Raw genomic sequence first — 72,089 nt, forward strand, 5'->3', positions numbered from 1 at the left:
CTTCAGGATTTTTTTTTCAGAAAAGATCTCCACTTCCGTTTTCAATTATATTCTAAATGAATTTGGATTCCTCGCATTTTATCTAAATGCTTTTCCAAAATTTTTATATTATCAATAATTCTACATAATCCTCAACTTTTAATACATAAATTTTATGAAAATCTTCAGTTTTAACAGAAAATGTTTCCACTTCATTTATCATTTATATTGTAAATCTATTTATATGACTAGAATTTTATATGAATTTTTTCTAAAATACCTTCAATAATATGACCTGTCCAATATAATCCACTATTTTATCACTCACAAGTTAGATGTAAATTTTCAGTCTTATCTAAAAATATCACCACTTCCTTTTTCAATTATATTCTATATACCTTTTTATGCTTATCTTTGTATCTGAATTTCCAAAAAGTTTTATATTACCTATTAGCTTATGTAATCATCAATTTTATGAAACATGTTATATCAATATCTTCAGTTTTATCAGAAAATGTTTCCACTTCATTTTTACTTATCTTCTAAATGTATTTATATGCCTATTATTTTATCTGTTTTCTTCCAAAATATCTTCAATATTATCAATTAACTTATATAATCCTCAATTTTCTCACACGCAAGTTAGATGAAAATATCCAGTATATTCAGATAACTGAAGTAGATATTATTGTGGATTATATAAAACAGTTCATAATTTGAAATTTTCTTTGAAAGAATTCAGATAAAATATACCCGTATAAATACTTTTATGATATAATTGATAAATGAAGGAGAAACACTTTCTTTTAAAACCAAAAAATTTCATATCGCTTATGTATCATAAAATTGAGGATTATGTAGGTTTATTGATAATATAACAATTATTTGGAAAAACACTCAGTTACAATGATAGGCATACAAATGCATTAAGAATAAAAACACTCAGATACAAAGTTAGGCATACAAATGCATTAAGAATAAAAACACTCAGATACAAAGTTAGGCATACAAATGCATTAAGAATGTAAATGCAAACTGAAGTGGAGACATGGATAAATGAAGTGGAAATATTTTTCTGTTAAAACTGAAGATTTTCATATAATTTATCTATCAAGAAATGATTCAGAAAAACACTCAGATACAATTCTAGACATACAAATGCATTTAGAAAAAAATTGAAAATGAAGTGTAATTTTTTTTTAATATAATGAAGCTTTTCATCTGACATGTTTATGAAAATTGATGATTACATACAGGTTTCATAATATTGATGATTACATAAGATAGTAGATAATGTAAACATTTTGGTAGAATCTCAGATACAATAATAAGCATACGAAAGCATGTAGAATATAATTGTAAAAGGAAGTGGCAACATTTTTAGATAATACTGAAAGTTTACATCTAACGTGTGTGGGATAAAATTGTGGATTATATTGGACAGTTAATAATATTGAAGACTTTTTGGAAAAAATTCAGATAAAATTGTAGGCATATAAATACATTTACGATATAATTGATAAATGAAGTGGAAATATGTTTAAACAGAAGGTTTTCATATAATTTATGTATCAAACATTGAGGATTATGTATGATAATTGATAATATAAAAATTATTTGGAAAAACACTCAGATACAATGCTAGGCATACAAATGCATTAAGAATATAAATGAGAATGGAAGTGGAGATATTTTCTGAGAAAATTGAAGATTTTCATAAAACATATGTATGATAAAATTGAGGATAATATTGAAGATTTTTTAAAAAAAATTCAGATAATATTATATTTTGGAAAAAATCAGATAAAATTATAGACATATAAATAGATTTATGATATAACTGATAAATGAAATGGAAACATTTTCTGTTAAAACTGGGGATTTTCATATAATTTATTAATCAATATTTGAGGATAACAGAATGATTGATAATACAAAAATTTTTGGAAAACAGTCAGATAAAATGCTAGGAATACAAATTCATTTAGAATATAAATGAAAACAGAAGTGGAGACACACTTTTTCTGAAATACACTCTGATAAAAATCTAGGCATACAAATGCATTTAGAATAAAAATGAAAAATCAAGTGGTGATATTTTCTGAAAAAACTGAAAATTTTCATCTAATATATGTCTGATAAAATTGAGGATTACATAGTGTTTTTGATAAAATTGAAGATTTATACAGAAAAACACTCAGATACAATTGTAGGCATATGAATGCATTTAGAATACAATTGAAAAATAAATGTAGATATTTTTTGAATATACTGAAGATTTTCATCTATCTAGTGTGTGAGAAAATTGAGGACTGCATAGGATAGTTGATAACATTGAAGATTTTTGGAAAAAAAATTAGATATAATAATAAGCATATAAATCCATTTTGGAGATAATTAAAAATGAGGTGGATACATTTTCTGAAATAACTGAAGATTTGCATATAACATGTTTCATAAATTGATGATTACATATGATCATAGATAATAAAAATTTTTTGGAAGGAAATCAAATACAATGATTAGCATACGAAAGCATGTAGAATATAATTGAAAAAGGAAGTGGCAACATTTTTAGATAATACTGAAGATTTACATCTAACTTGTGTGTGATAAAATTGTGGATTATATTGGACAGTTCATAATATGGAAGATGTTTTAGATAAAATTATAGGCACTTAAATAGATTTAAGATATAATTGATAAATGAAGTGGAAACATTTTCTTTTAAAACAAAGATGTTCATATAATTTATGTATCAAATAATTGAGTATAACGTAGAATTATTGATAATATAAATTTTTTGGATAAATATTCATATAAAATGCTAGGAATACAAATTAACTTAGAATATAAATATAAAGGGAAGTGGAGACATTTGCTGAAAAAAACTGAAGATTTTCATACAACATATGTATGATAAAATTGAGGATTATACAGGATAACTTATAATATTGAAGATTTTTTTGAAAAAATTCAGAAAATATAATATACATATAAATACATTTACGATATAATTGAAAAATGAAGTGGAAATGTTTTCTGACAAAACTGAGGATTTTCATATACATATGTATAATAAAAATAATGATGACATAGGATAATTGATAATATTGAATATTTTCAATAAAAACTCAGATAAAATGTTAAGCATACAAAGGTATTACGGATATAAAGGAAAAAGAAGGGTAGACATTGTCTGATAAAACTGAAGATTTTTATAAAACATGTATGATGAAATTGAGGATTACAAGGTATTATTGATAAAATTGCAGATTTATTTATAAAAAACTCAGATATAAAATAGGATATTTTATAATTTATTAAATATTTTATAAAATATTTTTTATGAAAAATGCTCTGATACAAATCAAGGCATACAAATGCATTTAGAATATAAATGAAAAACTAAGTTGCAGTATTATCTGAAAAAATGGAATATTTTCATACAACATATGTATGATAAAATTGAGGATTATTATTGTTTTTGATAAAAATGAAGATTTATTCAGAAAAGTACTCAGAAACAATTTTAGGCATACAAATGCATTTAAAATATAATTGAAAATAAATTTAGGTATTTTTGAATATAATGAATATTTTCACCTATCCTGTGTGTGAAAACTGAGGATTACATAGAATAATTGACAATATAGATGTTTCTATGAAAAAAACTCAGATAAAATAATAGGCATAGAAATACATTTAGGATATAAATGGTAAAAGAAGTGGTAATATTTTCTGATGAAACTAAAGATTTTCATATAAAATATATATCACAAACTGAGGATAACATAGGATAATTTATAAAATATATTTTTTTGAAAAAAACCTCTGATACAAATCTAGGCATACAAATGAATTTAGAATAGAAATGAAAATGAAGTGGAGATGATTCCTGAAAAAACTGAAGATTTTCCTATAATATATGTATGATAAAATTGAGGATTACATAGTGTTTTTTATAAAATTGGACATTTATTCAGAAAACCATTTATATACAATCGAGGCATACAAATGCATTTAGAATACAACTGAAAAATAAGTGTAGATATTTTTGAATATACTGAAGATTTTCATCTAGCTTGTGTGTGAAAATTGAGGATTACATAGAATAATTGATAATATTGAACTATTTTTTTTAAAAAAAATCAGATAAAATTATAGGCATACAAACACTTTTAGTTATAATTGATAAATGAAGTGGAAACATTTTCTGATAAAACTGAAGATTTTCATATAACATGTATCATAAAATTGTGGATTACATAGGATAATTTATAAAATAATTTTTTTTTTTGAAAAACACTCTGATACAATTCTAGGCATAAAAATGCATTGAGAATATAAATGAAAAATGAAGTCGAGATATTTTCTGAAAAATTCTGAAGATTTTCTTAGAATTTAGATATGATAAAATTGAGGATTACATAGTGTTTTTGATAAAATGAAAGAAATGATTCAGAAAAACACTCAGATACAATTCTAGGCATACAAATGCATTTAGAATAACATTTTTAAAGTATAGATTTTTTTTGTAGTATAATGAAGCTTTTAATCTAACCTGTTTGTGAAAATTGAGGATTACATAGAATAATTGATAACATTGAAGATTTTTGGAAAAAAATCTCAGATAAAATAATAGGCATACAAATACTTGTAGGATATAATTGAAAAATGAAGTGGTCACAATTTCTGATAAAATGAGATTTTTATATGACAAATGTATCAGAAATTGAGGTTTACATAAGATAAATGATAATATAAATATTTTTTGGAAAAACACTCAGATACAATGCTAGGCATAGAAATGCATTTAGAATATAATTGAAAAAGTAAGTGTAGACATTTTGGGAAAATAATTGAATATTTTCATCTAACCTGAGTGTGAAAAAATTGAAGACTACATAGGATAATTGATAATAATGAAGATTTTTTGGAAAAAAATCTCAGATAAAGTAATAGGCTTATATATATATTTAGGATACAATTGGATAATAAAGTGGAAACATTTTCTGATAAAACTGAAGATATTTATATGATATAGTTCTCACAAAATTTAGGATTACTTAGGATAATTGATAATTTAATTTTTTTAAAAAAATCTCAGATTCAATGGCAGGCATACAGATGCATTTATACAATTATTGAAATGAAAGGGTTGACTTTTTCTGAAAATCCTGAAGAGTTTCATGTAACATATGTGTGATGAAATTTAGGATTACATAGGATCATTGATAATATGGAAAATGTTTTGGAAAAATCTCACAAAAATAATAGGCTTCTAAATACATAGAGTATATAATTGACAAATGAATTGGAAACATTTTCTGATAAAACGGAAGATTTTCCTATAAAATATGTATCATAAAATTGAGGAATACATAGGATAATTGATAATGTAAATATTGTTTCTAAAAAAATCATATAAAATGATAGGCTTACAAATGCATTCAGAATATAAAGAAAAAGGATGAGGAGACATTTTCTGATAAAATGAAAGATATTCATAAGACTTATGTATGATAAAAACTGAGGATTACATAGTGTTATCGATAAAATTGAAGATTTATTTGGAAAAACACTTAGATACAATGCTAGGCATACAAATGCCTTTAGAATATAACTGAAAAAGTAAGTGTAGATACTTTGTAATAATACTAAAGATTTTCATCTGTCCTGAGTGTGAGAAAATGGAAGACGACAAGGGTAATTGATAATATTGAAGATTTTTTGGAAAAAAATCTCAGATAAAATAATAGGCATCTAAATACATTTAGGTGATAATTAAAAATGAAGTGGCCACATTTTCTGAAAAAAAACTGAAGATTTTCATATAACATGTTTCATAAAATTGATGATTACATAAGATCATAGATAATATTTTTTGGAAGAAAACAGATAAAATGGTAGGCATATAAATGCATGTAGAATATAATTAAAAAGGAAGTAGTGACATTTTTAGATAATACCGAAGATTGACATCTAACTTGTGTGTGATAAAATTGTGGATTACATAAGACAGTTCATAATATTGAAGTTTTTTGGCAAAAATTCAGATAAAATGAAAGGCATATAAATACATTTACAATATAATTGATACATAGAATAGTTAATAATATTGAAGTTTTTTTCGAAAACAATTCAGATAAAATAGTCGGCATACAAATAATTTTAGGATATAATTGATAAATTAAGTGGTAACATTTGCTTATAAAACTGAAGATTTTCATATAACATAGGTATCACAAAATTGAGGATTACATAGGATAATTTATCACATACATTTTTTGGAAAAACACTGATAATAATCTAGGCATACAAATGCATTTAGAATATAAATTTAAAATGATGTTGAGATATTTCCTAAAAAAACTGAATATTTTCATACAAGATATGTATGATAAAATTGACATTTATATAGTATTTTTGATAAAATTGAAGATTTATTCAGAAAAATACAGATACAATTCTAGGCATACAAATGCATTTAGAATACATTTGACAAATATGTGTAGATATTTTTTTGAATATACTGAAGATTTTCATCTAACCTGTGTGTGAGAAAATTGAGGCTTATATAGGATAATTGATAACATTGATGATTTTGTGGAAATAAACTCAGATAAAATAAAAGGCATATAAATACATTTAGGAGATAATTAAAAATGAAGTGGAAACATTTTCTTTTAAAAATGAAGATTTTAATATAATTTATATATCAAAAAATGAGAATTATGTAGAATTATTGACAATATAAAAATATTTTGGAAAAATATTCAAATAAAATGCTAGGAATACAAATTCATTTTGAATATAAATGAAAAGAGAAGTGGAGACATTTTCTGAAAAAACTGAAGATTTTCATAAAACAGTTGTATGATAAAATTGAGGATTATAGAGGATACCTGATGATATTAAAGATTTTTTTTGGAAAAAAATCACAAAATATTGGGCATATAAATACATTTATGATATAATTGAAAAATGAAGAAGAAACATTTTCTGATAAAACTGAGGATTTTCATATACATATGTATCATAACATTGAGGATTACATAGGATTATTGATAATATTACATTTTTTAATAAAAACTCAGTTAAAATTATAGGTATAAAAATTCATTTAGAATATAAAGGGAAAAGGAAGTGGAGACATTTTCTTAAAAAACTGAAAATTTTCATAAAACATTTAGGATGAAATTGTGCATTACTTAGTCTTATTGATAGAAATCAAAGATTTATTTATAAAAATACTAAGATATAAAATAGGATAATTTATAATTTATACAATAATTTATAAAATAATTTTTTGGAAAAATAATCTGATACAAATCTAGGCATACAAATGCATTTAGAATATAAATGAAAAATGAAGTGGAGGTATTATCTGACAAAACTGAAGATTTTCATACAACATATGCATGATAAAATTAAGGATTGCATAGTGTTTTTGATAAAATTGCAAATTTATTCAGAAAAACATTCAGATACAATTCTAAGCATACAAATGCATTTGGAATATAATTGAAAAATAAGTATAGATTTTTTTTGAATATAATGAAGATTTTCATCTAACCTGTGTGTAAGAAAATTAAGGATTACATAAGATAGTTGATAATAATGAAGATTTTTTGGAAAAACTCAGATAAAATAATAGGCATATAAATATATTTAGGAGATAATTAAAAACGTAGTGGAAACTTTTTCTGATAAAACTGAAGATTTCCATATAACATGTTTGCTAAAATTGATGATTACATAAGGTAATAGATAATATAAAATTTTTGGAAGAAACTCAGATACAATGATAGACATATGAAAGCATTTAGAATATAATTTAAAAAGGAAGTTGCAGTATTTTTAGATAATACTGAAGATTTAGATCTAACCTGTGTGTGATCAAATTGTGGACTAAGTTGGACAGTTCATAATATTGAAGATTTTTTGTAAAAATTCAGATAAAATTATAGGCACATAAATAGATTTACAATATAAATGATAAATGAAGTGAAAACATTTTCTTTTAAAGCTGAAGATTTTCATATAATTTATGTATCATAAAGAGTGAAGATTACATAGAATTATTGAAAATATAACTTTTTTTGGAAAAACATTCAGATAAAATGCTAAACATACAAATTCATTTAGAATATAAATGAAAAGAGAAGTGGAGACAATTTCTGAAAAAAATTGAAGATTTTCATAAAACGTGTGATAAAATTGAGGATTAAACAGGATAACTGATAACATTGAAGATTTTTTAGAAAAAAACAGAAAATATTATAGGCATATAAATATATTTAGGATATAATTGAAAAATGAAGTTGAAACATTTTCTCATAAAACTTAGGATTTTCATATACATAAGTATCATAACATTGAGGATTGCATAGCATAATTGATAATATTGAATATTTTAAATAAAATACTCATAAAATGATAGGCATACAAATGCATTTAGAATATAAAGGAAAAAGGAAGTGGAGACACTATCTGATAAAACTGAAGATTTTCATAAAAGATATCTATGATGAAATTGAATATTACATAGTGTTATTGATAAAATCGCAGATTTATTTATAAAAACTCTCAGATATAAAATAGGATAATTTATAATTTATAAAATAATTTATAATACAAAATTTTTGAAATACGCTCTGATAAAAATCTAGGCATACAAATACATTTAGAATATAAATGAAAATTGAAGTAGAGATATTTTCTGACGAAAATGAAGATTTTCATCCAACATATGTATGATAAAATTGAAGATTACAAAGGGTTTTGATAAAATTGAAGATTTATTCAGAAAAACATTCAGATACATTCTAGACATAAAAATGCATTTAGAATACTATTGAAAAAGAAGTGTAGATATTTACTGAATATACTGAAGATTTTGATCTAACCTCTGTGTTGAAAATAGAGGATTAAATTGGATAATTTATAAGAAGTAAGATTCTTTGAAAAAACTCAAATAAAATATAAGGCATATAAATATATTTAGGAGAAAATTAAATATGAAGTGGAAACATTGTCTGATAAAACTGAAGATTTTTATATGACAAATTATTATAAAATGGATGAATATATTAGATAACTAATAATATAAACACGTTTTTGAAAAACACTAAGAAACAATGCTAGACATATAAATACATTTAGAAAATTATTGAAAAAATGAATGTAGATATTTTGTGATAATACTGAAGTTTTCATCTAGCCTGAGTGTGAAAAAATTGAAGACAACATAGGATAATTTATAATATTGAAGACTTTTTGGAAAAAAAAACTCAGATAAAATAATAGGCATATAAATACATTTAGGAGATAATTAAAATGAAGTGGAAACATTTTCTAAAAAAAACCTGAAGATTTTTCATAAAACATATATGTGATAAAATTTAGGATTACCTAGTGTTTTTGATAAAATTGAAGATTAATTCAGAAAAAAACCCAGATACAATTCTAGGCATACGTATGCATTTAGAATATAATTGAAAAATAAGTGTATATATTTTTGGAATAACCTGTGTGAGGAAATTGAGGATTACATAGGATAATTGATAACATTGAAGATTTTTTTGGAAAAAGAATCAGAAAAAAATAATAGGCATATATACATATTTAGGAGATAATTAAAAATGAAGTGGTAACATTTCTGATAAAACTGAAGATTTTCATATAACTTGTTTCATGAAAGTGATAATTACATAAGATAATAGATAATATAAAATTTTTGAAAGAAACTCAGATACAATGATAGGCATCCGAATACATATAGAATATAATTGAAAAAGGAAGTGGCGAAATTTTGAGATAATACTGAAGATTTACATCTAATTTGTGTGTGGATAAATTGTGGATTATATAAGACAGTTCCTAATATTGAAGATTTTTTGGAAAAAATTCAGATAAAATAATATGCATATAATCACATTTACGATATAATTGATAAATGAAGTGGAAAGAAATTCTGATAAAACTGCAGATTTTCATATAATTTATGTATCATAAAATTGAGGATTACTTAGGATTATTGATAATATAAATATCATTTCAAAAAACACTCAGATACAATGCTAGGCATACAAATGCATTAACAATATAAATGAAAACAGAAGTGGAGACTTTTTTGAGAAAACTGAAGATTTCATAAAACATATGTATGATAAATTGAGGATTAGACAAGATAACTGATAAAATTGAAGATTATTTGTAAAAAATTCAGATATAATAGGCATATAATTACATTTAGGATATAATTGAAAAATGAAATGGAAGCATTTTCTGATTAAACTGAGGATTTGCATAACACTGAGTATTACATAAGATAATTGATAATATAAAATATTTTTAATAAAAAACTCAAACAAAATGATAGGCATACAAATGCATTTAGATCATATAGGAAATTGTAAGTGGAGACATGGTCTGATAAAACTGAAGATTTTCATAAAACATGTATGTTGAAATTGAGGATTACATAGTGTTATTGATAAAATTGAAGTTTTACTCAAAAAAACACTCAGATATAAAGTAGGATAATTTATAATATATAAAATAATTCAAATTTTTTTTGAAAAATGCTCTGATAAAAATATAGGCATACAAATGTACTTAGATTATAAAAGAAAAATGAAATGGAAGTATTATCTAAAAAAACTAAAGATTTTTATGATAAAATTCCTCAATTTGTATGATAAAATTGAGGATTACATAGTGTTTTTGATAAAATTGAAGATTTAATTAGATAAAAACCCAGATAAAATTCAAGGTATACAAATGCATTTAGAATACAATTGAAAAATTAGTGTAGATATTTTTTGAATATACTGAAGATTTTCATCTATCCAGTGTGTGAGAAATTTGAGGATTACATAGGATAGTTGATAATATTGAAGATTTTTGGAAAAAAATTCAGATAAAATAATAGGCATAAAAATCCATTTTGGAGATAATTAAAAATGAAGTGGAACTATTTTCTGAAATGACTGAAGATTTGCATATAACATGTTTCATATAATTGATGATTACATAAGATCATAGATAATATATAATCTTTGGGAAGAAACTCAGATACAATGATAGGCATATGATAGCATGTAGAATATAATTGAAAAAGGAAGAGGCAACATTTTTAGATAATACTGAATGTTTACATCTAACTTGTGTGTGATAAAATTGTGGATTATATTGAATAGTTCATAATATGGAAGATGTTTTGGATTAAATTATTGGCATTTAAATAGATTTATGATAATAATTGATAAATGAAGTAGAAACATTTTCTTTTAAAAATGAAGATTTTGATATAATTTATGTATCAAAAAATTGAGGATTATATAATATTATTGATATTATAAATTTTTTTTGGAAAAATATTCATATTATATGCTTGAAATACAAATTAATTTAGAATATAAATGAAAACGGAAGTTAAGATATTTACTGAAAAAAACCTGAACATTATCATAAAACATGTATGATACAAATTGAGCATTACACAGGATAACTGATAATATTGAAGATTTCTTTGAAAAAATTCAGAAAATATAGTATGCATATAAATACATTTATGATATAATTGAAAAATGAAGTGGAAATATTTTCTGATAAAACTGAGGATTTTCATATACATATGTATAGTAACAATAATGATGACATAAAATAATTGATAATATTGAGTATTTTTAATAAACACTCAGATAAAATGATAGGCATACAAATGCATTACAAATATAAAGGAAAGAGAAGGGGAGACATTGTCTGATAAAACTGAAGATTTTCATTAAACATATGTATGATGAAATTGAGGATAACATAGTGTTATTGATAGAATCGAAAATATATTTATAGAAACATTCAGATATAAAATATGATAATTGATAATTTATAAAATATTTTATAAAATATTTTTTTAAATGGTCTGATACCAATCTAGGGATACAAATGCATTTAGAATATAAATGAAAAATGAAGTGGAGGTATTATGTGAAAAGCTGAAGATTTTCATATAATATATGAATGATAAAATTGAGGATTACAAAGTGTTATTGATAAAATCAAAGATTTATTTATAAAAACACTCAAATATAAAATAGGATAATTTATAATTTATAAAATAATTTATAAAATAATTTTTTTGAAAAATTATCTGATATAAATCAAGGCATACAAATGCATTTATAATATAAATGAAGATTTTTATATGACATATGTATTATAAAATTGAGGATTATATAGGATAAGTGATAATATAACTAATTTTGGAAAAACATTATGCTAGAAATAGAAATGCATTTGCAATATAATTGAAAAAGTAAGTGTAGATATTTTGTGATAATATTGAAAAATTTCATCTAACCTGAGTCTGAAAATATTGAAGGTTACATAGGATAATTGATAATATAGAGAATTTTTGGAAAAAAAATCTCAAAGAAATAGTAGGCATATAAATATATTTATGAGATAATTAAAAATGAATTGGAAACTTTTTCTGATAAATCTGAAGATTTTCGTATAACATGCTTCATACAAGTGATGATTCTATAAGTTAATAGGTAAAATAAAATTTTTAGGAAGAAACTCATAGAAAATGATGGGCATACGAATGCATGTAGAATATAATTGAAAAAAGGAAGTGGTGGCATTTTTGGATGATACTGAAGATTTATATCTAACTTGTGTATGATAAAATTGTGGATTATATAGGACAGTTCATAATATTGGAGATTTTTTGGAAAAACATTCAGATAAAATAATAGGCATATAAAAGCTTTTATGATATTATTGATAAATGAAGTGGATACATTTTCTGATAAAACTAAAGATTTTCTTAAAACTTATGTATCAAAAAATTGAGGATTACTTAGGATTATTGATAATAGAAGATTATTTGAAAAAAGACCACTCAGACACAATGCTGGGCATACAAATGCATTAACAATATCGTTAAAAACGAAAGTGGAGACATACTCTGAGAAAACTGTACATTTTAATAAAACATATGTATGATAAATTGGGATTATATAGAATAAGTGATAATATTGTAGATTTTGGGGAAAAATTCAGATAATATAATAGGCATATAATTACATTTGGTATATAAGTGAAAAATGAAGTGGAAACTATTTCTGATAAAAGTGAGGATTTTCATATACATATCTGTCATAAAATTCAGGATTACATAGGATTACTGATAATATTGAAGATTTTTAATAATAAAATGATAAAATGATAGGCATACAAATGAATTTAGAATATAAAAGAAAAAGGAGGTGGAGTCATTGTTGAATAAAACTGAAGATTTTCATAAAACATATGTATGATGAAATTGAGGATTATATATTGTTAATGATAAAATTGAAAATTTATGTATAAAAACACTCAGATATAAAATATAATAATTTATAATTTATTAAATATTTTGAATAATTTATTAAATTTTTTTGAAAAACGTTCTGATACAAGACTAGGCATAAAAATTCATTTAGAATATAAATGAAAATTGAAGTGGAGTTATCTGAAGAAACTGAAGATTTTCATACAACATTTGCATGATAAAATTGGGGATTACATAGTGTTTTTTGATAAAATTGAAGATATATTCAGAAAAACCTTCAGATATAATTTTTGGCATACAAATGCATTTAGAATATAATTGAAAAATAAGTATGGATATTTTTGAATATGATGAAGGTTTTCATCAATCCTGTGTGAAAAAATTTGAAGATTACATAGAATAATTGATAATATTGAAGTTTATTTTTCAAAAACCTCAGATAAAATAATAGGCATGCAAATACTTTTTGGATATAATTGATAAATGAAGTGGTAATATTTTCTGAAAAAACTGAAGATTCTCCAATAACATATGTATCACAAAATTAAGGATTACATAGGATAATTTATAAAATTATTTTGTTTGTAAAAACACTCTGATACAAATCTAAGCATACAAATGCATTTAAAATATAATTGAAAAATAAGTGTAGATATTTTTTGAATATACTGAAGATTTTCATCTAACCTGTTTGTGAGAAAACTGAGGATTACATAGGATAATTGATATAGTGAAGATTTTTTTGGAAAAAACCTCAGATAACATAATAGGCCTAAAAATACATTAGGAGATAATTAAAAATGAAGTGCAAACATTTTCTGTTAAAACTGAAGATTTTCATATAAAATGTTTCATAAAATTGCTGATTATATAAGATAATAGATAAAATAAAAATTTTTGGAAGAAATTCAGATAAAATTATTGGCATATGAATGCATGTAGAATATAATTGAAAAAGGAAGTGGTGACATCTATAGATAATATTGAAGATTTAGATTTAACTTGTGTGTGATAAAATTGTACGTTGTATAGGACAGTTAATAATATTGAAGATTTTTTGGAAAAAATTCAGATAACAATAGGCATATAAATATATTTACGATATAATTGATACATAGAATAGTTGATAATACTGAAGTTTTTTTCTAAAACAACTCAGATAAAATAGGAGGCATAAATATATATTTAGGACATAATTGATAAATGAAGTAGAAACATTTTCTGATAAAACTGCAGATTTCATATAGCTTATATATCATAAAATTGAGGATTACTTAGGATTATTGATAATATAAAAATTATTTGGAAAAACACTGAGAAACAATGCTAGCCATACCAATGCATTAACAAAATAAATGAAAACCGAAGTGGAGACATATTCTGATAAAACTGAAGATATTTATAAAACATATGTATGATAAATTGAGGATTATGCAGGATAACTGATAATATTGAAGATTTTTTGTTAAAAAATTTAGATAATATTTTAGGCATATAATTACAATTAGGATATAATTGAAAAATGAAGTGGAAACGTTTTCTGATAAAACTGAGGATTTTCATATACATATCTATCGTAACATTCAGGATTCCATAGGATAATTGATAATGAATATTTTTAATAATAAAACTCGGATAAAATGATAGGTATACAAATAAATTTAGAATATAAAGGAAAAAGGAGGTAGAGACATTGTCTGATAAAACTGAAGATTTTCATTAAACATATGTATGATGAAATTGAGGATTACATAGTGTTATTGACAAAATCAAAAATTTATTTATAAAAACACTCAGATATAAAACAAGATAATTTATAATTTATAAACAATTTGTAAAATATTTTGGAAAACACTCTGATACATATCTATGCATACGAATTCATTTAGAATATAAATAAAAATTGAAGTGGAGTTTTTATCTGAAATAAATGAAGATTTTCATATAACATATGAATGATAACATTGAGGATTACATAGTGTTTTTGATAAAATTGAAGATTTTTTCAGAAAAACCCTCAGATACAATTGTCGGCATACAAATGCATTTAGAATAGAATTGAAAAAGAAGTTTCTATATTTTTTAATATAATGAATATTTTCATCTATCCTATGTTTGAAAATTGAGGAGTACACAGAACAATTAATAATATTGAAGTTTTTATTTGAAAAAGATGCAGATAAAAAAATAGGCACACAAATACTGTTAGGATAAAATTGAAATATGAAGTGGTAACATTTTCTGATAAAACTGAAGATTTTTATATAACATGTATCACAAAAATGAGGATTACATAGGATAATTGATATTATAAATATTTTTTTTGAAAAATACTCAGATACAATGCTAGGCGTACAAATGCATTTAAAATATAAATGTAAAATGAAGTGGAGGTATTTTCTGAAGAAACTGAAAGTTTTCATACAACATATGTATGATAAAATTGAGGATTAAATAGTGTAATTGATAAAATTGAAGATTTATTCAGAAAAACACACAGATACAATTCTAGGCATACAAATGCATTTAGAATGAAATTGAAAAATAAGGATAGATATTTTCAGAATATACTGAAGATTATCATCTAATCTGTGTATGAGAAAATTGAGGATTATATAGGATAATTGATAATATTTAAGATTTTTTGGGAAAAACTCAGATAAAATAATATGCATATAAATATACTTAGGAGAGATTAAAAATGAAGTGGAAACATTTTCTGAAATAAAACTGAAGATTTTCATATAACATGTTTCATAAATTGATGATTACATAAGATAATAGATAATATAACATTTTTTGGAGTCAACTCAGATACAATGATAGGCATAGGGAAGTATGGAGAATATAATGGAAAAAATGGTGACATTTTTAGATAATACTGAGGTTTTACCCATAGCTTGTGTGTGATAAAATTGTGGATTATATAGGACAGTTCATAATATTGATGATTTTTTGGAAAAAATTCAGATAAAATAATAAGCATATAAATAGCTTTACAATATAATTGATAAATGAAATGGAAACATTTTCTGTTAAAACTGAAGATTTTCATATAATTTATGTATCAAAAATTGATGATTACTTAGAATTATTGATAATATAAAACAAATGAGGATTTTCATATACATATGTATCATAAAATTGAGGATTGAATAGGATAATTGATAATATTGAATATTTTTAATAAAAAACTCAGATAAAATGATAGGCATACAAATCTATTTAGACTATAAAGGAAAAAGGAAGTGGAGACTGAAATAGGAAGTTTTGTCTGATAAAACTGAAGATTTTCATAAATCATATGCATGATGAAGTTGAGGATTACATAGGGTTATTGATAAAATTGAAGATTTATTTATAAAATCACTCAGATATAAAATTGAAATAGGATATTTTATAATTTATAAAATAATTTATAATATATATTTTTTGAAAAGCGATTTGATACAAATTTAGGCATACAAATGCATTTAGAATATAAATGAAAATTGGAGTGGAGGTATTATCTGAAAAAACTGAAGATTTTCATAGAATATATGCATGATAAAATTGAGGATAACATAGTGTTTTTGATAAAATTGCAGATTGATTCAGAAAAAACATGCAGATTCAATTCTCGGCATACAAATACATTTAGAATCTAATTGAAAAATAAGTATAGATATTTTTGAATATAATGAAGATTTTCATCTATCCTGTGTGTGAAAATTGAGGATTACATAGAATAGTTGATAATATTGAACTTTTTTTTTTTTTTGGAAAAAAAAACCAGACACAGTTTGCTCTGGTAAGTAGACACCACAGAGCTTAGGTTCCAGTCCTGAAGCCTCTGGTGGGAGGCTTCAGATCTCTGCTTCGGGATCCATAACAGCCTGGGCTACAACACCATATCTCCAGGTCCTGTGAGAGGCCAGAGTGGCATCCGGGAGGCCGGCTGGCAGGAGTCAGTGTGCTCCGGTGAGTCCAGCAGGCCCTGGCAGGAGCCTTCAGGTGTCTGCTTCAGGATCTGAACAGCCTCGGCCACAGTACTCGGTCTCCAGGAAGGGCAAGAGGCCTGGAGTGCACACGGAGGCAGACTGGGAGCACACAGCTTGCTCCAGTGGGTCGGGACCACAGAACTTAGTTTCCAGTCCTTAGGCCTCTGGTGGGAGCCTTCAGATCTCTGCTTCGGGATCCAGAACAGCCTGGATTACAATCCACATCTCCAGGCTCTGCAAGTGGCCAAGGAGGCACACAGGAGGCCTGCTGGGAGGAGTTAGTGTGCTCTGGTGAGTCCAACAAGCTCCAGGCAGGAGCCTTCAGGTGTTTGCTTCGGATCTGAACAGCCTGGGCCACAGCACCCTGTCTCCAGGCAGTGCAGGAAGTCATCTGTGCACCAGAGGCTAGCTGGGAAGTGGCAGCTTGCATTGGTGAGTCCAGCATTGATAAGACCAACTAACACCAGTGAGAAGTAGATGGCAAAAGGCAAACGCAGGAACGTCACTAACAGAAATCAAGGCAATATGGCAGCATCTGAACCGAATTCTCCTTTAAGAGCATGTCCTGGATACCCCATCACACCAGAAAAACAAAATTTGGATTTAAAATCACTTGTCACGATCCTGGTAGAGGAACACATGAAGGACACACTTAAAGAGATTCAGGAGAAAATAGATCAAAAGTTCAAAGCCCTTACAAGGGAATCACAAAAATCATTGAAAGAAATTCAGGAGCATACAAAAGCCAATAAGGAAGAAACACAAAAATCACTTTAAAAAATACAGGAGAACTTTGGTCAACAGGCTGAGGTCATGAAAGAGGAAACACAAAAATCTCTTAAAGAATTACAGGAAAACACAAACAAGCAAGTGGAGGAGCTAAGCAAAACCATCCAGGATCTAAAATCAGAAGTAGAAACAACTAAGAAAACTCGAAGGGAGACAACTTTGGAGATAGAAAGCCTTGGGAAGAAATCATGGACCATAGATGCAAATATCAACAACAGAATACAAGAGATGGAAGAACGAATCTCAGATGCTGAAGATACCATAGAAACCATGGACTCAACAGTTAAAGAAAATGCAAAATGCAAAAAGCTTGTAACCCAAAACATCCAGGAAATCCAGGACACAATGAGAAGACCAAATTTAAGGATTATAGGCATAGATGAGAGTGAAGATTTACAACTTAAAGGGCCAGCAAATATCTTCAATAAAATTATGGAAGAAAACTCCCCTAACCTGAAGAGAGAGATGCCCATGAATATACAAGAAGTCTACAGAACTCCAAGCAGACTGGACCAGAACAGAAATACTTCCCTTCACATAATAGGTAAAACCTATACCATTAAGACCAATTAAAAACAAGAACAAAGCAATTACCAAATCTTATAAGTTAAACCAGAGTTTTTCCAAAACTGGAGGCTTGCCCTTTAAGAGAGAAAAAAAGGGTTGAGCAAACCGCTGCCTCTGGCTGCCACCTGCTCATGGCCTGCTGAGCTCCAGGCTCCCTCCCTGCTCTGCCTCCCAAGTGCTGGGATTAAAGGTGTGCTCTGCCTCTAACTGCTCAGAAAACTGGGCCATAGCACACGTGGCCAGGGCTGCCCGCTAAGGCCAAGTCATGCTGTGCTCTGCCTTGGCCGGCGGCCAGGGCCATGGGCCTGGGGCTCAGGGAATACTGGGCTCCTTCTAGCCAGGCCACCTTAGGTACCATCTCGGCCACCCGCAGAGTTATGGGTTCATTCTAGCCGCTGCCGATATTGGCCTGTACCCTGTGCCACATGCGGTCTGCCTCCCAAGAGCTGGGTTAAAGGTCTGCACACCACCATTGCCCGCTGCTGCACGCAGCTTTGAATCAGCTTGTGGCCTGCTGGCTCAAGCCCCCAGCAGACAGAATTTTAATCAATTTATATTTTTAACATGAAAGAAACACTCATTCACACAAAACACAAATAAACGTACATATACACAGACAATTGGTGCACCAGGACAAACAACACAGAAAGATACAGAGAAAGAGAAGCGCGCTTGTTGTTCAGCAGTTGCATCCACTTTCCTCTTAAAAGCAGCTCTTGGCGACTGCGGATATAGGCCTATTTTTAAAATCCTTTTCCTTTTCATCTGAATCAGTTTTTAAGAGCTGTGGACAAAAGCCTACCAAATTCCTACCCCATATTTCACTGTCTGCCCCATAAGCAAGTTAAGCACTGGGTTAACACTTCCTCACTTAGTCCATATCCTCTAACATCGATAGTTTCTCACCATGCAGGATACCATCTTTTCCCTTTTCAGGAGACAGCAGGTGTTGGCAAGGATGTGGAAAAAGAGGAATATTCTTCCACTCCTGGTGGGGTTGCAAATTGGTACAACCACTCTGGAAATCAGTCTGGCAATTCCTCAGACAACAGGGCACGTCACTTCTGAAATATCCTGCTATACCACTCCTGGGCATATACGCAGAGGATGCCCCAGCACGTAATAAGGATATATGTTCCACTATGTTCATAGCAGCCCTACTTATAATTGCCAGAAGCTGGAAAGAACCCAGGTATCCCTCAACAGAAGAATGGATGCAAAAAATGTAGTATATCTACACAATGGAGTACTATTCAGCCATTAGAAAGAATGAATTCATGAAATTCTTAGGCAAATGGATTGAGCTGGAGAACATCACACTCAGTGAGGTAACCCAGTCTCAAAAGATCAATCATGGAATGCACTCACTAATAAGGGGATATTATCCTGGAAAATTGGAATACCCAAAATATAATCCACACATCAAATGAGGTACAAGAAGAATGGAGGAGTGGCCCCTGGTTCTGGAAAGACTCTGACAAAACCAGAACAGGGAAGTGGGAAGGGGTCGGTGGGAGTAATGGGGGAGGGAAGGGAGGTTATGTGACTTTCAGGGAGTGGGGGACCAGAAAAGGGGAACTTATTTGAAATATAAATAAAAGAAGAAAATATGATATAATATATAACATAACATAATAATATAATAATGAATACTTTAAAACTTTTATTTATTTACAGAAATGATAAAAGCCAACACCTTTGAATCAACTATACTATTAAAAAAAGAAATTAATACCTCTAATTGTCTAATTCCAGACAATATTAAGAAATGTGCTGTTTAAATAAAACTCACATAATCTTTAAAAACATGTTGTTTTCTATCTGTATTAATGAGGATTACTTATTTCTTCATATTATCCCTAATGTTAAAAGCATATAAACTTATCTACTTGAAAAAAAAAGAAAAGAAATTCTTCAGTTTTTTAAGAAAATATCTCCACTTCATTGTTCATTTATATTCTAAATGCATTTGTATGCCTAGATTTGTATTAGAGTGTTTTTCCAAAAAAAAATATATGTATTCAAAAATATATATACTTAATTATCAATTATATTCTAAATGCATTTGTATGCCTAGAACTGTATTGTGTGTTTTTCTGAATAAATATTCAATTTTATCAAAAGCACTATGTACTCCTCAATTTTATCATGCATATGTTGCATGAAACTCTTCAGTTTTTCATATAATACCTCCACTTCATTTTTCATTTATACTCTAAATGCATTTGTATGCCTAGAATTGTATCAGAGTGTTTTCCAAAAAATTATTTTATAAATTATTTCATAAATTATAAATTATCCTATTTTATATCTTAGTGTTTTTATAAATAAACCTTCGATTTTATCAATAGTACAATGTAATCCTCAATTTCATCATACATATGTTTTATTAAAATCTTCAGTTTATCAATGTCTTCACTTACTTTTTCCTGTATATTCTTAATACATTTGTATGCCTATCATTTTATCTGAGTTTTTTATTTAAAATATTCAATATTATCATTTATCCTATGTAATCCTCAATGTTATGATACATATGTATATGAAAATCCTCAGTTTTATCAGAAAATGTTTCCACTTCATTTTTCAATTATATCATAAATGTATTTATATGCATATTATATTTTCTATTTTTCCATAAAATCTTCAATATTATCAGTTATTCTGTGTTATCCTCAATTTTATCATACATAATTTTATGAAAATCTTCAGTTTTTTCAGAAAATGTCTCCACTTCTGTTTTCATTTATATTCTAAATGACATTGTATTCCTAGCATTTTATCTCAAAGTATTTCAAAAAAATTATTATATTATCAATAATTCTACATAATCCTCAATTATTTGATACATAGATTATATGGAAGTCTTCAGTTTTAACAGAATTGTTTCCACTTCATTTATCAATTATATTGTAATTCTATTTATACGCCTATAATTGAATCTGAATTTTTTCTAAAATATCCTCAATATTATGATCTGTACAATATAATCGACAATTTTATCACACACAACTTAGATGTAAATCTTTAGTATTATCTTAAAATATCGCCATTCCTTTTTTCATTTATATTCTACATGCATTTTATGACATTCATTGTATCTGAGTTTCTTCCAAAAAATATTATAATATCTATTATCTTATGCATTCATCAGTTTTATGAAACATGTTATATGAAAATCTTCAGTTATATCAGAAAATGTTTCCACTTCATTTTTAATTATCTCCTAAATGTATTTATGTGCCTATTATTTTATCTGAGATTTTTGCCTAAAATATCTTCAATATTATCAATTATCCTATGAAGTGTTCAATGTTTTCAGACTCAGGTTAGATGAAAATCTTCAGTATTATCACAAATGTCTACACTTACTTCTTCAGTTATATTCTAAATGCATTTCTATGCCTAGCATTGTATCAGAGTGCTTTTCCAACAAGTATTATATTATCACTTATCCTATGTAATCCTCAATTTTATGATACTTTGTCATAGAAAAATCTTCAGTTTTATCAGAAAATGTTACCACTACATTTATCAATTATATCCTAAAAATATTTGTATGCCTATTATTTCTCAGATTTCTTTTCGAAAAAATCATCAATATTATCAATTATTCTATGTAATCCTCAATTTTGCTACACAAGATAGATGAAAATCATTATTATTTTCAAAAATATCTATACTTGTTTTTCAATTATATTCTAAATGCATTTGTATTCCTAGATTTGTTTCTGAGTGTTTTTCTGAATAAATCTTCAATTTTATTAAAAACACTTTGTAATCCTCAATTTTATCATTCATATATTATATGAAAATCTTCAGTTTTTCACATAATACCTCCACTTCATTTTTTATTTATATTCTAAATGCATTTGTATTCCTAGATTGGTATCAGATCATTTGTAAAAAAAAAATATTTTATAAAATATTTTATAAATTATCAATAATCATATTTTATATCTGAATGTTTCTATAAATATATCTTCAAATCTATCAATAATACTATGTTATCCTCAATTTCATCATACATATGTTTAATGAAAATCTTCAGTTTTATCAGAAAATGCCTCCACTCCTTCCTTTATAATCTACATGCATTTGTATGCCTAACATTTTATCTGAGTTTTTATTAAAAATATTCAATATTAGCAGTTATCCTATGTAATCCTCAATATTATGATCCATATGTATATGAAATCCTCAGTTTTATCAGAATGTTTCCACTTCATTTTTCAATTATATCCTAAATGTAATTATATGCCTTATACTATCTGAATTTTTTCCAAAAACTCTTCAATATTATCAGTTATCCAGTATAATCCTCAATTTTATCATACATGTATTTTATGAAAATCTTCAATTTTTTTCAGAAAATGACTCCACTTTCGTTTTCCTCTATATTCTTAATGCATTTTTATGCCTATCATTGTATATATGTGTTGATCCAAATAATTTTTATACTGTCAATAGTTCTATGTATTCCTCATTTTTGATACATAAATTATATGAAAATCTTCATTTTTAACAGAAAATGTTTCCACTTCATTTAATAATTATATCGTAAATCTATTTGTGTGCCTATAATATTATCTGAATTTTTCCAAAAAAATTTTCAGTATTATGAACTCTACTTTATAATCCACAATTTTTTCACACATCTAAAAATGTCGCCACTTCCTTTTTCAATTATATTCTACATGCATTTATATGCCTATGATTATATGTGAGTTTCTCCAAAAATATATATTATCTATTTTCTTATGTAATCATCATTTTTATGAAACATGTTATATGAAAACCTTCAGTTTTATCAGAAAATATTTCCATTTCATTTTTATTATCGCCTAAAGTTATTCATATGCCTATTATTTTATCTGAGTTTTTTCCAAAAAACATCAATATTATCAATTATCAATTATCCTAAGTAGTCTTCAATTTTTTCACACTCAGGTTAGTTGAAAAACTTCAGTATTATCACAAAAAAACTTACTTTTTCAATTATATTCTAAATGCATTTGTATGACTAAATGCATTTGTATGACTAGCATTGTATCTGAGTGTTTTTCCAAATTAATATTCAATTTTATCAATAACACTATGTAATCCTCATTTTTATTATACATACATTCTATGAATATCTTCAGTTTTTTCAGAAAATGTCTCCTCTTCCTTTTTCTTTATATTCCAAATGCATTTTTTTATCTGAATTTTGTGGAAAAATATTTACATTATCAATTATCCTATGTGTTCCTCAATTTTAGGACACATATGTTATGTGAAAATCTTCAGTTTTATCAGAAAAATTTTCCAGCTAATTTGTAAATCATATACTATATGTATTTATAAGCATAATATTTTATCTGAGATTTTTCCAAAACATCTTCCTTATTATCAATTATCCTATGTAATCCTCAATTTCATCACACAAAGCTTAGATGAAATTCTTCAGTATTTTCAGAAAATTTCAACACTTCCTATTTCAATTATATTCTAAATGGATTTGTATGCCTTTCATTGAATCGGACATTTTTCCAAAAAAAATTTATATTATCAATTATTCTATGTAATCTCAATTTTGTGAGACATATATTATGTGAAAAGCTTCAATTTTATATAGAAAGTTTTCCACTTCATTTCCCAATTGTATCCTAAATGTGTATATAAGCCTGTTATTTTTATCTGAGTTTTTTTCCAAAAAGGCTTCAATATTATCAATTATCCTATGTAATCTTCAATTTTATCACACACAGGTGAGATGAAATCTTTAATTTTATCAGAAAATATCTACACATCTTTTTTCAATTATATCCTAAGTGCATTTGTATGCCTGCATGGTATATGAGCTTTTCCAAACAAAATCTTCAACTTTATCAATAACTGTATGTAATTTTCAATTTTACATACAAATGCTGTATGAAAACATTCAGTATTATCAGAAAATGTCTCAAATTCCTTTTTCATTTATATTCTAGATGCAGTATGTCTATCGTTGTATCTAAGGTTTTGCCAAAAAATATTTTATTATCACTTATCCTATGTAATCCTCAATTTTATGATACATTTGTCATATGAAAATTTTCAGTTTTATCAGAAAATGTTACTACTTTATTTATCAATTAAATCCTAAGAGTATTTGTATGCCTACTATTTTATCTGAGATTTTTCAAAAATAAACTTAACTATTTTCAATTATTCTTTGTAATCATCAATTTCCACACAAAGGAAATATGAAAATCTTCATTATATTCAAAAATATCTAAACTTTTTTCAATTCTGTTCTAAATGCATTTGTAGGCCAAAATTGTTTCAGAGTGTTTTTATAAATAATTCTTCGATTCAATCAATAAAACTATGACAGTCTTCAATTTTATCAGAAAATGATTCCACTTCATTTTTAAACTATATTCTAAAAGGCTTTATATGCCTATTATTTTATCTGATTTTTTTTTAGAAAAAATCTTCAAGATTATCAATTATCCTATGTAATCATCAATTTTCTCACACACAGGTTAGATGAAAATCTTCAGTATATTCAAAAAATATCTACACTTCTTTTTCAATTATATTCTAAATGCATTTGTATGCCTAGAATTGTATCTGAGTGTTTTTCTGAATAAATCTTCAATTTTTTCAAAAACACTATATGATCCTCAATTTTATCATACATATGTTGTATGAAAATCTTCAGTTTCTTCAGAAAATATCTCCACTTCATTTTTCATTTATATTCTAAATGCATTTGTATGCCTAGAGTTGTATCAGAGAGTTTTTCCAAAAATAATTTATTTTATAAATTATCCTATGTTATCCTCAATGTTGTGATACATGTTATATGAAAATCTTCAGTTTTATCAGAAAATGTTTCCACTTCATTTATCAATTATATCCTAAAAGTATTATTTGCCTATTATTTTTTCTGAGTTTTTTTCAAAAAAATTCAATATTTTCAATTATTCTATGTAATCCTCAATTTTCACACACAGGAGAGATGAAAATCTTCATTATAATCAAAAATATCTAACCTTATTTTTCAATTATATTCTAAATGCATTTGTACACCTCAAATTGTTTCTGAGTGTTTTTCTGAATAATTCTTCAATTTTATCAAAAACACTATGGCGTCCTCAATTTTATCATACATATGTTATATGAAAATATTCAGTTTTTCTGATAAAACTTCAACTTTATTTTTCATTCATATTCTAAATGAATTTGAATGGCTAGATTTGTGTGAGAATGTTTTTCAAAAATTTTTAATTTACAAATTATTTTATAAATTCTAAATTATCCTATTTTATATCTGATTGTTTTTAAAAATAAATCTTTGATTTTTATCAATAACAATATGTAATCCTGAATTGCATATACATATGTTTTATGAAAATCCTCAGTTTTATTATATAATGTCTCCATTTCCTTTTAACTTTTTTATTCTAAATGCATTTGTATGCCTATCTTTTTATCTGAGTGTTTTATTAAAATATTCAATGTTATCAATTATCATATGGAATCTTTAATGTTATGATACATAAATTATATGAAAATCTTTAGTTTTAGCAGAAAATGTTTGCACTTCATTTTTCAATTATATCCTAAATATATTTATATGCCTAATATACATTCTGATTTTTTTCTAAAAATTCTTTAATATTATCAGTTATCCTAAATAATTCTCAATTTTAACCAACATATGTTTTATTAAATACATACATATGTTTTATTTAAAAAATCTTCATTTTTTCAGAAAATGTCTCCACTTCTGTTTTTATTTATATTCTTAATACATTTGTATGAAGAGCATTGTATCTGAGTGATTTTCCAAATAATTATTAAATTATCAATAATCCTACATAATCCTCAATTTTATGATACATAAGATATATGAAAATTTTCATCTTTATCAGAAAATATTTCTACTTCATTTTTAATTATCTCCTAAATGCATTTACATGCCTACTATTTTTTCTGAGTTTTTTTCCAAAAAGTCTTTAATATTGTTAATTATCCTAAGTAATCCTCAATATTCTCATACACGGGTTAGATGAAAATCTTCAGTATATTCAAAAATATCTACAGTAATTTATCAATTGTATTATAAATGCATTTGTATGCATAGAATTGCATCTGAGTGTTTTTCTGAATAAATCTACAATTTTATCAAAAATACTGTTATCCTCAATTTTATCATACATGTGTTCTATGAAAATCATCAATTTTTTTCAAAACTCCATTTCAATTTTCATTTATGTTCTTAATGCATTTGTATGTGTAGAATTGTATCTAATTGTTTTTCCAAATAATTATTATATTATCTATAATCCTAAGTAATCCTCAATTTTAAGATACATAAGTTATTTGAAAATTTTCAGTTTTTTCAGATAATGTTTCCACTTCATTTATCAAGTATATCATAAATATATTTATATGCCTACTATATTACCTGAATTTTTCCATGAAATCTTCAATATTATGAACTCTCCAATATAATCCACAATTTTATCATACAGTAGTTAAATGTAAATCTTCAGTATTATCTAAAAATGTCACCAATTCTTTTTTCAATTATAGTATTCTTGTATTCATATGCCTATCATTTTACCTGAATTTCTTACAAAAAATTTTATATCATCTATTATCTTATATAATCAATTTTAAGAAACATGTTATATGAAAAAAATCAGTTTTATCAGAAAATGTTTCCACTTCATTTTTAATTATCTGCTCGATATATTTATACGCATATTATTTTATTTGAGTTTTTTCCAAAATAATTTTTAATATTGTCAATTATCCTATGTAATCCTCAATTTTTCTCAAACACAGGATAGATAAAAATCTTCAGTATATTAAAAAAATATCTACACTTATTTTTCAATTGTATTCTAAATGCATTTGTATGCCTAAAATTGTATTTGAGTGTTTTCTGAATAAATCTTCAATATTATCAAAAACACTATGTAATCCTCAATTTCATCATACATTCGTTGTAATAAAATCTTCAGTTTCTTCAGAAAATATCTCCACTTCTTCTTTCAATCATATTCTAAATGCATTTCTATGCCTTGCTTTGTATCAGAGTGCTTTTCCAAAATTTTTTTTTAAATGATCCTATGTAATCATCAATTTTGTGATACATATGTTATATGAAAATCTTCACTTTTATCAAAAAATGTTACCACTTCATTTATCAGTTATATCCTAAAATTATATATATGCCTATTATTTTATTTGAGTCTTTTTCAAAAAAGTAATATTATCAAATATTCTGTCTTCCTCAATTTTCACACACAGTATAGATGAAGATCTTCATTATATTCAAAAATATCTATATTTATTTTTCAATTATATTCTAAATGCAGATGTATGCCTAGAATTGTATCTGACTGTTTTTCTGAATAAATTTTTATTTTGATCAAAAACACTATGTAATCCTCAATTTTATCATGCATATGTTGTATGAAAATCTTCAGTTTTTTCAGATAAGACATCTACTTCATTTTTCATTTATATTTTAATTCATTTGTATGCCTAGATTTGTATCAGTGTTTTTTAAAAAAAGTATTTTATAATTAATTTATAAATTATAAATTATACTATTTCTACCTGAGTGTTATTATAAACAAATCTTCGATTTTATCAATGACACTATGTAATCCTCAATTTCATTTTATGAAAATCTTCAGTTTTATCACACAATGTCTCCATTTCCTTTTTCCTATATATTCTAAAAGTATTTTTATGCCTATCATTTTATCTGAGTTTTTTATTAAAAATATTCAATATTATCAATTATCCTATGTAATCCTCAATGTTATGATACATATGTATATGAAAATCCTCAGCCTTATAAGAAAATGTTTCCATTTCATTTTTCTATTGTATCCTAAATATAATTATATGCTTATTATATTATCCAATTTTTTCCAAAAAATCTTCTTTACTATCAGCTATCATGTATAATCCTAAATTTTATCATACATATGTTTAATGAAAATCTTCAATTTTTTCTGAAATTTTCTCCACTTCCGTTTTCATTTATATTCTTAATGAATTTTTATTCCTAGCATTGTATCCGAGTGTTTTCCAAATAATTTTATATTATCAATAATCCAATATAATCCTCAATTTTATGATACATTAGTTATATGAAAAATGTTTATCAGAAAATGTTTCCACTTATTTTATCAATTATATCGTAAATCTGTTTATATGCCGATTATTTTTTCTATATTTTTTCCAAAAAATCTCCAATATTTTGAAATATCCTATGTAATTCACAATTTTATTACACACAAGTTAGATGTAATTCTTCAGTTTTATCAAAAAATATCACAACTTCCTTTTTCAATTATATTCTACATGCATTCATATGCCTATTATTGTATCTGAGTTTTTCCAAAAAATTTTATAATACCTATTATCTTATGTAATCATCAATTTTGTGAAGCATGATATATAAAAATCTTCAGTTTTATCAGAAAATATTTCCACCTCACTTTTAATTATCTGATAAATTTATTTATATGCCTATTATTTTATCTGATTTTTTTCCAAAAAATCTTCAATATTATCAATTATCCTTTGTAATCCCCAGTTTTATCACACACAGTTTAGATAAAAAGCTTCCTTATATTAAAAAATATAGACACTTCTTTTTCAATTATATTCTAAATAATTTTGTATGCCTAAAACTGTATCTGAGTGTTTTTCTGAATAAATCTTCAATTTTATCAAAACAATAGGTTATCCTCAATTTTATCATACATAAGTTGTATAAAAATCTTCAATTTCTTCAGAAAATATCTCCACTTCATTTTTCATTTATATTCTAAAAGCATTTGTATGCCTACATTTGTATCAGAATATTTTTCCAAAACAATTTATTTCATAAATTATCCTATGTCATCCTCAATTTTGTGATACACATGTTATATGAAAATCCTCAGTTTTATCAGAAAATAATACCAGTTCATTCATCAATTATATCCTAAAAGTATTTGTATGCCTATTATTTTATGAGTTTTTTTCAAAAAAACTTCAATATTAGCAAAATTCCTATGTAATCATCAATTTTCTCACACACAGGTTAGATGAAAATCTTCAATATATTCAAAAATATATACACTTATTTGTCAATTGTATTCTAAATGCATTTGTATGCCTAGAATGTTTCTGAGTGTTTTTATGTATAGATCTTCAATTTTATCAAAAACACTATGTCATCCTCAATTTTATCATACATACATTGTTTAAAAATATTGTTTTTTTCAGATAATACCTCCACATCCCCTTTCCTTTATATTATAAATGCATTTGTATGCCTATCATTTTATCTGAGTTTTTTATTAAAATATTCAATATTATCAATTATCCTATGTAATTCTCAATGTTATCAAGCATATGTATATGAAAATCCTCACTTTTTTTAGAAATTGTTTCCACTTCATTTTTCAATTATATCCTAAATGTATTTATATGCCTATTATATTTTCTGAATTGTTTCCAAAAAATCTCCCATATTATCTGTTATCTTGTATAATCCTCAATTTTATTACACCTATGTTTTATGAAAATCTTCAGTTTTTTTCAGAAATGTCTCTACTTCTGTTTTCATTTCTATTCTAAATTAATTTGTTTTCCTAGTATTTATCTAAATGTTTTTCCAAAAAATATATATTATCAATAATTCTATATAATCCTCATTTTTGATACAAAAATTATATGAAAATCTTCAGTTTTAAAAGAAAATGTTTGCATTTCATTTATCACTTATATTGCAAATCTATTTATATGCCTATAATTTTATCTGATTTTTTTCCAAAAAATCTTCAATATTATGTACTGTCCTATATATTCCACAATTTTATCACCCACAAGTTATATGTAAATCTTCAGTATTATCTAAAAGTGTCGCCACTTCCTTTTTCAATTATATTCTACATACATTAGTATTCCTATCATTGTATCTGAGTTTCTTCCAAAAAAATTTATATTATCTTGTTATCTTATGTAATCATCAATTTTATAAAACAAGTTATATGAAAATGTTCAATTTTATCAGAAAATGTTTCCACTTAATTTTTAATTATCTTATAAATTTATTTATATGCCTATTATTTTATCTGAGTTTTTTCCAAAAAATCTACAATATTCTTAATTATCCTATGTAGTCTTCAATTTTCTCACACTCAGGTTAGATGAAAATATTCAGTATTATTACAAAATTTATACATTATGTTTTCAATAATATTCTAAGTGCATTTGTAGGCCTAGCATTTTATCTGAGTGTTTTTCCAACTAAATCTTCAATTTTGTCAATAACACTATGTAATCTTCAGTTTTATTAAACAAATGTTTTATGAATATCTTCAGTTCTATCAGAAAATGTCTCCTAATCATTTTTCTTTTTATTCTAAATGCATTTGTATGTGTATCATTTTATCTGAATTTTATGGAAAAGAAAATCCTCACTTTTATCAAAAAATGCTTCTACTTCATTTTTCAATTATATCCTAAACGTAGTCATATGCCAATTATATTATGTGATTTTTTTTCTTGACAATATTTAATATTATCTGTTCTCCTGTATAATCATCAATTTTATCATAAATATGTTTTATGAAAATCTTCAGCTTTTTCAGAAAATGGGTACCGTTCCATTTTCATTTATATTCTTAATGCATTTGTATGCCTAGCATTGTATCTGTGTGTTTTTCCAAATAATTTTTATATTATTGATAACCCTACATAATCCTCAATTTTATGATATATAAGTTATATGAAAATCTTCAGTTTTAACAGACAATGTTTCCACTTCATTTATCAATTATATCATAAATGAATTTATATGCATATTGTTTTATCTGAATTTTTCCAATAAATCTTCAATATTATGAACTGTTCTATATAATCCACAATTTTATGACCAAGAAGTTAGATGTAAATCTTCAGTTTTATCTAAAAAATTCGCCAATTCTTTTTTCAATTTTATTCTACATGCATTCGTATGCCTATCATTGTATCTGAGTTTCTTCCAAAAAATTTATATTATCTATTATCTTATGTAATCATCAATTTTATGAAACATGTTATATGAAAATCTTCAGTTTTACCAGAAAATGTTTCCACTTCATTTGTAATAATCTCCTAAATGTATTTATATGCATATTATTTTATCTGAGTTTTTTTTCCAAAAATTCTTCCTTATTATCAATCATCCTATGTAGTCCTCAATTTTTTCACACTCAGATTAGATGAAAATTTTCAGTATTTTCACATAATGACTACACTTACTTTTTCAATTATATGGTAAATATGTTTCTATTCCTATCATTGTATCTGAATGTTTTTTCAAAAATATTTATATTATCATTATCCTATGTAATCCTCAATTTTATGATACATTTGACATATAAAAATCTTCAGTTTTATCAGAAAATGTTACCAGTTCATTTTAAAATTATATTCTAAAAGTATTTGTATGCCTATCATTTTATCTGAGATTTTTCCAAAAACTTCAATATTATCAATTATTCTATGTGAGCCTCAATTTACACAAACATGTTAGATGAAAAGCTTCATTATATTCAAAAAATATCTACACTTCTTTTTCAAATTCATTTTCAATGCATTTTTATGCCTAGAATTTTATCTGAGTGATTTTCTGAATAATTTCTTCAATTTTCTCAAAACCACTATGTAATCCCTCAATTTTATCATACATATGTTGTATGAAAATCTTCACTTTTTTAAGAAAATATCTCCACTTCTGTTTTCATTTATATTCTAAATGCATTTGTATGCCTACATTTGTATCAGAGTGTTTCTCCAAAGTTTTTATTTTATAAATTATCCTATGTAATCCTCAATTTTATGATACATATGTAATATGAAAACCAAGATATTCCATGACAAAACCAAGTTCAACCAATATCTTACTACAAACCCAGCCCTACAAAGGATAATAGGAGGTAAACATCAATACAAGGTAGGAAACTTCATCCTGGAAAAAGCAAGATAGTAACCTTCTTTCATCAAACTCAAAATAAGATAACCAATCAAATTTAAAAAATAACATCAAAAATGACAGGAAGTAATAATCACTATTCCTTAATATCTCTTAACATCAATGGGCTAAATGCCCCCAAAAAAGACATAGACTAACCAACTGGATACAAAAACAGGACCCTACATTTTGCTGCATATAAGAAACACACCTCAGTGTCAAAGACAAACACTACCTAGAATAAAAGGCTGGAAGACAATTTTACAAGGAAATGGTCTCAGGAAACAAGCTGGAGTAGCCATTTTAATATCAGATAAAATTGACTATCAACCCAAATTCATCAAAAAAGACTCAGAGGGACACTTCTTGCTGGTCATAGGAAAAATATAACAAGAAGAACTCTCAATCCTGAACATCTATGCTCCAAATGCAAGGTCACAATCATTCATAAAAGAAACTTTATTAAAGCTCAAAGCACACATTGCACCTAACACAATAATTGTGGGTGACTTCAACACTGACTTTCCTCAATGGACCGATCAGGAAAACAGAAACTGAACAGGGACACAGTGAAACTAATTGAAGCTTTGGATCAATTGTATTTAACAGATATATAAAGAACATTTTATCCTAAAGCAAAAGAATATAACTTTTTTCTCAGCACCTCATGGTACCTTCTCCAAAATCGACCATATAATTGGTCACAAGACAGACGTCAACAAATATAAGAAGATAGAACTAATCCCATGCAAACTCTCAGATCACTATGGAGTAAAATTTGTCTTCAATTGCAACAAAAACAACAGAAAGCACACATACACATGGAAACTGAACAATACTCTACTCAATGATACCTTGGTCAAGGAAGAAATAAAGAAATTAAAGACTTTCTAGAACTTAATGAAAATGAAGACACAACATACCCAAATCAATGGGACACAATGAAAGCAGTGCTAAGAGGAAAACTCAGAGCCTTGAGTGCCTCCAAAAAGAAAATGGAGAGAGTATACACTACCAGCTTAATGACACACCTGAAATCCCTGGAACAAAAAGAAGCTATTTAACTCAGGAGAAGTAGAAGGCAGGAAATAATCAAACTCAGGGCCGAAATCAATCAAGTAGAAACAAAGAAAACCTTAATAAGAATCAACAAAATCAGGAGCTGGTTCTTTGAGAAAATCAACAAGATAGATAAACCCTTAGCCAGACTAACCAAAGGGCACAGAGACAGTATACAGATTAACAAACTTAGAAATGAAAAAGGAGATATAACAACAGAAACTGAGGAAATTCAAAAAATCATTAGATCCTACTACAAAAGCCTATACTCAAAACAACTGGAGAATCTGGAGGAAATGGACCGTTTCCTAGACATATATCAGACACAAAAACTCAATCAGGGTCAAATACATCATCTAAACAGTCCCATAACACCTGAACAAATAAAAAGGGTCATAGAAAGTCTCCCAACCAAAAAAAAAGCACAGAACCAGATGGCTTCGGTGCAGAATTCTATCCGACATTCATAGAAGACCTACCACCAATACTCTTCAAACTATTCCACAAAATACAAACAGAAGGAACTCTACCCAACTCATTCTATGAAGCCACATTTACGCTGATACCAAAACCACACAAATATCCAACACAGAAAGAGAACTTTGGGCCAATTTCCCTTGTGAATATTGATGCAAAAATACTTAACAAAATTCTTGCCAACCGAGGCCAAGAACACATCAAAACAATCATCCACCATGATCAAGTAGGCTTCATCCCAGGGATGCAGGGATGGATCAATATAAGGAAATCCATCAATGCTATCCACTACATAAACAAACTCAAAGATACAAAACATGATAATCTCATTAGATGCAGAAAAAGCATTTGACAAAATTCAGCATCCTGTCATGCTAAAATTCTTGGAAAGAACAAGAACTCAAGGACCATACCTAAACATCGTTAAAGCAATATACAGCAAACCTGTAGCCAACATCAAACTAAATGGAGAGAAACTTGAAGCAATCCCACTAAAATCAGAGACAAGGCTGTCCTCTCTCTCCATATCTTTTCAATATAGTACTTGAAATTCTAGCTAGAGCAATTAGACAACATAAGGAGGTCAAGGGGATACAAATTGGAAAAGAAGAAGTCAAATTATCACTATTTGCAGATGACATGATAGTCTACTTAAGTGACCCGAAAACCTCCACCAGAGAACTCCTACAGCTGATAAACAAGTTCAGCAAAGTGGCTGGTTATAAAATCAACTCAAGAAAATCAGTTGCCTTTCTATACTCAAAGGATAAGCAGGCTGAGAAAGAAGGTAGGGAAAGGACACCCTTCACAATAGCCACAAAAAATATACAGTATCTTGGTGTGACTCTAACCAAACAAGTGAAAGATCTATACGACAAAAACTTCGGGTCTCTGAAGAAGGAAATCAAAGAAGAACTCAGAAAACGGAAGGATTAATATAGTTAAAATGGCCATCTTGCCAAAAGTGATCTACAGATTCTATGCAATCCCCATCAAAATCCCAACTCAGTTCTTCACAGAATTAGAAAAAGCAATTCTTAAATTTATCTAGAATAAAAAAAAAAACCCAGGATAGCTGAAACTATTCTTAACAACAAAGGAAATTCTGGGGGAATCAGTATCCCTCACTTCAAGCAACACTACAGAGCAATACTGTTAAACACTGCATGGTATTGGCACAATGACATACAAGTGGACCAATGGAATAGAATTGAAGATCCAAAAATGAATCCACACACCTATGGTCACTTGATCTTCGAAAAAAGAGCTGAAAACATCCAGTGGAAAAAGGATAGCCTTTTCAACAAATGGTGCTTGTTCAATTGGAGGTCAGCATGCAGAAGAATGTAAATTGATCCATTCATAACTCCATGTACTAAACTTCACTCCAATTGCATCAAAGACTTCTATATAAAACCAGACACAATGAAAGTAATAGAAAAGAAACTGAGGAAAACGCTTGAGGACGTGGGCACAGGAGAAAAGTTCCTGAACAGATCACCAATGGCTTATGCTCTAAGGTCAAGATTTGAAAAATGGGACCTCATAAAATTACAAAGTTTCTATAAGGCAAAGGACACTGTTAAAAGGACAAAATGTCAACCATCAAGTTGGGAAAGGATATTCACCAACCCTACATCTGATAGAGGGCTAATATCCAATATATACAAAGAACTCAAGAAGTTAGACCCCAGGTAACAAAATAACCCTATTAAAAAGGAGGGTACAGATCTAAAAAAAGAATTTCACGTGAAGAAATTCAGATGGCCGAGAGGCACCTTAAGAAGTGCTCAACATCATTAGTCATTAGGGAAATGCAAATCAAAACAACCCTGAGATTTCACCTTACACCAGTCAGAATGGCTAAGGTCAAAAACTCAGGAGACAGCAGGTGTTGGCGAGGATGTGGAGAAAGAGGAACACTCCTCCAGTGCTGGTGGGGTTGTAAGATGGTACAACCACTTTGGAAATCAGTCTGATGTTTCCCTAGAAAACTGGACATGACACTTCTGGAGGACCCTGCTATACCTCTCCTGGGCATATACCCAAAGGATTCCCCAGCATGCCATAAAGACACGTGCTCCATTATGTTCATAGCAGCCTTATTTATAATAGCCAGAAGCTGGAAAGAACCCAGATGTCCCTCAAAGGAGGAATGGATACACAAAATGTAGTATATTTACAGAATGGAATACTACTCAGCAATTAGTAACAAAGAATTCACAAATTTTAATTAAATTATAAAACAATTTATAAAATAAATTTTTCTTGAAATATGCTCTGATATAAAACTAGAAATACAAATGCATCTGGAATATAAATGGAAAATGAAGTGGAGGTATTATCTGAAAAAAGTAAAGATTTTCATACAACATATGCATGATAAAATTGAGAATTACATAGTGTTTTTAATAAAATTGAAGATTTATTTAGAAAAACACTCAGATACAATTCTAGGCTTACAAATTCATTTAAAGGTAATTGAAAAATAAGTATAGAAATTTTTTAATATAATGAAGATTTTCATCTATCCTGTGTGTGAAAATTGAGGATTCCATAGAATAGTTGATAATATTGAAGTTTTTTTTTTGAAAAAAAAACCTCACATAAAATAATAGGCATACAAATACTTTTATGATATAATATAACGTTTTCTGATAAAACTGAAGATATTCTTTTTTTTTCTTTTTTTAATATTTTTATTTTCTATATTATTTGTTTACACTCCAAATGATTTCCCCTTTCCCAGATACTCCCTCCCCATATGTCCCATAAACCTGTTTCTCTCCATCCATTATCCAATCACCTCCCTTCTTTATCTCTGTCCTTATAATCCCCTCCAATGCTAGATCAATCCTTTCCAGGATCAGGACCCTCTCCATACTTCTTCATGGGAGTCATTTGTTATGTAATTTGTGCCTTGGGTATTCAGGGCTTCTGGGCTAATTAATATCCACTTATCAGAGATTGCATTCCATGTGTATTCTTTTGTGATTGAGTTACCTCACTTAGGATGATATTTTCCAGATCAAACCATTTGCCTAAAAATTTTGTGAATTCATTGTTTCTAATTGCTGAGTAGAATATTGCTGAGGGAATATAAGGACAGAGAAAAAAGAAGGAGGTGATTGGAGAACGGATGGAGAGAAGAAGGTTTATGGGACATATGGGGAGGGGGGATCCGGGAAAGGGGAAATCATTTGGAATGTAAACAAAGAATATAGAAAATAAAAATATTTTTAAAAAAGAAAATATTTAGATTTTTTTCAGAAAATGTCTCCACTACCGTTTTCATTTATATTCTAAATGAATTTGTATTCATAGCATTATTTCTGAATGTTTTTTGAAAAAAATATATTATCAATAATTCTATATCATGCTCATTTTTTGATACATAAATTATATAAAAATGTTCAGTTTTAACAGAAAATGTTTCCACTTCAATTATCAGTTATATCCTAAATCTATTTATATGCCTATATTTCATCTGAATTTTTCCATAAAATCTTCATTATTATGAACTGTCCAACATAAACCACTTTATCACACACACGTTAGAAATAAATCTTCAGTATTATCTAAAAATGTCATAACATCCTTTTTCAATTAATTTCTACATGCTTTCTTATGCCTATAATTGTATCTGAGTTTCTACCAATAATTATATATTATCTATTTTATGTAATCATCAATTTTATGAAACATGTTACATGAAAATATTGAAGATTCTTGGAAAAAATTCAGATAAAATTATAGGCATAAATACATTTACGATATAATTGATAAATGATATGGAAACATTTTGTGATAAAACTGAAGATTTTCATATGACTTAGGTATCATAAAATTGAGAATTATGTAGGATTATTGATAATGTAAAAATTATTTGGAAAAACACTCATTTAAAATGCTAGGAATACAAATACATATAGAGTATAAATGAAAACTGAAGTGGAGATATTTCTGAAAAACACTGAAGATTTTCATATCACGTATGTTTAACAAAATTGAGGATTACAAAGGATAATTTATAAAATAAAATTTTTCGTAAAAACTCTATGATACAAATCTAGGCATAAAAATGCATTTAGAATATTAATGAAAAAAACAAGTGAAGTTATTTTCTGAAAAACCTGAAGATTTTCATACAACATATGTATGATAAAGTTGAGGATTACATAGTGTTTTTTATAAAATTGAAGATTTATTCAGAAAAACAAGCAGATACAATTCTAGGCATACAAATGCACTTAGAATAAAATTGAAAAATAAGTGTAGATACTTTTTAAAAATACTGAAAAATTTCATCTATCCTATATGTGAAAATATTGAGGATTACATAGGATTAATTATAAAATTGAAGATTTTTTGGAAAAAACTCAGATAAAATAATAGGCATAATAATACATTTAGTTTATTAAAAGTGAAGTGGAAACATTTTCTGATATAACTGAAGATTTTCATATGGCACGTTTCATACAATTAATAATTACACAAGATAATAGATAATATAAATTTTTTGGAAAAAAATCAGATACAATGATAGGCATACGGTAGCATGTAGAATATAATTAAAAAAGGAAGTTGCGACATTTTTAGATAACACTGATGATTTACATCTAACTTGGGTGTCATAAAATTGTGGATTATATTGGCAGTTCATAATATTGAAAATTATTTGGAAAAAATTCAGAGAAAATTTTAGGCATATCAATAGATTTACGATATAACTGATAAATGAAGTGGCAACATTTTCTGTTTTAATCTGAAGATTTTCATATAATTTATGTATCAAAAATGAGGATTATGTAGAATTACTGATAATATAAAAAATTTTTGGAAAAACCTTCAGTTAAATGCTGGGAATGCAAATTCATTTACAATATGAATGAAAAAGGAAATGGAGACATTTTCTGATAAAACCAAAGATTTTAATAAAACATATGTATGATGAAATTGAGGATTACATAGTATTATTGATAAAATTGAAGATTTATTTATAAAAACACTCAGATATAAAATAGGATAATTTATAATTTATAAAATAAGTTTTTTTGAAAAAGACTCTGTGAGTGTATTCACTCTCCATTTTCTTTTTGGAGGCACTCAGGTCTATGAGTTTTCCTCTTAGCACTGCTTTCATTGTGTCCCAAACATTTGGGTATGTTGTGCCTTCATTTTCATTAAATTCTAAAAAGTCTCTGATTTCTTTCTTTATTTCTTCTTTGGCCAAGTTGTCATTGAGTAGAGTATTGTTCAGCTTGCATGTTTATGTGGGCTTTCTGTTGTTTTTGTGCTATTGAAGACCACTCTTACTCCATAGTGATCTGATAGGATGCATGGGAATAGTTCGATCTTTTTATACTTGTTAAGGTCTGTCTTGTGACCAATTACATGGTCGATTTTGGAGAAGGTAACATGTGGTGCTGAGAAAAAGGTATATTCTCTTGTTTTAGGGTGAAATATTCTATAAATATCAGTCAAGTCCAATTGGTTCAAAGTTTCAATTAGTTTTATTGTATCCCTGTTTAGTTTCTGTTTTCCTGATTGGTCCATTAAGGAGAGTGAAGTGTTGAAGTCCCCACAATTTTTGTGTTAGGTGAAATATGTGCTTCTAGCTTTAGTAAAGTTTCTTTTATGAATGATGGTGCCCTTGCATTTGGTGCATAGATGTTCAGAATTGAAAGTTCTTCTTGGGGGATTTTTCCTTTGAACAGCAAGAAGTGTCCTTCTGTATCTCTTTTGATGACTCTAAGTTGAAAGTCAATTTTATATGATATTAGAATGGCTACACCGGCTCGTTTCCTGAGACCATTAGCTTGTAAAATTTTATTCCAGCCTTTTACTCTAAGGTAATTTTTGTCTTTGACATTGAGGTATTTCCTGTATGCAGCAAAATGTAGGTTTCTGTTTCCTTATCCAGTCTGTTAGTCTACGTCTTTTTATTGAGGAGTTGAGTCCATTGACATTAAGAGGTATTAAGGAATAGTGATTATTACTTCCTGTCATTTTCTATGTTATTTTTATATTTGAGTGGTTATCTTCTTTTGGGTTTGATGAAAGAAGGTAACTATCTTGATTTTCCAGAGTGTGGTTTACCTTCATGTATTGGAGTTTTCCTCCTATTATTCTTTGTAGAGCTGCATTTGTAAAAAGATATGGTGTAAATTTGGTTTTGTCATGGAATATCTTGGTTTCTCCATCTATTGTGATTGAGAGTTTTGCTAGGTATAGTAGTCTTGGCTGACATTTTTGTTCTCTTAGAGCCTGCATGAGATCTGCCCAGGATCTTCTACCTTTCATGGTTTCTGGTAAGAAGTCTGGTGTGAATCTGACAGGTCTTCCTTTATATGTTACTTGACCATTTCCTCTTGCTGCCTTTAATATTCTTTCTTTGTTTAGTACATTTGGGGTTTTGATTATTATGTGAGGAGAGGTATTTCTGGTCAGGTCCAGTCTGTTTGGAGTTCTGTAGGCTTCTTGTATATTCATGGGCATCTCTCTCTTTAAGTTGGGAAAGTTTTCTCCCATAATTTTGTTGAAGATATTTGCTGGCCCTTCCAGTTGTAAATCTTCACTCTCATCTATACATATAATCCTTAGGTTTGGTCTTCTCATTGTGTCCTGGATTTCCTGGATGTTCTGGGATACAAGATTTTTGCATTTTGCATTTTCTTTGACTGTTGAGTCAATGGTTTCTATGGTATCCTTGGAATCTGAGATTCTTTATTTCATCTCTTGTATTCTGCTGTTGATATTTGCATCTATGGCCCCTGATTTCTTCCCAAGGTTTTCTATCTCCAAGGTTGTCTCCCTTTGTGATTTCTTAGTTGTTTCTATTTCTGATTTTAGATCCTGGATGGTTTTGCTTAGCTCATTCACTTGCTTGTTTGTGTTTTCCTGCAATTCTTTAAGAGATTTTTGTGTTTCCTCTTTCATGACTTCTGCCTGTTGACTCAAGTTCTCCTGCATTTCTTTTTTTTTTTAATTTTTTTATTCGATATAATTTATTTACATTTCAAATGATTTCTCCTTTTCTAGCACCCCACTCCCCGAAAGTCCCGTAAGCCCTCTTCTCTTCCCCTGTCCTCCCACCCACCCCTTCCCACTTCCCCGTTCTGGTTTTGCCGAATACTGCTTCACTGAGTCTTTCCAGAACCAGGGGCCACTCCTCCTTTCTTCTTGTACCTCATTTGATGTGTGGATTATGTTTTGGGTATTCCAGTTTTCTAGGTTAATAACCACTTATTAGTGAGTGCATACCATGATTCACCTTTTGAGTCTGGGTTACCTCACTTAGTATGATGTTCTCTAGCTCCATCCATTTGCCTAAGAATTTCATAAATTCATTGTTTCTAATGGCTGAATAGTACTCCATTGTGTAGATATACCACATTTTTTGCATCCACTCTTCTGTTGAGGGATACCTGGGTTCTTTCCAGCATCTGGCAATTATAAATAGGGCTGCTATGAACATAGTAGAGCATGTATCCTTATTACATGGTGGGGAATCCTCTGGGTATATGCCCAGGAGTGGTATAGCAGGATCTTCTGGAAGTGAGGTGCCCAGTTTTCTGAGGAACCACCAGACTGATTTCCAGAGTGGTTGTACCAATTTGCAAGCCCACCAGCAGTGGAGGAGTGTTCCTCTTTCTCCACACCCTCTCCAACACCTGCTGTCTCCTGAATTTTTAATCTTAGCCATTCTGCCTGGTGTAAGATGAAATCTCAGGGTTGTTTTGATTTGCATTTCCCTAATGACTAATGAAGTTGAGCATTTTTTTAAGATGCTTCTCTGCCATCCGAAGTTCTTCAGGTGAGAATTCTAGTTTAACTCTGTACCCCATTTTTTAATAGGGTTGTTCGGTTTTTTTGCATTTCTTCTTTATTGGCTTCTATCTCTTGAGCCTTATTCTCCTGAATTTCTTTAAGTGATTTTTGTGTTTCCATTATATGGGTTTCTAGCTTATTCATGTCCCTCTGTATTTCTTTAAGAGATTCATTTATGTCCTTTTTGTGTCCTTCTAGTAGCATCATGACCATGATTTTAAATTAAATCTTGCTTTTCGGGTGTGCAGGGGTAACCCGGACTTACTGATGTTGGAGAGTTTGGTTCAGATGCTTCCATATTGCCTAGATTTCTGCTAGTAGTGTTCTTGGGATTTCGCTTTGCCATCTTGTTTTCTGACATTAGTTGGTCTTGTCTCTGGCTGGTGTTTGAGATACCTGTGAGGCTCTAGGGCTATTTCTGCAACACTAGATGGCTGGATTCCCCCTGTCACAGACTGCTGATGTGCTGTCCTCTTCTTGGGTGCCCTTGGAGCCCTAGTGTGCCTTGCACCAGATTGTCTCTGTAAACCAGGTGGTGCCTGTTTGTTCCTTAAGGGAGTGCTGATGGTGTATGCTGTGGGACATTTTCTGAGTAACGATCACTCTGCTTGGCAGACGATCTCCCAATTGGGTTTGTGCAGAGAAGACTAGCCTAGTAGCTCAGCCCCGGGTCTAGGCAGACTGGCAGGCCAAGGCCTGAGCAAAGTTCACCTCGGGCTATGAGTATTAACTGGTTTTGTCAGGTGGCTAGGATGGCGACCTCCGAGTACTCCCTGAAAGTGCTGAGAGTCTGCTAGGCTAAGAACCTCCTGGCCAGGTTGGCACACTGAATGCTCATGGAACAACCCAGGGCCTGGGTGTAATTCAAAGCCTGGTGGTCTTAGACCCCAGCTATGTTAGCCTCCAACTATGACTGACAACCTGATTTGCCTGTTAGAACTCTCTGGCATCCCATAGTCAAAATGGTGGCGTGTGCAAGAGGCCGGACAAACAACCTCCTGGCCAGGTTGTCACACCGATGGCCCTATGAACAGCCCAGGGCCTGGGTGCAGGCCAACGCCCATCGGGCTTAGACCCCTGCCATGTTGGCAATGTTGGCCTCCGGCTATGTTTGCCTACCTCAGGCTGTCTGATCTCTCTGGCATCTGAGAACCAAGATGGAGGCAGGATTCTTTTAACTGACTGGCGGGAGGCAGATTTCTGATGTGGCTTCTGTGTGGTGAAAGGCTCATTAAATCTGCCACATCTTGCAGCCAGGCTGGTCAGTGATGATCAGTGATAGAGGGCACAGAGCCTGCCTGGACTGTGTAGCCTTAGTCCACTGCTGATGGCCCTTCCTCTAGATGAGCCTCTCCTGTTGTTACCTCTGCTGCCTCCATTCACCTCTGCAACCTCATTTATATTCTAAATGCATTTGTATGCCTAGATTTGTATCAGAGTATTTTTCCAAAAATTATTTTATAAATTAGTATATGTAATCCTCAATTTTGTGATACATATGTTATATAAAAAGCATCTGTTTTATCAGAAAATGTTACCACTTCATTTATCATTTATATCCTAAAAGTATTTGTTAAACTATTATTTTACCTGAGTCTTTTTCAACAACACCCTTCAATATTATTAATTATTCTACGTAATCCTCAATTTTCACAAACAGGATAGATGAAAATCTTCATTATATTCAAAAATATCTAACCTTATTTTTCACTTTTATTCTGAATGCATTTGTATGCCTAGAATAGTTTCTGAGTATTTTTTGAATCAAGCTTCAACTTTATCACAAACACTATGTAATCCTCAATTTTATCATGCATATATTGTATAAAAATCTTCTGTTTTTTCAGATAATACCTCTACTTCAATTTTCATTTATATTCTAAATGCAGTTGAATGCCTATATTTGTATCAGAGCTTTTTTCAAAAAATATTTTATAAAATATTTTATAAATTATAAATTTTGCTACTTTATATCTGAGTGTTTTATAAATAAATCTTTGATTTTATGAATAACAATGTAATCCTCAAATTCATCATACATATGTGTTACAAAAATCTTCAGTTTTATCAAACAATGTCTCCACTTCCTTTTTCATTTATATTCTAAATGCATTTGTATGCCTATCATTTTTTCTGAGTTTTAATTAAAAATATTCTATATTAACAATTATCCTATATAAGCCTCAATGTTATGATATATATGTATAAGAAAATCTTCAGTTTTATCAGAAAATGTTTCCAATTCATTTTTCAATTATAACCTGAATGTATTTATATGCCTATTATATTTTCTGAATTTTTTCCAAAGAATCTTCAATATTATCAGTTATCCTGTATAATTCTCAATTTTATCACACATATGTTTTATGAAAATCTTCAGTTTTTTTCAGAAAATGTCTCCACTTCTGTTTTCCTTTATATCCTAAATGAATTTGTATTCATACCATTTTATCTGAATGTTTTCCCCCAAACTTTTATATTACCAATAATTCTATGTAATCCTCAATTATTTTGATACAGGAATTATAGGAAAATCTCCAGTTTTAACAGATGTTTCTACTTCATTTATCAATTATATGGTAAATCTATTTACATGCCTATAATTTTATCTGAATTTTTTCCAGAAAACCTTCAATATTATGAACTGTCCAATATATCCACAATTTTATCACACACAAGTTAGATGTAAATATTCGGTATTATCTTAAAATGTCTCAACTTCCTTTTTCAATTATCTTCTACATGCTTTCATATGCCTATAAATGTATCTGAGTTTTTCCAAAAAAAAATTTATATTGTCTCTTATCTTATGTAATCATTAATTTTATGAAACATGTTTTTTGAAAATCTTCAGTTTTATCAGAAAATGTTTCCACTTCATTTTTAATTATCTCCTAAATGTGTTTATATGCCTATTAATTTATCTGAGTTTTTTTTTTCCAAAAACTCTTCAATATTTTCAATTTTCCTTTGTAGTTTTCACTTTTTTCACACTCAGGTTATATGAAAATCGTCAGTATTATCACAAAATATTTACACTTACTTTTTCAATTACATTCTAAATGCATTTCTATGCCTAGCATTGTATCTGAGTTTTTTTCCAAAAGTATTTATATTATCACTTATCCTATGTAATCCTCAATTTTATGATACATTTATCATATAAAAATCTTCAGATTTAACAGAAAATGTTACCACTTCATTTTTCAATCATATCTTAAAATATTTGTATGACTATTATTTTATCTGAGTTTTTTCCAAAAAAAAATTTCAATATTATCAATTATTCTATATAATCCTCAATTTTCACAAACATGTTAGATGAAAAGCTTTATTATATTAAAAAATATCTACACTTCATTTTCAATTTCATTCTAAATGTATTTGTATGTCTAGAATTGTATCTGAGTGTTTTTCTGAATCATTTCTTCAATTTTATCCAAAACACTAATCTTCAATTATATCATACAATTATTCTATGAAAATCTTCAGTTTTTTTTTTCAGAAAATATTTCCATTTCATGTTTCATCTATATTCTAAATGCATTTGTATGCCTAGATTCGTATGAGAGTGTATTTCAAGAAAAAAAATTATTTTGTAAATTATCCTACATAATGCTCCACATTGTGATACATATGTTATAGCAAAATATTCAGTTTTATCAGAAAATGTTTCCACTACATTTTTAAAATATATTCTAAATCTAATTTTATGCCTCTGATTTTATCTGATTTTTTCCAAAAATCTTCAATATTATCAATTATCCTATATAATCCTCAATTTTCTCAGACACAGGTTAGATGAAAATCCTCAATACATTCAAAAAATATCTATACTTCATTTTCAATTGTATTCTAAATGCATTAGTATGCCTAGAATTGTATCTGAAAATTTTTCTGAAACATTTCCTCAATTTTATGAAAAACACTATATAATACTCAAGTTTATCATATATATTTTGTATGAAAATATTCATTTTCTTGAGAAAATATCTCCACTTCATTTTTCATTTATTTTCTAAATGCATTTGTATGCCTAGATTTGTATCAGTGTTTTTCCAAATAAAATTTATTTTGTAAATTAACTTATGTAATCTCAATTTTCTGATACATATGTTATATGAAAATCTACAGTTTTATCAGAAAATGTTACCACTTCTTTTATCAATTATAATCTAATAGTATTTGTATGGATATTATTTTGTGTGAGTTTTTTTTCAAAATACTTCAATATGATCAATTATTTTATGTAATCTTCAATTTTCAAACACTGGATAGATGAAAATCTTCATTATATTAAAAATATCTTAACTCATTTTTCAATTATATTTTAAATGCATTTTTATGCCTAGAATTCTTTCTGAGTGTTTTTCTGAATAAATCTGCAATTTTATCAAAAGCTATGTAATCCTCATTTTTATCATACATGTATTGTGTGAAAATCTTCAGATTTTTCAAATAATACCTCCACTTGATTTTTCATTTATATTCTAAATGCATTTGCATGCCTAGGTTTGTATCAGAGCATTTTAAAAAAAATTTTTTATAAATTACTTTATGAATTATAAATTTTCCTATTTTATATCTGATTGCTTTTATAAATAAATCTTCGATTTTATCAATAACACTATGTAATCCTCAATTTTATCATACATATGTTTTATGAAAATCTTCAGTTTTATCAGACAATGTCTCCACTTCCTTTTTCCTTTATATCCTAAATGCATTTGTATGCCTATCATTTTATCTGAGTTTTTTATTAACAATACTCAATATTATCAATTATCCTATGTAATCCTCAATGATATGATACATATTTATATGAAAATTCTCAGTATTATAAGAAAATGTTTCCACTTCATTTTTCAATTATATCCTAAATGTATTTTTATGCCTATTATATTTTCTGATTTTTTTCCAAAAAATCTTCAATATTATCAGTTATCCTGTATACTCCTCAATTTTATCATACATATGTTTTATAAAAATCTTGAGTTTTTTTCAGAAAATGACTATACTTTCGTTTTCCTTTATACTCTAAATGAATTTGTATTCCAAGCATTTTATCTGAATGTTTTTCCAAAAAAAATTATATAATGTATATTTCTATGTAGTCTTCAATTTTTTCGTACATAAGTTATATGAAAATCTTTAGTTTTAACAGGAAATGTTTCCACTTCATTTATCAATTATATTGTAAATCTATTTATATGCCTATAATTTTATCTGATTTTTTCCAAAAAATCTTCAAAATTATGAACTGTCCAAAATAATCCACAATTTTATCACACACAATGTAGATGTAAACATTCAGTATTATCTAAAAACTTCGCCCCATCATTTTACAATTATATTCTACATGCTTTCATATGCCTATCATTGTATCTGAGTTTCTTGCAAAAATTTTTATATTATCTTTTATCTTCTATAATCATCAATTTTATGAAACATGTTATATGCAAATTTTCATTTTTAATTTTCTCCAAAATGTATTTATATGCCAATTATTTTATCTGAGTTTTTTCTAAAAAAGTCTTCAATATTATCAATTATCCTAAGTAATCCTCAATTTTCTCAAAAAAGGGTAGATAAAAATCTTCAGTATATTCATAAAATATCTACAGTTATATTTCAATTGTGTTCTAAATGCATTTGAATGCCTAGAATTGTATCTGAGTGTTTGTCTGAATCATTTCTTCAATTCTATTAAAACACTTTGTAATCCTCAAGTTTATCAAACATATATTAAATGAAAGTCTTTGTTTTTTTCAGAAAATATCTCTACTTCATTTTTCATTAATATTCTAAATGGATTTGTATGCTTAGATTTTATCAGATTGTTTTTCCAAAAAAAAAATTATTTTAAAAATTTTCCTACGTAATGCTCAACTTTGAAATACATATGTTATAAGAAAATCTTCATTTTTATCAGAAAATATTACCACTTCATTTTTCAATTATGTCTTAAAATTATTTGCATGCCCATTATTATATCTGAGTTTTTTTTTAAAAAAAACTTCAATATTATCAACTATTATATGTAATCCTCAATTTTCACACATAGGATAGATGAAAATCTTCATTATATTCAAAAATATCTATACTTATTTTTCAATTATATTCTAAATGCATTTGTATTCCTAGATTTGTATCTGAGTGTTTTTCTGAATAAATCTTCAATTTTTTCAAAAACAAAATGTAATCCTCAATTTTATCATACATATGTTTCGAGAAATTTTTCAGTTATTTCAGATAATACCTCCACTTCATTTTTCATTTAAATTCTAAATGCATTTTTATGCCAAGATTTGTATCAGAGCATTTTTTTTAAAAAAATTTTATTTTATAAATTATTTTATAAATTATAAATTATCCTATTTTATATCTGAGTGTTTTTATAAATAAATCTTCAATTTTATCAATAACACTATGTAATCCTCAATTTAATCATACATAAGTTTTATGAAAATCTTCAGTTTTATCAGAAAATGTGTCCACTTCCTTTTTCCGTTATATTCTAAACGCATTTGTATTCCTATCATTTTATCCGAGTTTTTTATTAAAAATATTCAATATTATCAATTATCCTATATAATCCTCAATGTTATGATACATATGTATATGAAAATTCTCAGTTTTTCAGAAAATATATCTACTTCATTATTCAATTATATCGTAAATGTATTTATATGCCTATTATTTTATCTTAAATTTTTTCCAAAAAATCTTCATTATTATGAACTGTCCTTTAATAATCCACAATTTTAGCACACAAAAGTTAGATCTAAATCTTCAGTATTATCTATAAATGTCGTCACTTCCATTTTCAATTATATTCTTTATACATTCGCATGCCTATCATTGTATCTGAGTTTCTTCCAAAAATTTTATATTATCTATTATCTTATGTAATAATCAGTTTTATGGAACATGTTATATCAAAATCTTCAGTTTTATCAAAAACTATTTCCATTTCCTTTTTTAATTATCTCATAATTGTATTTATATGCCTATTATTTTATCTGAGTTTTTTCCAAAAACTCTTCAATATTATCAATTATCCTATGTAGTCTTCAAGTTTTTCACACTCAGGTTAGATGAAAATCTTCAGTATTATCACAAAATGTCTACACATACTTTTTCAATTATATTCTAAATGCATTTCTATGCCTAGCATTGTTTCTGAGAGTTTTTCCAAAAAGTGTTTATATTATCAGTTATCCTATGTAATCATCAATTTTATGATACATTTGTCATATAAATATGTTCAGTTTTATCAGACAATTTTACCACTTTATTTCTCAATCATATCCTAAATGTATTTGTATGCCTATTATTTTATCTGAGTTTTTTAAATCAAATTTCAATATTATCAGTTATTTAATATAGTCATTAATTTTCACAAATATGTTAAATGAAAATCTTCATTATTTTCATGAAACACTCTTCTTTTTCAATATTATTCTAAATGTATTTGTATGCCTAGAATTTTATCTGAGTGTTTTTCTGAATCATTTCTTCAATTTTAACAAAAACACTATGTAATCTTCAATTTTATCATGCATATGTTCTATGAAGATCTTCAGTATTTTCAGAAAATATCTCACTTAATTTTTCATTTATATTCTAAATGAATTTGAATGCCTAGATTTGCATCAGAGTGTTTTTCCAAAAAAAATATGTTTTATAAACTATCCTATCTATACCTCAATTTTTTGATTATTATGTAAGATGAAAATCTTCAGTTCTATCAGAAAATATTACCAAATCATTTATCAATTATATCCTAAAGGTATTTGTATGCTTATTATTTTATCTGAGATTTTTTTTTCAAAAAAACCTTCAATATTATCAATTATTCTATGAAATCCTCAAATTTCACAAACATGTTAGATGAAAATCTTCAGTGTATTCAAAAAATACCTAGATTTCTTTTTCAATTATATTTTAAATGCATTTGTATGCCTAGAATTGTATTTGAGTGTTTTTCTGAATAAATCCTCAGTTTTATCAAAAACACAATGCCTTCCTCAATTTTATCATCCTTTTGTTGCATAAAAATATTCAATTTTTTCAGATAATACCTCCACTTCATTTTTCATTTATATTCTAAAAGCATTTGTATGCCTAGATTTGTATCAGGGTGTTTTTCCAAAAAATTATTTTTTAAAATATCATATGCAATCCTCGATTTTGTGATACATATTGTGGAAAGCCGTGACAGTATTCGCCATTACAAGATGGCACTGGCTTCCGTTGTTCCAGCTCAGCATTCTTGGTAAACAAGTTAGGTACGCATGTGCAAGAGTATAAATCATGCCTAGTCTCTGCCCATCCCGTGACATAGATATGGGGTGATGAGTGAACAGTCAATTAAGTATGTACACGCCACACCAAGGGGTATATAACGACGTCCATTTTTGGGCTTGGGGTCTTCCTCCACAAAAAGCTTCAATAAAAGCTTGGCTGCAGAAGGATCCTAGTGTCCTGCGTGTGCTCTTGCTGGCGAGACGAAAGCGCAGGACATCTGGTGCTGAAACCCGGGATACGCCTTATCATCGCCGGCACCGAGGAGACCCCCCCGGTTAAGGTCACGGGGTGGATTCAGAACTGCAGTGATATGGTAAGGCTCTAAGAGGCATGTCTGTCTTTGGCCTTGATCTCTCCCACCTCTCTCCTCAATTAGTGGGGGCGATTGAAGCCTTCCCGATTGTTTTTGTGGCACTCATATCCTTTTTCTTTTGCTTTCATATTGCTTCCATCGGCAGTGGTGTTAAATCATCATCATTAGGCACAGTTAGACGGATGTAGATAAGCCGCAGTGCCTCCCCAATACATAAGTCTCTCCTGTAGATAAAGGAGCAGTATGGGGCTTCACATTTGGTGGTCACAGCGTTGCAGTCCCTTCTGAGACAGCGCAATCTGAAGGTCTCAACAAGAACTCTAAATTGTTTTGTCAGAGAGGTGGATCGAGTGGCTCCCTGGTATGCATGTTCCAGATCACTAACGCTTGCTTCATGGGAGAAGCTGGAGAGAGACCTAATTAGAGAACAACAGGCTGGGAAACTAAAAGCGGGGACGATGCCACTGTGGAAGCTTGTGAAATCATGTCTTGAGGATGAGAAATGCCGTTTGTCCATAAAAGCAGGGCAGGAGGTTTTGGAAGAGATTCAGGACAGTCTGTCAGAAATAGAGCGGTGTAAAAGGACCGGTGTGGTCAAAAAGAAAAGAGGTGCACCTAAGAAAAAAGGCCCTTCCAAGGACTCTGGATCTGAGGAAGTGATAGAACGGGGAAAGGACGCCCCGGGGGAGAGAAAATGATGGAGAAAGAAAAAACACAAAAAGGGAAGAGCGCAAAAAGAAAAAAGTTAAAGTAAAAGTAAAAGAGATACAAAAAGGGGAAGATATGTTGACAGAAGAAAAAGCAGTTGTGCCCCGGGAGATGAAGTACAAGTCACCCGGAGAGGATACTTTATATCCATTAAAAGCAGTCGTGCCCCGGGGGATGAAGTACAAGTCACCCAGAGAGAATACTTTGTATATGTTTAAAGAAAATAATAGCCTTAGATCTGGCTAGCAGTGACTCTGAGCAGGAGTTGTCAGAGTTGGGAGGAGGAAGAGTTAAAAGAGGAAGCAGCTAAATAGGAAAAATGATATGGGCCTGGGTGGGTAGCCACTGTCCCCCGCCTTATACAAAGGAGAGTGTGGCTAGTTAGCCTTGCCCTGCAGATTAAGGCAGACCAGGGGTGGGGAAGTTCGCAAAAGGAAAGAGGATTTACATAGTAATAAACTAAAAACAAACTTCACAGTTAAGTGAGAACTACAAGAAAGTTCACAACCCTACTTTTAAAGCAGCTTTTTGCTAGCCTGTGTGGTTATTTGGGAGAGCAAGAGCTTGCTTTAAGTATAGCCCTCTCAAAGGAGCTCCACGGAGAGCTAGATCACACCTGAGGAATTTATGCAGCCTACTCGAGCTAAATTCTCTAGAAGAAAAATTATACTTTAAAAGTCAGAGACAGTTAAAACGGCCGGACAAAGAAAATCCTGGGCTCTCCTCCCCTCCTACCTCTCTCTACAAGGTCACTGTGTTTTTCTTCCCTTCTCTGGCAGAACTCCAAGAAGAAAAAGAAGATAAGAAGTTAACTCTTAAACAAGAGAAAAAGCAGGTTTCTGAAAAGCAGTTTTTCCATGTATAGGACATGGTATTAAAAAGTATAATAATAATAATAATAATAATAATAATAATAATAATAATAATAATGGTTAAAAGCTAATTTTAAAACTCTCCAGGAAACAGAAGAAAATGGGAGACGTCCTATTTTCTCTCTGAATCCTAATGGAGATATTCTTAGTTCTGGTTAAAGTATTTGGATCTTTTTGGGAACATTAAGTTCCATTTCTGTCTGTTGCCTATCTTTGGTGCACCAAACTTGTCTATATGTGTGTCAATTTATGTTGTCTATTGTTTGAGTGGCTGAATGATTGTTGTGTTTATGTTATGTGTTAAAAAGAAAACATAAAATGGTAAAAAAAAAGGGGGGGGGGCGTTATCTATTGGCAGTCCTGTCAGTCTACAATTTACACAGAAGAAGATGATTAAAGGAGCTTCACATTCTTAACTATGAGTTAAACACAGCTGGAGAAAAAAGCTACTTTTTAAGAGGCCAGCAGTCTCAAACTTAATGGTTAATTCTCCTGAAAAAATTTCTACCATGGTGATGGTTGGGTTCAAGGTGTTTTATTCCCCTGAAATTACAGCTGGAAAAAAAAATATATATATATATATATATATTTGGTTTAAATTAATGAGATTTGTGTAATTGCTTCATCCTTATTCCTAATTGGTCTTAAAGGTACAAATGTTTTACATGCCTTGATTATAGAGTATTGACTCATAAGTTATTGGACATGATTTAAAAGAAAATATAATGGTAACAAAAGGTAAGTTTAAAACTGATAATTTAGGGTTAAAGCTATCTTAAGCAACATGTGGCATGATAGAAGCCAAGAAATACAGGTTTCTAAGATATTTCTAAATTGATATAATGTTTTATGTGATTCTTATCCTAGAACTCAGACTTATAAAAAATAAGATTTAAAATAATGTCTCTTCAATAAGTTACACTGTCATACAATCAAACACACAAGCTGATGGACAAACTTTGCAATATGAAAATAATGTGTTTGCTATTATTTTAAAGAGAAAAGATTGTTTAAAACTGGGTTTTGCTTTCAAAAATTGTAATTATGCTTTAATATTACAAGTTCCTTTTGATATTTGACCTTCATACAATGGGGTCTGGTTACAGGCTATTCCTTGCAAGATTGATGGGTGTAGGTCTGGCCTTATCTTACAGGCTTCACATAGAGAGAGTTCTGGCCAAAAGAATATTTTTAACAGATTCACACAGATGTGGTTCAAAATAAAGTTTCAAACTTAGATCTATAAAACATTAATAAGGCTATATAGAAATTATAAAGGCATTAAAATTTGGCCTTGGATTCACACCAAATATTAACACAAGAGGCTAGAGTAGCCCTCAACAGAGTAAAACAAGGCTTACAAGACACAGTGTTGTTTCGCTACAAAGAAAAAGAGAAAATTGCTTTATGCATTTTGTCTACCTTTTTGCAGTCTACAGGCCTTCTATGGCAAGAAGGTCCCTTGTTGTGGGTACATCCTAGAGCCTCACCAGCAAAATCTATTGATCATTACTCTACTGCAATTGCTAAATTGGCCCTTCTAGAGATACAACAATGTATATAGTTTTTTGGGAAAAATCTTACATCACTGAACATTCCCTATACTGCCTCTCAGGTGCAGATTTTGTGCGGAACAATTAATGATTGTGTCATATTGCATTGCTGTTTTGATGGATTAATAATAATCATTATCCCAGACATCCTTTGATTTCATTTTTTAAGGAACATCCTGTGGTGTTTCCAAAAGTAACTGCACAAGCACCCTTGCCAGGTGCCCCCAATATATTTACAGATGGATCAAAAACAGACTGTGGAGCTTATATGATCGAGCGCAATGAGCCCGTTTTGTGCCAATATCAGCCTGGCTCCTCACAGGTGGTTAAATTACAAATTATGTTAAAAGTTTTCAAATAATGCTCCTTTCAATTTAATTTACTTTCAGATTCATCTTATGTGGTGAATGCTGTTAGGTACACAAGATCCTAATTCTTTGATTGTGCCGTATACTGCAGCACAAGTTCAAATTTTGGCAGCTACAGCCAATGATTGGACGATTTTAGTTACCTCCTTTGCTGGACAGATTGACACTCATTATCCAAAGCATCCAATTTTGCAATTTGCCCTGAGTCAGGCTGTAGTATTTCCACAAGTGACAGCCAGAAATTCACTCCCAGATGGAATCGTGGTATATACTGATGGATCAAAAACTGGTATAGGTGCTTATGTAGTTAATGGCAAGGTAGTATCTAAACAATATAATGAAACCTCACCTCAAATTGTGGAATGTTTAGTAGTACTAGAGGTTCTTGAGACCTTCCCAGGACTGCATAATATTGTGTCTGACTCTTCTTATGTAGTTAATGCAGTTAACCTTCTTGAGAAAGCTGGGGTAATAAAGTCCTCCAGCAAAGTTGCTAATATTTTTCAACAAATACAATTTGTATTAGTGAATAGAAGATTCCCTGTTTATATTACTCATGTCAGAGCACACTCGGGCCTCCCTGGTCCTATGTCGCTAGGAAATGAATTGGCGGATAAAGCCACCAAGATCATGCCTGTTGCACTGTCTTCCCAGACAGAAGCTGCAAAAGAATTTCATAAGCACTTTCATGTGACGGCTGAAACCTTACGTTGCCGTTTTTCATTGATTAGAAAAGAAGCTAGAGAAATAGTTACCCAATGTCAAAATTGTTGTCAATTTTTGCCTGTGCCTCACATGGGAATTAACACACGGGGAATTTGACCACTACAAGTATGGCAGATGGATGTCACTCACATCCCTTCCTTTGGAAGACTTCAATATTTGCATGTTTCTATTGATACATGCTCTGGCATTATGTATGCTACACCTCTAACAGGAGAAAAGGCCTCACATGTAATTCAACATTGCCTCGAGGCATAGAGTGCTTGGGGCAAACCCAGACTCCTCAAGACAGACAATGGACCAGCATATACTTTTCAAAAATTTTGGCAGTTTTGCAGTCAAATGGATGTGACTCATTTAACTGGCCTCCCATATAATCCCCAAGGGCAAGGTATTGTGGAACACGCCCACCGCACTCTTAAATCTTACATAATTAAACAAAAAGGGGGAATCGAGGAGGCTCTACCCGTGGTACCAAGAGTACCTGTTTCCATGGCACTCTTTACTCTTAATTTTCTAAATCTTGATGACCAAGGCCATACTGCGGCTGATCGACACTGTTCAGAACCTGACAGGCCAAAAGAAATGGTAAAATGGAAAGATGTGTTGTCTGGTCAATGGAAAGGCCCGGATCCTATTTTAATAAGATCCAGGGGAGCTGTTTGTGTTTTCCCACAGGGAGAAGATAACCCATTCTGGCTGCCGGAGCGACTGACGCAGAGAATTCTGACACTTGAAGATGACACCTGGACGGATCCCACAGAAACTACTCCTGGCCCTCGTGCTGCCTCTTTGGATTTGGGTTCCTAGTATATTGGGAGAATACAGATGGGCTATCTTGTCCACCTTCCCAAAGCCAGTGCCTGTCCGTCATGATGCAGTTGTTTTCCCAGAGTTTTTTACAACTAACAAAACCTTAGAATTACCATACTTGCCGTTTGATCCCACTCGGGCACCATTAGGGGAGAGTCGTTCTCTACTAGAGCAAGGTTCTCTCTGTTTTGAATTTGATGGGGTAGGAGAATGCATCAAGCTCACAGGCCGAGCTTTGGGAATGTTTGACAAGCAGAGAGGAGGCTGGCTGAATTGGACCCAGGATACCTCTGACCCAGATAAAACAGTTACAAAACGGGCCTTCTGGCAAGAGGCAATATGGATCAATGGCACATTTCTATCGCCCAATTTTCTAAACAAGGAGAGTCCTCATCAACCTAGGATAGCTCCCCATTGTAGTTAGGAGGACGAAGGATTAATCCCTCCCTGGTCTGATTGTCAGTCCTCTATTACTCATTGGGCAGACCAAGCTAGAACCTTTTCCTTTTCCCCCAATATGATGGTAGACCAAGAAGAGGAATTTGCTATGAAACAGGGACTCTTTATACAGGATTTTAGAATGCACCCTTTCCATAAGTGGGTACTTTGTGGAGTTAATGGCAGTTGTTCAGATATTAATTCCTTGGCTTTTATCCGAGGAGGAGCTGCTGGAAAAGCCTCCTTTACTGGTGCTTCAAATTTTTTTCAGTTCTGGGGATTGAATGCTGCTATCCCGGAAAAGAGTGGAACTGTACGAATGTATACTAATTCTACCATAGAGATCACTGGATTCAATAAAACCCTAGTGAATCAAACTGACTACCCACCTATCCCAGTATGCGTTTATCCCCCTTTCTTGTTTATTCTTTCAAATGAATCATTTGACAAGTGTTTCAATGATTCTTGTTGGATGTCACAGTGTTGGGATTCAGAGTGGGCTACCCGTGCCATGGTAGCCAGGGTCCCGCGGTGGATCCCTGTCCCCGTGGAAGTCCCTTCCACCCTATCCCTGTTCAGACAGAAAAGAGACTTCGGTGTCACCGCAGCCATTGTTGTGGCCATCTCCATTAGTGCAGTTGCTGCTACAGCTGCTGGGATTGCCATGGTAACCAAAGTTCAAACAGACAAGGCCCTGAACCAATTGTCGATCAAAGTGGCAGATGCTGTCAACGTTCATACTTCTGCTAGTGCTCAACTAAAGGGCGGGTTAATGATTGTTAACCAACGCCTCGATCTGATGGAAGAAAGACTAGATATTCTTTTTCAACTTGCTCAATTGGGATGTGATGAAAACTTTACCCACGCGACAAACTTGTCTAGGCAATTGTCATTATATCTTGCAGGAAACTGGTCTGAAGACTTCGATGAAATACTCGAATCCTTGCGGGCAGCAGTGTTGGCTATCAATTCGACTCAAGTGGACTTGTCGCTGACCGAGGGACTCTCTTCCTGGATCACTTCAGCCTTTTCTTACTTTAAGGAGTGGGTGGGTGTGAGTTTATTTGGCGCAGCCTTATGCTGTGGATGCATGTTCATGCTTTGGTTGGTCTGCAAACTCAGATCCCAGGAAAAACGTGACAAGGTTGTGATTGCTCAAGCACTTGCAGCTATTGAACAAGGCGCCTCCGCAGAGATCTGGTTATCCATGTTAAAATAGTTTTGCAAGTATTGGACTGCTCAGCTCTTGCACCCCTAGAGGCTAGACTCATTGCACAGGGATGAGTGAGCAAGTCTTTCACTCTGATGGATTGTCGGGCTAAACACCGCATAAGGGTAGTTCAGAGTTTTGGACACTCTTAGAAGACAAGTCGGATTGCATGAGGGTTGCGTGTCCCAGTGTCCCTCCCCTAGGAAAAACGGCACGAGTGCAGGTCAGGACGATCCTGGGAAAGGGAACCTAAGGATCTTGTTCTGTACATGGCGCTCTTACTTATCCTACTAGGGATTCGACCTCTATCTTCATCCATTACAGAGTGGCTTGCATTTTTATTATAACAATAAGGGGGAGATGTGGAAAGCCATGACAGTATTCGCCATTACAAGATGGCGCTGGCTTCCGTTGTGCCAGCTCAGCATTCTTGGTAAACAAGTTAGGTACGCATGTGCAAGAGTATAAATCATGCCTAGTCTCTGCCCATCCCGTGACATAGATATGGGGTGATGAGTGAACAGCCAATTAAGTATGTACACGCCACACCAAGGGGTATATAACGATGTCCATTTTTGGGCTCGGGGTCTTCCTCCACGAAAAGCTTCAATAAAAGCTTGGCTGCAGAAGGATCCTAGTGTCCTGCGTGTGTTCTTGCTGGCGAGACGAAAGCGCGGGACAACATATGTTATATGAAATTTTTCAGTTTTATTTGAAAATATTACCAATTAATTTTTCAGTTATATCTTAAAAGTATTTGTATGCCTATTATTTTATCTGTGTTTTTTTCAAAAAACCCTTAAATATTATCTATTATTATATGTAATCCTCAATTTTCACACACAGGATAGATAAAAATCTTCATTATATTCAAAAATATCTAAACTTATTTTTCAATTATATTCTAAATGCATTTGTATGCCTAGAATTGCTTCTGAGTGTTTTTTTGAATAAATCTTCAATTTTATGATAAACTATGTATTCCTTCCTTAATTTTATCATACATATGTTGTATGAAAATCTTAGGTTTTTTCAGATAATACCCCCACTTAATTTTTCATTTTTATTCTAAATGCATTTGTATGCCTAGATTTGTATCAGAGCGTTTTTTCAAAAATTATTTTATAAATTATTTTATGAATTATAAAATATCCTAATTTATATCTGAGTGTTTTAATAAATAAATCTTCGATTTTATGAATGACACTATGTAATCCTCAATTTCATCTTACATATGTTTTATGAAAATTTTCAGTTTTATCAGACAGTATCTCCCATTCTTTTTTCTTTATATTCTAAATGCATTTCTATGCCTATCATTTTATCTGAGTTTTTTATTAAACATATTCAGTATTATGAATTATCCTGTTATTCTCAATGCTGTCATATATATATATATATATATATATATATATATATATATATGAAAATCCTCAGTTTTATCAGAAAATGTTTCCACTTCAAATTTATTTATATCCCAAATGTCTTTATATGCCTATTATATTTTCTGAATATTTTTTTCAAAAAATTTTCAATATTATCTGTTATCCTATATAATTGTCAATTTTTTCCATACATGTTTAATGAAAATCTTCAGTTTTTTTTCAGAAAATGTCTCCAGTTCTGGTTTCATATATATTCAAAATGAACTTGTATTCCTATCATTTTATTTGAATATTTTTCTAAAAAGCTTATATTATGAATAATTATACATAATCCTCAGTTTTTTGATATATAAATTATATGAAAATCTTCAGATTTATCAGAAAATGTTTCCTCTTCATTTGTAATTATCTCCTAAATGTATTTATATGTCTATTATTTTATCTGAGTTTTTTCTAAAATATCTTCAATATTATCACTTATACTATTTAATCCTCAATTTTCTCACACACAGGTTAGATGAAAATCTTCAGTGTTAATGTTGTCTGGATATGAGGGAGGACTGAAACAGCGAATGCTGAGAGGAGGCATGGCTGGGAGTCAGAGGAGAGAGGTGAGGAAGATAGGTTGGGAAAGGCACCACTGTCTCCTTGGCAGGTAGTTTGGGAAGGACAGGTAACCCCATCTGCCTGCAGCAGTCTTAGCTAGCACAGATGCCAGATTAATAAAGCACTGTGGATATAGTGGGAGGGCGTACCCCTTCTGAAGGGCTGTCTGCGGAAGAAGATAAGACAGAAGGTGGTAGCATGTAGATTAGTTCTCTGAAGGATGACTGTGATATCCCAGGGCACTGGCTTTCTCCTCTCTCCCTCAGTATGGGAGACCCTGGGCTTCCCTTTGCTCTCACAGGAAAACCTGCTTTACTGAGTTCTGAAGTTTGGAACTACAACCATGATTTTGGCCACCATACAGACCTGGGACTTTGGGTCTAACCAGTTCTCTTTGTAAGGACGTGTGCCTCTTGGGGGACATCTGTCTTTTCTCAAGCCTGGTCCTCTGGCACTTCTGCAGTGTGAAGGATGGTGGTGGTATTCTGGGCTGTGGGTCTCTGGCCTCCCAGCCCTCACACAGCCACTGTATCCCCTCTTCCTGTCCTATCATGCCCACATCTGACATAAGAGCCAATCACTGACATCCATAAATCGTGTATCACTGTCCTGAGGGTCCAGCCTTCCCCAGACCAATCCCTGGCCTCTGGGTAGATATGAGCAATACCTGCTCACTCTTGGGGTTGGAGTCCAGGGAAGGCAGATTTGGGCCTTAGTCTTGTGTCCTACGTTCCATGAATCCAACCAGTGTGCCTCCCACAAGGAACCTTATAACCTTGTTTGGTCTGCTTCATCACTTCCCATCCTGGACGGGAGCCGCTGTGGGCCTGAAGATGATCCTGGAAGCCTCTCCTTTTTTACTGAAGGGGTTGCTTCCTAGGCCTGTCTCCTCTTTGTGTTGGGCTTGAGGCAGCCAAGTGAGGTGCCAGTGTTCTGGCATCAGTATGAACAGTCAAGAGTCCCAGGGTACTGTCACATTTCTTCCATCTGCTGCTTCCAGCCCAGCTTGTGATCATTAGCCTCCCAGAGCTCAGAGCCATTAAGTCCCAAAGCACATAATCAGTCTCCACACCCCAGTTTGGGGAACATACCCCTTGATTGAAGTGTTTTACCTCCAGTCCCATGGAAATGGTGCTGCCTCTCCCTACTGGAGCAGCCAGCCATCTCCACAGATGCAGCCCTTCCTTCCCCGTCTGCATCCTCTTGCATTGTAGTTGGATTTGTTTGTTTGTCTGAGTTCACCAGAGTGACTATGATAGTGAAAAGAAAAGAAAGAAAAAGAAAAGAAAGAAAAAGGAAAAAAGGATGCATGCATCTTGAAATATTTGTCAAAAGGTTGTAGCCCACCACAAGAGATGGAGGGCCTGGATATCACATGTCTCCTGCCTGACGTGGCTCCAGGCCAGTGCAGTGCTACTCTGCTGGGACATCCCATGTTCTGAAGGGTTTCTTCTGCATCTGGGACCTCAAAGACACTGGATTGTGACATTGGAGGTCTATGACATTGGCCCAGGCCTGAAGCACAGGACCAGCTAGAGGCAGCATGCTGAGCCTGTCAGGGAGAGCTTGTGGCTGGCCTCTTTTGTAGACTGAAGATGGTTCTCTCTAATCACAACTTCAAGTCCCAAAGCAGCCCTGAAATATATCTAAGAACTGCAACACAAGAGAAAATGACACTGGTACCATCTCGGAGAACTGTGACCCTAGAAATTCCATGACTCAGCAGTAGATATCTGTGGGCCCTCTCCAAGCCTTGGCCTCTTCTGCATAGGGTTTGGATGGACTGCCTCACTGATGAAGGGGACATCTTAGGGACTCCCTTGGTTTTCAACGTGTCAGCCCCCTGACATTGCATGACCTGCTACAGCTGCAGGGAATAGGCATTTGAAGATTAGGAACCTTGGGCCCAGGTGGGCCACTTCTTGCTTGGGTTCAGTTAAGGACAATGTGGAGAATAGGAGGAAGCAGCTGGCCTTTCCCATTGAAGTACTCTGAGTGCCCAGAGCTATCTGTTTTGAGCCACCCCACTGCTGATGGAGTTTAGCTGTCCACAGAAGTGAAGCGTCTGAGGGAAGGAAAGGAACTGTGTTTTCATGGCCCATGGTCCCTTCATCATGGTTACCTATAGTGGTTCTCCCTCACATATACATTTACCCATCCTGCAGTTCCTGTCCTTGAGTCAGGGGTTGGGTACTCTTCCATATCTCTTGTAGGGCAGTTGGCCCGAAAAATGTGGTTTGGAGTGATCTGGTCAGTGTGATAGGCAGTTTACCAAGGGATTCTGGCTTGTTACTTCAGTGAGGACAATCCCCCAGGGCCTTGACACCTGTCCTTTCTTCCCATGCCTCTCGACTCCAAAGCCAATGCCTTTGGGTAGGCTAGATAGGATATAAAATTTGACTGGTTCCTCCAAACTCTTTATTCACTTTATCAATAGTTCCATTTTACTTGATTTCAATGATAAGAGTGTATCCCATTTGAGATTGTTTGTGTTGTTGGGGAAAGGGGGGGGAAAGGAACAAGTAAAGATAATTCACATGGGCAAAGGGAAGTCTTGTAGTGTAGCCATTGAGCCACCTTGTAACCCCACTCATGATTTTGAACACTTGCTAGAGCAAAGAGTTACCATGAGGCTAGAACTTTGAGGCTTGGCTGTCCCATTGACAGGCTTTTGCAAGGAAGAGGCAGCCAGCTAGATCCTTGCCTTCCCAGTCAGGTGCAGCTCTCAGGTTAGTGTAGGAAGTCTATGAAATGCTCTTCCTGCCACCTTCTTGGAGTGTCCAGAGCTCACAATCAATGCCTCCTCAAAATCCTGGTTTCCTTCCCTCTAACCCACTGGCACATCAGTATCACCGCTGGATTGACTTCAGATCCATAGCCTGCACACTACTAGCAGTGGCCAAGATCACTTCCTTTATCCCGTCTGTTTTCCAGGAAAGTAAGTGGAGATGAGGGCGGAGGTGGTAATCCACTATAAATCTGTGGCTTTATGGGCCTTCAAACTTCTCTCTGGCTATTGAAAGGGTTACTTCAGGCAGTATTGCAATCTCACCCTCCTGACGGACTGTAGCCTGTACAGTTACTGTGCTTGCCATGATTTCCAGTGCTTGCAAGTCCCATGATTTCTTTGGTGATTTAGAGGGTTGGGGGAAGGACACAAATCATCTTAGCTAAGCTTCCTGTCTGTGAATGCCCACATAGTGTATTATGTTTTATCAAATAATTTGCATGACTGTTGCTGTAAAAGTGAATTTGGAAATAAAGTTATTACTCTCATTTAAAATAAAGAAAAGCTTCAGTAGAAAAGCTTTTAGTATATTCAAAAAATATCTACACTTATTTTTCAATTGTATTCTAAATGCATTTGTATGCCTAGCATTTTATCTGAGTATTTTTCTGAATAAATCTACAATTTTATTAAAAACACTATGCAGTCCTCAATGTTATCATACATATGTTGTATGTAAATCTTCAGTTTTTTTCAGAAAATATCTCCAATTCATTTTTCATTAATATTCTAAATGCATTTGTTTGCCTAGATTTGTATCTGAGAATATTTTCAAAAAAAATTATTTTATAAATTATCTTATGTGATCCTCAATTTGTGATATATATGTTATATGAAAATCTTCATTTTTATCACAAAATGTTAGCACTTCATTTATCAACTATATTTTAAAGTATTTGTATGCCTATTATTTTATGAATATTTTTCAAAAAAACTTCAATATTATCAACTATTCTATGTAAACCTCAATTTTCATGCACAGAATAGATGATAATCATCATTATATCAAAAATATCTATAATTATTTTTCAATTATATTCTAAAGGCATTTGTATGCCTGTTATTTTATCTGGGTTTTTTAATAAAAATATTCAAAATTATCAATTATCCTATGTAATCCTCCAAGTTATGATATATATGCAAATGAAAATCCTTAGTTTTTTTTTGAAAATGTTTCCACTTCGTTTTTCAATTATATCGTAAATGTATTTATATGCCTATTATATTTTCTGAATTTTTTCTAAAAAATCTTCAATAGTATCAGTTATACTGTATAATCGTCAATTTTATCATACATGTTTTATGAAAATCGTCAGATTTTTTCAGAAAATGTTTCCAGTTCTGTTTCCATTTATATTCTAAATGAATTTGTATTCCTAGAATTTTATCTGAATGTTTTCCCAAAAACATTTCAATAATTCTACATATTACTCAGTTTTTGATAAATACATCATATGAAAAACTTAGTTTTATCAGAAAATTTTCCATTTCATTTTTCAATTATATCGTAAATCTATTTATACGCATATTATTTTATCTGAGTTTTTTCCAAAAAATCTTCAATATTATGAACTGTCCAATAATCCACAATTTTATCACACACATGTTAGATGTAAATATTCAGTATTATCTAGAAATGTTGCCAATTCCTTTTTCAGTTATATTCTACATGCTTTTGTATGCCTATCATTGTATTTAAGCTTCTTCCAAAAATGTTTATATTATCTATAATCTTATGTAATCATCAATTTTATGAAACATGTTATATGAAAATCTTCACTTTTATCAGAAAATCTTTCCAATTCAATTTTAATTATCTCCTTAATGCATTTATATCTCTATTATTTTATCTGAGTTTTTTCCAAAAAATCTTCAATATTATCAATTATCCTAAGTAATCCTCAATTTTCTCACACAAGGGTAGATAAAAATCTTCAGTATATACATAAAATGTCTACACCTTTGTAAATGCATTTAAATTCCTAGAATTGTATGTGAGTGTTTTTTTGAATCATTTCTTCTATTTTATCAAAACACTATGCAATCCTCAATTTTATCATACATATGTTCAATGAAAGTCTTCAGTTTTTTCAGAAAATACCTCCATTTCATTTTTCATTAATATTCTAAATGGATTTGTATGCCTAGACTTTATCAGAGTGTTTTTCCAAAAAAAAAAATTTATAAATTATACTATGTAAGGCTCAACTTTGTGATACATATGTTATATAAAAATCTTCAGTTTTATCAGAAAATTTTACCACTTCATTTTTCCAATATATCCTATAAGTATTTCTATGCCTATTATTATATCTGAGTATTTTTTAAAAAAAACTTCAATATTATCAACTATTCTATATAATCCTCAATATTAACATACAGGATAGATGAAAATCTTCATTATATTAAAATATATCTATACTTATTTTATATTATATTCTAAATGCATTTGTATTCCTAGATTTGTATCTGAGTGTTTTTCTGAATAAATGTTAAATTTTTCCAAAACCACTATGTATTCCTCAATTTTATCAAACATATGTTGTATAAAAATTTTCAGTTCTTTCAGATAATTCCTCCACTTCATTTTTTCATTCATATTCTAAATGCTTTTGTATGCCTAGATTTGCATCAGAGCATTTTTCAAAAAAAATTTATAAATTATTTTAGAAAATATAAATTATCCTATTTTATATTTGAGTGTTTTTATAAATAAATCTTTAATTTTATCAATAACAGTATGTAATCCTCAATTTCATCGTACATATATTTTATGAAAATCTTCAGTTTTATCAGACAATGTCTCTACTTCTTTTTCTGTTATATTCTAAATGCATTTTTATGCCTATAATTTTATTTGAGTTTTTTATTAAAAATATTCAATATTATCAACTATCCTATGTAATCCTCAATGATATGATACATATGTATATGAAAATCCTGTTTTATCACAAAAATGTTTCCACCTCATTAATCAATTATATCATAAATGTATTTATATGCCTATTATTTTATCTTAAATTTTTCTAAAATATCTTCAATATTATGAACTGTCCTATAATAATCTACAATCTTATCACACAAAAGTTAGATGTAAATCTTAAGTATTATCTAAAAATGTCTCTACTTTCTTTTTCAGTTACATTCGATATACATTCATATGCCTATAATTGTATTTGTGTTTCTTCCAAAAAAATTTTATATTATCTATTATCTTATGTAATGATCAGTTTTATGCAACATGTTATATCAAAATCTTCAGTTTAACAGAAAATGTTTCCACTTCATTTTTAATTATCTCCTAATTGTACTTATATGCCTATTATTTTATCTGAGTTTTTTTTCCAAAAACTCTTCAATATTATCAATTATCCTATCTAGTCTTCAATTTTTTCACACTCAGGTTAGATGAAAATCTTCAGTATTATCACAAAATATCTATACTTACTTTTTCAATTATATTCGAAATGCATTTCTATGCCTATCATTGTATCCAAGTGTTTTTTACAGAAAGTGTTTATATATCAGTTATCCTATGTAATCCTCAATTTTATGATTCATTTGTCATATAAAAATGTTCAGTTTTATCAAACAATGTTACCACTTCATTTCTCAATCATATCCTAAATGTATTTGTATGCCTGATATTTTATCTGAATTTTTTCTAATAAAATTTCAATATTAACAATTATACTATGTAACCTCAATTTTCACAAACATGTTAAATGAAAGGCTTCATTATTTTCATGAAACAAACTTCATTTTCAATTTTATTCTAAATGTATTTGTATGCCTAGAAATGTATCTGTTTTTCTGAATCGTATTTTAAATTTTATCAAAAATACTATGTAATCTTCAATTTTATCATGCAATGTTCAATTGAAGATCTTCAGTATTTTCAAAAAATATCTCCACTTCATTTTTCATTTATATTCAAAATGCATTTGTATGCCTAGAATTTTATCAGTGTTTTTGAAAAAAATTATTTTATAAATTATCCTATGTAATGCTCAGCTTTGTGATACATATATAATATGAAAATTTTCAGTTTTATCAGAAAATGTTACCAATTCATTCATCAATTATATCCAAAAATATTTGTATGCCTATTACCTTATATGTGTTTTTTTTAATTTTCAATATTATCAACTACTCAATATAATCCTCAATTTTCACACACAGGATAGAAGAAAATGTTCATTATATTCAAAAATATCTATCCTAAATTTTCAATTTTATTCTAAATGCATTTGTATGCCTAGAATTGTATCTGCGTGTTTTTCTGAATAAATATTCAATTTTATCAAAAGCACTATGTAATCCTCAATTTTATCATACATATGTTGTATGGAAATCTTTAGTTTCTTCAGAAAATATCTCCACTTCATTTTTCATTTATATTCTAAATGCATTTGTATGCATTGAATTGTATCAGAGTGTTTCCAAAAAAAATCATTTTATGAATTTTCCTATGCAGTCCTCAATTTTGTGATACATCTGATATATGAAAATCTTTAGTTTTATCAGAAAATGCTACCAATTCATTTATCAATTTTATTGTAAATATATTTCAATGCCTACTATTTTATCTGAGTTCTTTTTTAAAAAATTTCAATATTATCAACTCTTCTATGTAATCCTCAATTTTCATACACAGAATAGATGAAAATGTTCACTATATAAAAAAATATCTATACCTTTTTTTAATTAAATTCTAAATGCATTTGTATTCCTAGAATTGTATTTGAGAGTTTTTCTGAGTAAATCTTCAATTTTATCAAAAACACTATGTAATCCTCAATTTTATCATGCATATGTTGTATGAAAATCTTCAGTTTTATTAGAAAATATTTCCAATTAATTTTTAATTATCGCCTAAATACATTTATATGCCTAATATTTTATTTGGGTTTTTCCCAAAATATCTTCAATATTATTAATTATCCTATGTAATCCTCAATTTTCTCACACATGGGTAGATAAAAATCTTCAATATATTCAAAAAATATGAATACTTATGTTTCAATTGTATTCTAAATGCACTTGTATGCCTAGAATTGTGAGTGTTTTTCTGATACATTTCTTCAATTTTATCAAAAACACTATGTAATCCTAAATTCTCTCATACATATGGTCTATGAAAATATTCATTTTTTCCGAAAATATCTCCACTTCATTCTTCATTTAAAACCTAAATGGATTTGTCTGTCTAGATTTTATCAGAGTGCTTTTCCAAAAAAATTATTTTATAAATTATCCTATGTAATGCTCAACTTTGTTATACATGTGTTACATGAAATTCTTTAATTTTATCAGAAAATTTACCACTTCATTTTTCAATTATATCCTAAAAGTATTTGTATGCCTATTATTATATCTGAGTTATTTAAAAAAAAAACTTCAATATCATCAACTACTCAATGTAATCCTCAATTTTTACACACAGGATAGATGAAAATCTTCATTAAATTCAAAATTTTCTATACTTATTTTTCAAATATATTCTAAATGCATTTGTATGCCTAGATTTGTATCTGAGTGTTTTTCTGAATAAATCCTCAATTTTATCAAATACACTATGTAATCCGAAATTTTATCATACATATGTTCTATGAAAATCTTCAGTTTTCTCAGATAATACCTCCATTTCGTTGCTCATTTATATTCTAAATTCATTTGTATGCCTAGATTTGTATCAGATCATTTTTCAAAAAATAATTTATAAATTATTTTATAAATTACAAATTATCCTATTTTATATCTGAGTGTTTTCATAAATAAATCCTTGATTTTATAAATAACACTATGTAATCCTTAATTTCATCATACATATGTGTTATGAAAATCTTCATGTTTTATCAGACAATCTCTCAACTTACTTTTTCCTTTATATGCAAAATGCATTTGTATGCCTATCATTTTATCTGAGTTTTTATTAAATTATTCAATATTATCAATTATCGTATGTACTCCTCAATGTTATGATACATACATACATACATATATATATATATATATATATATATATGAAAAACTTTAGTTTTATCAGAAAATGTTTCCACTTCATTTTTAATTATATCCTAATTTAATTTATATGCCTATAATATTTTCTGAATTTTTCCAAAAAATCTTCAATATTATCAGTTATCCTGTAATATCCTCAATTTTATGATACATATTTTTTATGGAAATCTTCAGTTTTTTAGGAAATTTCTCCACTTCTGTATTCATTTATATTCTAAATGAATTTGTATTTTTAGTATTTTATCTGAATATATTTCCCAAAAATTTTATATTATCAATAATTCTACATAATCGTAAATTTTTTGATACATAAATTATATAAAAATCTTCAATTTTAAAATAAAATGTTTTCACGTCATTTAACAGTTATATTGTAAATCTATTTATGTGCCTATAAATTTTCTGATTTTTTCCAAAAAATCTTCAATATTATGTACTGTCCAATATAATCAACAATTTTTTCACATACAAGTTAGATGTAAATATTCAGTATTATCTCAAAATATTGCCACTTTCTTTTTTAATTATATTCTACATGCTTGCGTATGCCTATCATTGTATCTTTGTGTCTTCCAAAAAATCTTATATTATCTATTATCTTATGAAATCATATATTTTATAAATCATAGTATATGAAAATCTTCAGTTTTATCAGAATATGTTTCCAAATCATTTTAAAATCATATTCTAAAAGTACTTATATGCCTATAATTTTATCTGAATGTTTTCCAAAAAATCTTCAATGTTATCAATTATCCTATTAATCCTGAATTATTGTCACACAAAGGAGAGTTGTAAATATTCATTGTATTCAAAAAATATCTACACATCATTTTTTAAATTATATTCTAAATGATTTGTATGCCTAAAATTGTATCTGAGTGTTTTTCTGAATAAATCTTCAATTTTATCCATAAACAATGTAATCCTCAATTGTATCATACATATGTTGTATGAAAATCCTCAATTTTTTTCAGAAAATATCTCCATTTCACTTTTATTTATATTCTAAATTCATTTTTATGCCTTATATATTTAACAAACCTATTATATTATCTGAATTTTTCCAAAAAAATATTCAATATTATCAGTTACTCTGTATAATCATCAATTTTATCATGCAAATGTTTTATGAAAATCTTCTGTTTTTTTTTTTTTTTTTAGAAAATGACTTCACTTCCATTTTCATTTATATTCTAAATGGATTTGTATTCCTAGCATTTTATCTGAATTTTTTCCAAAATTTTTTTATTATCTATAATTCTACATAATCCTCATTTTTGATACATAAATTATATGAAAATCTTCAGTTTTAACAGAAAATGTTTCCACTTCATTATCAGTTATACTGTAAATCTATTTGTATGCCTAGAATTTTATCTGAGTTTTTTCCAAAATATCTTCAATGTTTTCTACTGTCCTATATAATCCACAGTTTTATCACACACAAGTTAGATGTAAATCTTCTGTATTATCTAAAAATATCGCCACTTCCTTTTTCAATTATATTCTACATGCTTTCATATGCCTATCATTGTATCTGAGTTTCTTCCAAATATTTTTATATAGTCTATTATCTTATATAATTATCAATTTTATGAAACATGTTATATGAAAATCTTAATTTTTTTTCAGAAAATGTTACCACTTCATTTTTTAATATCTCCTAAATGTATGTATATGCCTTTTATTTTATCTGAGTTTTTTTTTCAAAAAAAATCTTCAATATTATCAATATCCTATGTAATCGTCAATTTTCACACACAGGATAGATGATAATTTTCATTATATTAAAATTATCTATACTTATTTTTCAATTTTATTCTAAATGCATTTGTATGCCTAGAATTGTATCTGAGTGCTTTTCTGAATAAATCTTCCATTTTATCAAAAACACTATATAATCTTCAATTTTATCATGCATATGTTGTATGAAAATGTTTGATTTTTTCAGATAATACATGCACTTCAATTTTCATTTATATTGTAAATGAATTTGTGTGCCTAGATTTGTATCAGAGCTTTTTTCCAAAATAAATTTATTTCATACATTATTTTATAAATTATAAATTATCCTATTTTATATCTGAGTGTTTTCATAAATAAATCCTCGATTTTATATATAACATTATGTAATCCTTAATTTCATCATACATATGTGTTATGAAAATCTTCAGTTTTATCAGACAAGATCTCCACTTCCTTTTTCCTTTATTTTCTAAATGCATTTTATGCCTATCATTTTATCTGTGCATTTTATTAAAAATATTCAATATTATCAAATATCCTGTGTAATCCTCAATGTTATGATACATATGTATATGCAAATCCTCAGTTTTATCAGAAAATGTTTCCACTTCAATTTTCAATTATATCCTAAATATAATTATATCCCTAATATATTACCTGAATTTTTTCCAAAATATCTTCAATATTGTAAGTTTCCCTGTAAAATCCTCAATTTTATCATACATATGTTTTATGAACATATTCAGTTTTTTAAGAAAATTTCTCCACTTCCGTTTTCATTTATATTCTTAATTCATTTGTATGCGTAGCATTATATCTGAGTATTTTTCCAAATACTTTTTATATTATCAATAATCCTACATAATCCTCAATTGTATGATACATAAGTTATATGAAAATCTTCAGTTTTAACAAAAAGTGTTTCTACTTCATTTATCAATTATATCGTAAATGTGTTTATTTGCCTATTATTTTATCTGAACTTTCCAAAAAAATCTTCAATATTATGACCAGTCCTATATAATCCACAATTTTACCACAAACAAGTTAGATGTAAATCTTCAGTATTATCTAAAAACGTCGCCACTTCCTTTTCAATTATATTCTACATGCATTCGTATGCCTATCATTGTATCTGAGTTTCTTCCAAAAATTTTTATATTAGCTTTTATCTTATATAATCATCATTTTATGAAACATGTTATATGACAACCTTCAGTTTTATCAGAAAATGTATCCATTTCATTTATGAATATCTCCTAAATGTAATTATAAGCCTATTATTTTATCTGAATTTTTTTCAAAAAGTCATTAATATTATCAATTATCCTATGTAGCCTTCAATTTTCTCCCACTCAGGTTAGATGAAAATCTTCAGTATTGACACAAAATGTCTTCACTTGCTTTATCATTTATATTCTAAATGCATTTCTATGCCTAGCATTGTATCTGAGTGTTTTTCCAAAATATGTTTATATTATCAATTATCCCATGTAATCTTCAATTTTATGATACATTGTCATATAAAAATCTACAGTTTTATCAGAAAATGTTACCACTTCATTCTTCAATTATATCCTTCAAGTATTTGTATGCCTATTATTTTATCTGAGATTTTTCCAAAAACCTTCAATATTAATATTTATTCTATGTAATCCTAAGTTTTCACAAACAGGTTAGATGAAAAGGTTCATTATATTCAAAAATATCTACACTTCTTTTTCTATTTTATTCTAAATGCATTTGTATGCCTAGAATTGTATCTGAGCGTTTTCTGGATCATGTCTTCATTTTTATTAAAAACACTATGTAATCCTCAATTTTATCATTCATAGGCTGTATAAAAATCTTCAGTTTCTTAAGAAAATATCTCAACTTCATTTTTCATTTATACTCTAAATGCATTTGTATTTCTAGATTTGTATCAGAGTGTTTTTCCAAAAAAAAAATTATTTTATAAATTATCCTATGTAATCCTGAATTTTTGATACATGTTATTTGAAAATCTTCATTTTTATCAGAAAATGTTGCCACTTCATATATCAATTATATCCTAAAAGTATTTGTATATCTACTATTTTATCTGAGTTGTTTTAAAAAAAACTTCAATATTATCAACCATTTCTTAGAATTTAATGAAAATGAAGGCACAACATACACAAATCTATGGGACACAATGAAAACAGTGCTAAGAG

The sequence above is a fragment of the Apodemus sylvaticus genome, chromosome 18 (assembly GCF_947179515.1).
Source record: "Apodemus sylvaticus chromosome 18, mApoSyl1.1, whole genome shotgun sequence".
NCBI classification, from domain to species: Eukaryota; Metazoa; Chordata; class Mammalia; order Rodentia; family Muridae; genus Apodemus; species Apodemus sylvaticus.